Source organism: Leiobunum rupestre, chromosome 2, assembly GCF_980474605.1.
Source record: "Leiobunum rupestre chromosome 2, qqLeiRupe1.1.hap1, whole genome shotgun sequence".
NCBI classification, from domain to species: domain Eukaryota; kingdom Metazoa; phylum Arthropoda; class Arachnida; order Opiliones; family Sclerosomatidae; genus Leiobunum; species Leiobunum rupestre.
Window position 1 is genome coordinate 83,395,677 of NC_143385.1, and position 72,089 is coordinate 83,467,765.

General features: G+C 37.5%; 1 protein-coding gene across 1 annotated transcript; it reads right to left on the bottom strand.

Moving 5' to 3' along the window:
• Positions 1–43,937: 43,937 nt before the first annotated feature.
• On the bottom strand, positions 43,938–49,349 carry LOC149959773 (uncharacterized). Its single transcript, XM_090167391.1, has one exon. It carries the CDS (start codon positions 49,347–49,349, stop codon positions 43,938–43,940), a length of 5,412 nt encoding a protein of 1,803 aa, XP_090023517.1.
• Positions 49,350–72,089: the final 22,740 nt, after the last annotated feature.

The window sequence follows — 72,089 nt, forward strand, 5'->3', positions numbered from 1 at the left end:
TTTACATATTGGAATTGTCACAAAAGGTTCTTTTAAACGTAACTTAGTACATTAATTAAGTGTTTTTAAATATTTGAATATCGTTATTGTATTTTGTTGCATTAAACGTATTGAACGTAGAGTATATACATATATATATTTGTACATCGGAATGTAATTTAACGTTTTCGTATAACCATTTGAAATGAGCTAGTCGAGAGCTTTTTTATTTTCATTAACCCCTCACACGTCTTGTAACCAAAAATGGACCAAAACGGACCGAAAGTACCCTAAAAGCGACCCAATTCACCATTACTGGCCCTATGTACCCTATTCCGGACCATAAGTACCCTAAACTGGACCTATTAGCTTTATTGTAATGTTAAACTTCCATAGAGATTCACCTAAAAGAAAAAAAACTTTGGGGTCCAATTTTTGGTACGTGAACCACTTACGCGCTAATGATATTAAAATGAAGTTTAAAAATATTTCCATTCTACGTCACTTTAACAAATACTTCGAATATTCCATGACGTCAAAACACTCAAATCCATGTTTTAAATTTAAATTAACCGCGCCACGAAAACCGCGCCCCAGGAAATCCACGCACGCGTGCTATCTCCTCTTACTATTATACGGTTTTCCCTTTTTATACTCTGAAATTATTTATCTTCGATATCTTATTTATTAAAATGGAGTTTAAAATTAATTCCATTCTACGTATACGCATTTTGAAGTGTATCGCGTTACTTATATAGGAATTTACCCGGTCCTCATACGGGATCACGTGTACAATTACAATACTTGAGAACGATACGTTTCTCATACTTAAAATTTAGATATTCGTTTGAAATACTCGGGAGATAGGTTCAAGTGTCAAGCATATTTAAGTACTACAATGATATTAACATGAAGTTTAAAAATATTTCCATTCTACGTCATTTTAACAGCGAATATTCCATGACGTCAAAACACTCAAATCCATGTTTTACATTCAAATTAACCGCGCCCCAATCCGCGCACGTTAACCGCGTCCCATATTCCATGACGTCAAAACACTCTTAAATTCAAATTAACCGCGTCCCCCGGGTAATCCGCGCACGCGCCGCCTAGGTTATAACTTTTTACATCATTTCAACTTATTCCGTACGATAAAACTTGATAAGATATACGTTCAAGTACCATATAAGTGTACTCTTGAAATTTGAGATAAGCGGAGATAAATAAACAAGTTGAGCCGGAACACAATATGTTGATATACGAAAAAACAAATCGTCGAGAGAAATTTTATAAATACATTGACTTTTTGACGATTTTACCCCCATTTCACCCCTTAAATCCCGGATTTCGATCCCGAACCTAAACCTGAACCTGGGACTGATGGGTCGACCTCACTTTCCTTCTACTCTGATCTGGGCTTAAAGGAGAACTGTCACCACCCTAAAATTGGTTAAAAACAATTTAAATGGATAGAGGACGTCTAATAATGGTTATACCAAAAATTTCACGTTAATATTGTCAGTATTTAATTTATTATAAGCAACCAAATTTCGTGTTTTATCCCCCCCCCCCGACTCGAAAATCTCGGAACCGCTTAGTTGAACCTACCTGCAGCGCCATCTCGCGAACGAAATATTTTTCTCTGGTTTTATCGTTTTTCGGTCGGAACTGTCGTCTGCTACGACATTCTCCTTGGCTTTTTAACCTATTTATATTGGTAGATTGTAGTTAATCGTGTTTTTAATATGCCTTACACGCCGCCCTTTCTAAAATTTTTGGCGCTTCATTCTTTTGGCGCTGCACGTAGGTTCAACCGCGATTTCTGAAATTTTTGAAGCCGTTGTGGAAAAAGTAGCGTAACTTTTTAAATACTTTTCCAATAACTATAAAATTTCAGGGACATAATTATTAATATTTTTTCTATCTTTCTGTAAAAAAACCTCGTAAATTTTGGATTTGGTGACAGTTCTCCTTTAAGTGTTTCAGTCTAGTTGATGTTAAATAGTAGTATGACACCGCCATGTTTAATGGTTGCCTGTTTTAATGTACTGGGCAAATTTTGCGACGTTAAATAGCTTTCCAAAAGGTAAATTTATGAATTTCTGGGTAGTTAAATGAAACGTAACTAGACAATAGAACGCAAACAGTGTTAGAAGAAATTGCCGCGTTCGGAACAAGTTTACAACGGCCTGCTAGAGCACCTTGACTCGACGGTTGGTCAAAATAGCTAAATGGCAACGCAACTTGATTGGCGGACGGGAGGCAATGGAGTTAAAAAGCATGCTCTTTATTATTTACGGGGAAGCTAAAGGTAGTGCTCGGAATTGTTTATTCATTATTCACAAATTTTCCGATTTATTTAACAAACGTTGGTATAAAAAGATATCATTTTGAGTTATTTAATTATGTTTTTTACGCAACCAAGCATTTATTTGGAAAAAAGTGGCATTTATTTAAATAGTTGTTTTTTTATTTAAATAATAGGCTTATTCACTCGCGATTATTCAAACTTTTTATCATTTTTATTCAACTATTGGTTATTTAAATAAATATTATTTAAATAACGCCGGGCTTATTTTATTCATGGATAAAAATTAATCAAAATCCGAGCACTAGCTAAAGGCCAAGTAGAAATACAGCTGGGCTCTGTTCCAATAATACGAGTACTACAATGACGTCATCAGTTGATTTTGTCACGCTAATATGTTCTTAACCAGACTGCGTTATTACGGTGGCGCCATCTACGTCAGTTTTTCGAAAAAAGATCCTTTATTAATTTTTTAAAGAAAAGCATTATTACAATTTTTTTAATATAAATGGCAGAGCTATGTACTTTCGAGAGTAAATTAAGCATTTACCATTAAAAATAGACGACGTATCAACGACAGTAATTGGTTCTTTTCCGATTATTAATTTCGATGCACAGCTATGTGTTTATCGGTTAACATCTACACGGCGTGAAACTACAAAAGTCCAGCTGTCTTGTTACTCCGCTTATATCCCTTTGAAAAAGAGGGGGTCGTTACGAGTTACACTTGTTCGATCAGTTAGAAAAATCAGCTCGAACTTCATTGTAGTGTTCAATAATTACTAAAACAAATCTAAGAAAAAAAGACTGGTGAAAGTTCGAAGCGTCTACGCTGTCATCCTCCGTCCAAAAACGAAGTAAGTGTTTTTAATCGAAGCGCAAATTATTGCTTTGAGTCGGATGTTTTAATTTCACAAATGGAATATATCCTTGTGGAACACCATCGCTTTCTTTTTCCAACACTTTGGCAGTGAGCGTTACTGAACGCACCCTAGATAAAATGATAAATGTATCTGTATCTTGTACCTAGATATCAAATCGCTGAACACTGCTTATCAGACTAGGTTTAATATAAAATTAATGGTCATCACAAAAATATTTTATACTTCATTATGGATTTTAATAATCCATTTAAAATAAATAACTTTAAAAACGCATATAATTTGTTTTTTTAGTTGATTTCTAAAAAAAAGCTGATTACGAAACTTAAGGGAATTTTTGAAATACGTTTTTATTTAGGGTAGAGTTTCTTAAAACAAAACAAGTTGAAGATTTGATTCGTAAACAAGGTTTAGGAGTGACTGACAAAGCAGCCTGGAATTTAGCAAAAGGTCTCAGACATGGGGTATGTATTTCTACGAAAAACAGGAAGAAATCTTTCATAATATATAATGGTCAGCCATAGTTTTCCCGGGTCCCCCGAATCTTACGATCCATTATTGTTAATACCCGTGAATGTATTCAGATTTTAAGTAAGGTTTTTGGTACTCAAGCCAATTTAACAATTTTCCTCGTTTTGTAGTTAATTGACACAATAATGCTTGAATTCTTCATCGAAGAGATTGATATTCCTCTTTTCCATTACACTCCGGCCACCGCTCTTCACGGACACATTATTCTGACTTGCGTTAAATCAAAAGAAGACCAATCGGAAGAGTATCTAAGTATTGGAGGCATTTCGAGAAATCTTTGGCTTTTAACGACGCTTGCCATCTTGATGTTGTCAATATTTAGTGTCCTTTCACGGAGAGAACTCAGCAAGTCAAACAATCATTTAAGGCTCTTAAAGCAATTGCTTTCTAAAATTTGGGATTTTTTAATTGATGGTAATTTTGATCCAGAAACAATGTAATTTTGTTAAAATCAGAAACACAGTTCAACGAGTTATAAAAAAAATTCGTAACATACTTATGAGCTCTAACGATAAAGTCAACTGTATATTGGAGTATTTCATTTACTTTTAGGTTATAAATTAAAGAAATCATCGACGTCGAGGATTGTAATAGGCAGTTGGCTACTAAGTTCATCCATCTTTTTGATTTGGTATACGAGTTTCATGACGGAAGAATTAATGATTTCAAATTCTGATTACATAGACGATGTCCATGATCTTTTGCGGAATTTAAAAATGAGACCTTTACTTAAGGGAAACACCAAAATAGATCATATTACACAAGTAAGTTACATCGTCAACAATCTGCATTCATTCTTAAAAAGAGTATGTTACGCTTAGGGATGATTTAAATCTTCATCTGAAGGATGATAAGCCTAGGCTGTCATCGGTGCTGGATTTCGATTTGTCTGTTGATCATATGCAACATGCCATTATCGACTCCTACCAAAGCAACTGTGTGGTAAAGTCTACCAGCTATGTTTTTCATACTTTAATCTAGTGTGATTATGTCAAAAGCTATGTTCTTCATACTTCAATCTTGCGTGATTATGTCCAAAGCGATGATTACCATATTTTAATCTATCCTTATGTCCAAAGCAAGGATTTTCATATATTAACCTAGGTTTATTATTTCCAAAGCAATGATTTAGATATTGCGTTATTAGGTCAAAAGCGATGATTTCTCTATATTTTAAATTTGTAAATCAATTATTTAAAATAAGGTAGAAGATTTCTATGTCGTCAGTAGTGCTCAGTGTTCTTCTCGAGAGTCGTTGACTCGTTGGGGGAAAGACAGCGGGGTTTGAAATGATTTCTGACTGGAACCGGGAGTAAAACGTTTTTTTGTATCGTTGACCACGTTGGAACTGTTGGAGCCGTGCTTTTTTTAAAACCAAAAAAAATATAGCCGAGGATTAGAAAGATTTGTTTCTTAAGAGCGTAAATCGTTTACAAGCCTATTGCTTTTTTAAAGTGTTTTGAAGTGTTAGAACTGCGTATATTTAAAACCAAAAAAAGAAGAAATGGAAAATGTGGTTATTAAAGTCCTTAATTTTAGCAAAACAAACAATATATAATAATGTTTGTCATTTCTATCGCTTCATAAATTATGTTTCGTCTGATTTATTTAGCTTCTAACACATCTAAATTCGAAACAACTCTAATTTATAATTTACGTACTTATGAGATATGATTAGTTTTGGGGTGACTAATCAAATTCTGGTTATATGTCTTGGAGTTTTACTCTTATACCATAAAATATGTATGCTGATAGCATTTAAAATGGTTGCTGCTATTCTATCCATCGCACTAACAACTCTAAAACCGTTGGAAATTCGTTTATACGGCGCACTCGAAATTGATTTCCATGTTTATAACAGTTTACCTTATTTTATTTTGAATTTTAAGCTCTCTAACACAACTTTTGAAATATGTCTTGTAAACGGTAATAGTAAATGTAGGGAGCTGTTGGCTCGCGTGGTGTGAGTGGCTGGTGACCACCCTTCCACGCATTGTAGCCCAGCCACCTGAAGTAATGGTATTAAAAGTCGCCAGATTACTTGGGCCTTAGGTGGTGCCTTTGGTAGTGACCTAGCTAATTATTATAACATTCAAGTGGTGGTAGCCCAGGTAGCACGAGCACGTGTATATAAGGGTGATATTTAGTATTCATCGTTTATATTCCGTGTTGAGTAAAATATATACGACATTTCAACGTGTTAAGTTAGTATATAAGACACTAATTCAGTCATGTGTTTCACTACACGTGTTTCCTACGTAAAGATATGGTGATTATATCACTAAATTGGCCGACTGGTAGTTTTTTCGTATATAAATAGTAGATAAATTACTAGGTTGGAAAAGTGTTAAGCTTTGCCTTATGCTTACGTAGATATATTGTGACAACGCTAGGAGCCGCGTTACACCCATCACAAGAAACACAACAAACACAACCGAGTCACCGAAACCAGCCACCAGAGAACGGATTGTGGCGCGGCTATCTCCCTGAGGTCCGCGCTCGCACTAGAAATACTGTAGCCGCCGCGCCCGCCAGTCTTTATTTTCTCGCCCGATTGGGCTCCTTTTTAGAGCACTACGCGGGAAAAAACGTCTCGGGCGGGAGGCGGATATTTGGGCTTGTTTTCATGGTTTCAAACGTTTCCACGAAATAGCGGCAGCGCAGCGGTCCAGGGAGTAATTATATCAAAGAATGGTTAACATGAGGGGAAAGTTGAATGACTAAAACCTCAACTCCGTCAAAAACGGAGTAAGAGTATAATTATAAAAGGGAGACTAGGGGATGAAGTTGAGAACGGAAAATTTCACGGAAAGCCCAGGAATGCCTTTATCGTCGAGCTATCATTTCCGCTGTCTCTTTAGTGCCATAAACCATTGACCACTTAAGGGGAAAACCGTTTCTTGGGAACATATGGAGTTTTGAGTCAAAATATTATAAGTCTACAATATTAAAATATTATGAACTTATGAAAATATTTGTTCTGGTGTTGTTATTTTTTATATACAGTAATTATTTGAACAAACTTTGCGCTACTAGATACAATTTGTCTATAAATTATGGGCCAGAAGCTGGGCTCTATTTTGAAAAACATTTTCAACGGTGGGCGGTTTTTTGGCCTTGTTTTATTATCTTTTTGGGCTGCAGGACGTAAATTTTATCTGGCAACTCTGCCGTCAGAGAAGGGCATTCCCAGACCGGACGCCGACCTATACAGTTCACGGAAACTATAACCGCTAAACACACAAAAATTACTCCTTAATACACGCAAAATCGCTGATTAATATGGTATAATTTAAATAAAAAACGCGGTTATTGTTTTCAAACTTAATTCTATTTGAACTTAATAGACGCTTTTTTTAATCTAAATGTACGCGTAATTTAACACTTAAAAACTACGTGGTGAAACACGTGCTAACTGGTGACATGATCATCGTTTACCAAACGTGTTTCGTATACGTTTTAAAAACCTCGATAAAACACGTAATATGTACGTGCATGCTACCTGGAATTTTTTAAACTAATTAACGCGCGATTAAGAATTCGTTAACGAAATTCTTAGTTAAATTCTTGTGGAACACAATTACTCATCATAGCTATAAAGGAGTATTTATTTTACAAAAACAGTTCTCGGATCTAAAAAAACCGTCTTTATTCTTGTTAATATTACGGCTAAGGAGGAACAGCTATTAATGTAAAATTAATTAGGCAAAAAATAAAAGGACTTACATTTTGCAAATATGTTTCACGGTGATTTCCACCACCACTGGGTGTAGACACGGGCAAATTTCGAATAAAACGCCTCCCGAAACAAAGTTTAACAGAAGACATAGTTTAATACACTCGCAGCAAATGCAGAAATACTCTCAAAGGCCCAGACTGGAGTTTGAGTTTTTTTGTTTAGCGAAAAAATGAAATAACATATGGGATACATACTGCGTTAGCGGGTAAACTGATTCTTCATTAGGGCTCCGTAAGTCAATTTGGAAAAATGAACAAAATGTTGAATGCCATTGTGGACCTTTTATATCTGTTATATTCTAAGCCGTAAAAAACTTACCAAAAAATAAGCAAGCGATGCAAAAATTATATTAAAATGCAAGTATCGTTATTACAACCTTATGTTGATTTGTTTAATTAAACCATTTTAAAAATATTTCCTTTTTTCATTTCTCAGAACAATGATTCAAAGTGGAAAAACGATTTTTTAAAAAGAAAAGAAAAACAAGGAATAGTTTTCGATTTCTTTGAAGAGAGCGAAGAAAGTAAAAATGCGTTCGTCGAAGGCGAAGGAGCTCTGTTCTGGGAATCAGATTACCGAAATTACCCCATTTCATTCGTCGACAATTGGCTTAATACAAGAAAGATGAAAGTGTACGAAGGTAAAAAGTCCTTAGAATATCATTCTCTTCACTATTTTATGAACAAGAAAATTGAACGGAAACTTATTGAAACTTTAGACCAACGGTAAGAAATTAATTTTTTTAAAGTTTTCTAATGCATGAAAATGAGTTAACAAAACAATCGGTCTATGTGATTCCTGCACAAAAACATTAACGTTAAATTTTGGATTATTTAAATCTCAAGATAACTTTGATAATGAGAAAATACTATTGCCCCAATTATCCAACTCGCTCTCCTCCTCTGTGGGACTGCCTGTGGGACTGCCAAACAGCCCCTGTCGAATTGACAAACAAAGAATTGAGGTTTGCCGACTTTACTTATCTTGTTGTATTACTATTTTGACCTTTCCGAGGGGACTATGTAACCTAGGAGGGGTTATACAACCACCGTGTCCGTCTGTCTGTCTGTGGGTCTGTCGGTCAGGCCTGCGTTCGCATTTTCGGGGCAAAGGGTAATCACTGCGTACGCAGTTTCTTAGAATCAGGGAAAAGGTTTTTCCAAAAGCGACCTCTTTTTGTCATTGGGTGTAGTATAATTTTTAAAACTGCCGGGATTCGAACCCGAGCTCTCTTGCACGAAAATTAAAAACTCTTCCGAGGAGAGGTATATTTAGGCTTGCCATCTTGTTACCTCTCCGAGGGGACGATGTAACCTAGGAGGGGTTTTACCATCACCGTGTCTGTCTGTGGGTCTGCCTGGATGCGCATGCGTTCGCATTTTCGGGGCAAATTGTTATCATTGCGTACGCAGTTTCTTGGAATTGGGAAAAGATTTTTCCAAAAACTTTTCGTCATCAGGCGTAGTAAAACTGCTCTTCCGCGTTTCGTGAGCGTGACCAATGTTTGACTTTTGGGATGGACCGACTGCCAAGGGTTATGGTACACGCCTCAACGTCTAAATGGCTGGGTTTCCACTTAACGTTCACGGCATAAGTCTTTTACGCGATTTGAACTCGAGTCCTCCCGGATGTCAGGCGAACGTTCTACCACAAAACCACCGATGCTGGTTATTCCGCGATTTTTTCAAAAACAGCTTCGACGAAAGTCCGTTACGCGGTTATAAAGTTATTAACGTCAAATTATTTTACAACATTTTAACTTTAAATATTTATAAATTAAATCAAATTGAAAATTAATTAATTACTTTAATATAAACTACGGTCTTGACAGGGAATTGAACCCGGGTTTGATAACTACCACGCGGACGTTGTACCAACCACCGACACTTAAAACGCTTGATTGAAAATTAGAAATTCCGTTATATCGAAAGCGTATATAAAATTAACTTTTTTGTAAGATTAGTTTTTTTATTTAGATAAAGCTTTTATTTTAGTTAAAAATATTAAATTTGTCGGAAATTAAAGCGGGAGGGCAATTTTAGGACTTTGATATTCTGTCGTTAAGCTCCTCGGAGGGGTATTACAATCACCGTGTCTGTCTGCGTACGCAGTTTCTTAGAATTAGGGAAAAGGTTTCTCCAAAAGCGCCCTCTTATGGTCATTGGGTGTATTAAAATTTTCTTTCGTGAATGGTGACTGTACGTGAAGAATGTTCGACGTTTGAAACGGACCGAGGGCTGAGGGTTTCGACCAAATGTTCACGGTACACGTCATAGTATCATTTTGCGATATCATCGGGCGGGGTTCGAACCCGAGCCCACCTTAGGGACAGGCGAGTGTTCTACCATCACAGAACCACCGATCCACTTTACGGTTCAATGAAAATTAAAAACTCAGTTTGAGCGGAAGAGTACATTAATGGTTAAAAAAATTAATTATAATTAGTAACTATACTATTTAAAGTCGATCTACCGCCCGGGATTTGCACCTGAGCCCGTTTGCGTGGAAAGCGAGTATTTTGCCACTGAGCCATTTGATACACTTTCCACGCGACCGAAATTTAGATAAATAGCCTTGGAGATTCCGCTCAAATCGCGACTTAATTTTGTTTGGATTCGCAAATTTTGGTTTTAAAATAATAATTTTTTTAATATATTAAGTTGCTGAATTCCAGGCAAAGGAAGGGTCTTACGATAGTTTTGTTGATTTTTTTTTACTGAACGAGATAACGATTTTTTATTTTCTATTCTTTGGTATTGTTGTTTTTTTTTCGTCGTAAATTTGTATCTTTTATTCTTTTAAGCGTATTTACTTCCTCCGCGAGATGGTTCATTTTTGGAGGAACCTTTGTGTCGATTATTTTTTATCTTTTAATTTTTAAGCGAATTTACTTCTTCCGCAAAATTGATTATATTTGGTGGAACCTTTAAATTGTATATGTCGAGTCTTGAAGCTTACCCGGTTTGATTATAACTAAGTTCGTAATTTATTTACGGGGTTTCATAATCGACTTAAAATGTGTGATATAGTTGTATTAATGCGGTGGCGTTGGTTTGACGTTTATTGATATAGGAGCTGTCGTTTAGTCTGCAATATTTAGTCAAGAGGTTTTTTTTGTGCTTTGTTAATGTTAAGGTGTGTTTCGCTTCTTGCTATTACATTTTCTATTAGTGTGGGTGATTGCATTGACTTTTGCTTGATTTCTATGTATTTGAATTAATTTGTTGCTTGATTGCGTTATTATATTTTTCGATTGGTTAGTTTTGATCTGAAGTCTGATCGATTGGGTTATTATTATTTATTTTTCTATTCGTTATTTTGGCTCCGAGGCCTGATCGATTGGGTTATTATCATATATTTTTCTATTCGTTAGTCATTATGTAAGTTAATGTCAGAAGTCGGACGTCTGCCGGTCAGGGTTCGAGTGTTAAATTAATCGTAATTAAGTAGCAAAATGAATGGTTCGGGATTCTACATTTAGAGAAAATTGCTTTAAGTATGAACGTTTAAAATGTGTGTGCGCGAATGTGAATGATTGAAAGACTTAAATTGCTTGTTTGTGTTGACTGTTTTGAGCAACGTACTGTATTATTATTCTTATTATTATTATTATTATTATTAGTAAAAGTTGGGTGGTTAGAACCAACCTAGCACTTCGACCATAGGTCCATTGTGCAGCCCAAGCCAATTAAACATGGAAAAGCCGGGTCCCCAAAACGAAGTGTAAGATTTGCTTCGCCGAAATATGGGATAGATCGCTCGTTTCCATCCTGTGAATAACAAGATGCTCAAACCTTTGAGTCGCGTAAGAATCACAGACACAAAGGACATGAGAGGAAGTTTCCTCCTCTGCAAGGCATGCACTGCACTAATGACTCTCACTGATACCTATCAGATGCAGATGTCTATTAAGCTGGCAGTGACCTAAAAGTAGGCCCGTAACCACCCTTATACTAGTCTTAGAGAGCGAGAGCAACTCAGTTGCTCTATTCATAGAAGGCCCAGGAATAAACTCCTTGGCCGGCCTCTGACCCTCAGTCTCAAGCCAAAGCTTGACCTGTCCCTCAGCCATAGCGCCATGTTCATATCTGCGAATCAGGTAATCGAGTATTTTAATAGTAGGTTCAGCACCCAACAACCTAGCCTCCGCACCCTCTTGGTCAGAGTGTCGGCCATTTCATTACCACTATGCCCCCTATGACCAGGTACCCAATATAGAGTTGATCCCTATTATGGGTGCCCAGTTCTGAAAGGAGATCCAAACAGCTAAGAACGAGATTAGAAGTGACACTAAACTGATTAAGAGCTTTAAGAGCAGCCTGACTGTCCGAGAAAATCTGAACAGTCTTGCCCCTATACTTCTTTTTAAGACAGAAGTCTACACAGAAGCAGATGGCCGAAATCTCAACCTGAAAAACCGTAGATTGAGTGTGTGCGCGGTACAAGTACGAGCAAGGAAACTGTAAGATGAAAAATTTTGATAATACAATTACCTTGAATTAGTTAGACTTTTTGGGTTTTAAATTACTTTAAAATGTAGTCATTAGTAGCTTCGTTAAGGTAGGTAAAGCGTGAATTAATAAAGGCAACCCTCTCTTTGATTACAATTTGTGCTTAAATTGAAAAGGGTCCGAGTTAAGATGTAAGAGTTTTATGTCAAAAGTACGGATTTAAGAGTTTGCACTTGAATTTTGTTATGCTATTTTTAATCTCACTCTCACAACAAAACAGTTTGGCAATCCCGAACCAAATAAATTTCGATTGTAACGACCACGGGAAAGTCAAATCTCGCGCGGGCTGGTTAAATTTCAACTTGGACAATAGAATTCTTACTTTCGGCACAAATTTTTGTGGAAATTCTAACCAAAAACGGAATAGTCTTAATAACGGGTTTCAGTAGTTAACACGCCCAAGGGCAAACTCTTCCGAGGAGAGGTATATTTTGGCTTGCCTACTTGTTGAATTAACGCTCACCCGTAATGGACGAAAAGTGTTTTGTTTTATGGTAGACAGCTGGTGTCTTTCGCCAAAATAACTTTGAAAGTGGAAGATTGCGTGAAGTGCGGGTGGTGGTGATTTATCCTTTTGAAGATGCCGGACCTTGTTGACAATCTCAGAAATAACTTCATTGCTAGGGATTCGTCCCGAAATTCCCAGGGGAACGGGTCTTGATTGGTCCAAAAAGGATGCAATTCCGAGAGACCCCGTGACCCCACTCATATTAAAACTGGACTCAAACTATTTTGAGAGAACTTATTACAAGTGCGACAGAGGAGAGACTAGGATGAATAAATTGAAAACGGGTATCAAGACACCGCGGTTCGCGCGCAACTTGTCGGACTATGGCTCTTGTCCCGATGACGCGGAGTGCGTGCTTTTCTGAGAAGTTAGCACGCGAAAAGAAACGGCTTCGGAGCCGTAGTCAACATGGCTGCGTGTGCGCCACCGTCACCACTCCGATCTCCGTTGCAACTCAACGCCATCCTGATGAGCGCCACCAGGACGGACGTAATCTTGCTTTCTTGTATATGTAAATAAGACTAATAAGGTAAATATTAATAACTCCCTATAAGGCTACGCGGCTACTGTTTGCCACCGCCCACTTGTGTGGAAATATATTTTTATAAAAGTTTTCAAGTTAAGTTAATCTATTATTAACTGTTTTACTTGATCTATGATTAATAGTTTATTAAACAATGTCATGGCAAACCTCAATCCGAGTCTTCACTAGTATCCATGAAGCGAACTAATTTAATTTAAAAGAAACCCCCAGACTTCAAACTAACCATATTTTCTAATTTTCTTATGTTAACTTTCCAACCCCAATAGTGAAAGTTGAGCGAGCACCCGGGCCAATAACTTATTGATGTAGTCCTTACATGATTTGGCTCCTTCCTCCTTAAAAGAGCCTCCCGCGTGTGTGAAAAAGCTACAATATGACGCGTGTATTACTCCATCTCTAGACCAATTGAGAAGAAACAGTGGGAAACTCACGATGGTACATGTTTCAATAGAGAACACGACCAATATTTGATGAATTATCCTTACGATCTTCACAAAAAAATGCGTAACTTCTAAACCGTATAAGAGAAAAAGGTTTATTTTGGAAGACGTCTCCCAAATGAAGCTGCTTGCTTAATTATACCTTACTCCGCAATGGAATTAACACATACGGCAAAGTTAACAGAAATACACTTCACGAAATATAAATTATTTTCGCAGCCCACGATATTGCTCAAATATCTGAAAATTTGCAAATATTTTTTCTAGAGTTTTGTGGTACAAGGAGACTAATCAAGAGGAGCCGAGATTTCGTAAGCTTAAATTCAATCAAAGGCAACTCTGGGTGTCCGAAGACAGTTCTTTAAAAGCAGTTTCGAAACCTTCAACACTGAAATTCCTGTCACGCGTGTTTTCTCTGTACACCTGGGGAATAGCCGCGTCTCTTTTGGCTCTCACGCTCGAGGTTGTCATTCATTCGAAGCAGCCTCGTAATCCGGGTGCAGTAGGAGACCTTCAAAGAAGAGATCGAAACTTTTCAATAACTATTGCGACTTCTCAAAACTCGATCGTAAGAGACAAAGTACCGAAACTAGCTAAGAAAACGATTCTCGTTCGAAAGCTGGTGTTGGAACGAAGCCATTACACCGAGACGTTAACAACTGAATATTACGGTTAAAATTGGGATTCATGACTAAAGGTTAGAAACTTAGAATTTCCAAATAGCAATCCAAAAGAAACTGAAATTGGGGTGGCAAGACACCCATTCGATTATTTTTTTAATTAGTTAACCAGATAACTCATAATTTTGAAAGCGAGTTACGGGAAGACAAATTTAGCTTTTGGGTCAAATTAAATAAAAGAATAAATGTGATACAAAAAATTCCAAAATTTCAAATAACTTAAAAAGCACTAATTTTATATTATTTTTATGTATGATAAAACTTCTCGTGATTATACCAAAAAAAAACATATCGCGGACTTACCTGATCTGAGGCTGTACAACTAGTTTATATGATACAATACACTGCGAATTATCAAATTTGAAATAAATTACTATAGTGTAAAACAATTGCTAACGTAAGCACGGTAAGGCTACCAAAATAAACTTCACCTTTAAACTAATATTTATGAATCTAACGAAGATTACATACCTCACAAAAGATGTTGGTATTTGTTATTTTTTAAATAGTTAAATGAATATTGCTTGTTCAATAGTAAAATACAATTTATTTTATCTAAAAAATTTTATTTGACAACATACTAGTTTGCCAAGTAAATATTAACTTCATTCAATAACGGTATAATAAACGAGACAGTTGAGTTGTCACTTCGTCATTACATGGGTCAGAGTTCAAATTATACAACCTGAAACCGTATATTTTAGAACATACATCAAAGCTTTAAATCTATGCAATTTTACTTTCAGGCAATAATTAAATAGATTTGTCATAGCCGGGTTATAGTATTTGCAAACGGTTTATTTAGAGTTAATACAAAATAATGCACTTTTAAAATCTGAATCCAGAAAACATTTATAGGTTAGAAAAATTTACTAAACGTAAAAATATTCTTATTTTTGAAATATTAAATTTAGTTTTTGGAATATCATCACTTTGAACCTATTTCCAATAATACTTCGATTTTATAGGACTATGAAAAATTCCTTTAAATATTATGAAAAATTCATTACAAGTTGTATTTATTTCTCAATAAAACGTTTGGGGACCCTATTTTCCACTATCCACTATTATTTCCAACTAAGTTTTAAATATCTTGTTATGATGTAACTCTTTAAATCGTAGATTAATTATTAAACTTACAATTGATTTAACCAAATTCATAAGCAAAAGATAATCATCAGAAAAGCCAAAATTTAGAGCACAAACCCTTTGCTTAGGACGGCTTCAGAAAAAGCGCTTAAAGACCAGAAATGTTAAACATTTCCAAAAATAGCTGCAACCATTTAGACTACTACATATAGGCTTAGTAAAAATAGTTATTCATTATTTAATAAGTTCTCGATATAGTATTTTAATTAATCGTCTATTCTAGAATACAAGGTATTATTTACACTAATTTTACCCAATGTCAGGAAAAATTTTCTTATTTAGAGATTATTTTTTAATAACCCAGTAAAAACGTTAAACAAAAATTGTATATATCGTCATTATTTAAACTGGCCTCCACTGTAAAATTTACTAAATGTTTTATATTAACTAGTGATTAAATTTGATGTTGAATCACTGTTTTTGTTTAAATTTTTAAAGATCGATACTATTTATTCTCAATGCACATGATCCATTGTAACCTTTAAACGTAATAAAGTGATGAACACGATAACACACTCAATTGTCTGAAGAAGCGTTGAAATAATTTAAGTTCCTCAAAAGCGTTTTGTTGGGATTTACCTAGTTGTTTTCGTGTTAACTAGTTCAATGATATTCTCGGTGGTAAATGGTCAAAGCTAATTGACCTCGACACGTAAGAAGTTTGAACTTATGGGGCTAAGCTGCCTCGTTGATCTTAAATCTTAAGTTTCTACATTTTGGTTGTAATGGGCCCCGTGTTTCATTCTTTTACCCACTGGATATCGTTTCAATTTAAATAATAAATTCATCTATTAATTGATTTACTTATGCGTTTCAAATCATTTTAATTTCCTTTAAGCTCCGTCATCTTTATAATGCGCTACGTCACAATGAATATAACAACTTGGAAATGTGTAGCGACCGATTTCGTTTGATGTAAATAGAAAATTCCAGAATTGGCAAATGTAGCCACTTGGCGCACCGCTGCGGGAATAAGAGCCGATGTTCTAGCATCTCCAGCAGACACCCCACCTACGTGCGTAGTGTGCCAAGTCCTTCGGTAAAGGCTCCTAAAGGGGAACAACTGGAACACTGCGACCCAGCGTAGCCCAGCACAATCAGCACCGGAGATCCCGATGGTCTCCAAAAGGCCGAGAAACTGAGTCACAGCGCCTCATACGGAGACCGGCTACCCTACATCAGGCTACCAATTCCACCGAGGTGGCCAGAGCGATCTGACTCTCTCTGTTAGCCCTAGCCGTAGCCTAGTTTCCAACACAAACCTGACCGAAGGTGGAAATATGACCATTTGCTCACTGCTAACATCTCTCACTGCGACACCGCCCTTATGGGTTACAAGAGCCGGACCCAGAATACCCGGTCAAGCCCCCAGTTATTATTGTACACTGTGACCCATTAAGGGCCTTGATGACTTGGTGCCTTGGGTATTAGCCCAGCTGATTATTACCATCAGTAATAACAATAAGGCGAGTGGTCAATTACTTTAAACTATGGTTATGTGCAACCTAGGTTTCTTTATTTGAGACCACGTTATTTTGACTTTGAGAATACTGTACTTGTACACAGCAGGTGAGGATTTGAAAAATATTACGCAAAAATTACTACCATCCCTACAGAGCTACGATGCACCAAGGCTAAGCAGTTGGAGATCTCGAAAGAAGATTCGACTTCTTCAACTGGTTACTCAATACTGTTGACAACGACTTGATGTATCTTATTTGGTTTTTTCCAAAACCTTTTCGGTTGCTTATAGTCAAAACTATAGCCCTATGATTTTATCCATTTGGAAATATTTAATTAACTTTTAATAGCTTAGGTCATCTCCTGGTTACTGTTACAAAAACGACGCTTGAGTTTCTCACGTCTCCAATTCCAAGTTTTCAAATATCACATGACCTTAACATAGTAATAATAATAATCGGCTTATGCCTTAGGCCTAAGTCATCTTGCGACTTTTCAAGCCATTAATTCAGGTGGTCGGGTGAATATGCGTAGGAGGGTGGTGGCAAGCCCTTCATGCCACCAACAGCTCCCTGCACTAACTGTTAGCATTAACATCAAAAAGGGTTTATGGAAGGGGAAACCCCTTAAACTAGTGGGGGAATATTTTTTGAGTAGATGGCGCCAGTTAAATTGTTCCCGAATTTTAAATGTTAACTTCTCGAATTAAGAACTAATAATAAAGTTTAATATTTGTTGGTGTGCTTGTGGCTTTTAATTTATCCCACGAAGAATGCCAAACCTTTTATTCACTGATAACTTTCGCGGAATATCTTTAATCTAGCGATAAAGCCTGCCAACTAAGAGCAACAAACACCAGAAGAGCCTTTAAACACGCTAAGGCAGTGTTGTGTACAAATTTCATTGGACGAGCCTTTACGCTGAAAGTTTTACGGGCGGTAGGGAAGACAATTTCCGAATTTTCCCCTTCCGGTGGTAGCAGGCGCTAAAGCGTCTAACCAATTAAAACTGTACTCAAGAAAATACACGACTTTTGACGGGTTACTTTCTGTTTGTGTGGGGTGCTGTGTTTGTTGCTCCTAGGTTGCACAGTACTGTGCCTTTTATTTATTGTCGAAGGCCTATTGGTCCGAGTAACTCGTAAGTTTTTTAAATTTCTTTAGATTGGCTTAGGGTTTAGCTTTTTTGAACCCCTTTTCATTTGGGACTTTTCTACCCTTTCGCGTGTTTTGCGATCACTGAACTGTAACAGTACATAAAGTTCGAAACTAATGGTGGTTGTGGATCATCCAACAGACGCTTCTTTAAAACATCTTCAAGGAAATGGCCATGAAGTAATATTTCCTAGAGCTAGGACCTGCAAGTTACTGTTTATATATAGTGCTTGTTGAAATGATGGAAACTTTTCACATCTACTTTACGCAACAAGTGAATCATTTTTTGACATATTAAGGCTTATCAAAATCACCGAATTTTCCCCTTTCGGTGGTAGCAGGCGCTAAAGATTCTAACCAATGAAAACTGTACACAAGAAAATGCACTACTTTTACGGGTTGCGTTCTCCTTTTGCGGGGTGCTGTGTTTGTTGCTCCTAGCTGCCAACTTATTAGAAATTGGCTTGGAACTGGTTCGGGTAAAGCGGAAGCATAATTGCAAGGCATTAATTAAATATTACCTCGTCTACAAGAATATATTCATTTGTCATTTTAGATATTGACACGATCGTCGGGCACCATGGTTGAATAGGCTATAGAATAAATTACAAGGTATACTGGGTAAAATTTCTTTCGAAGAACATTTGAGCGCAATCAAACGGTAGAAAACTTTAAAAGTAGTCACGTGGTTATAAAATTTCTTTCAAGTTTATAAGTTTAACAGCGACCTCCAGCTTCAATTAATAAATCTTTAAAAGTTTAATTTTGAAAGAAATTCATATTTAAAATTTTGTGGTAAGTTTGGTTTTTAAGTATTTAAACTTATTTAAAAGAAAAAAGATTAATTTGTTAAAATTAATTTAACGACGACTCGAACATTGGTTTTATTATTGTGATAGTCATGTTAATTCTTAAAGTCTGTGACTAGAAAATAGTAAAACAATTACGTTTTAACCTAGGCTTAGTGAAGCAGCGCCTATGTTTCGACCACGGCCAACCCCGATCGCGTTATAGAAATTGGCAGTGCTATATGACGAATTTCCGGGAACATTTTAACAAGTTAGCTAAGATTAAAACAATTGATGCTATCGCCTATTGTTCACTAACACGAGAGCGGATAAGGAAACACTTTCCCGGAATGTGCTTGAATCACGTTGGGAAATGTCCGATCTAGAAAACCAATGAGAATGGTGTTTGGTGGCAAAAATCGGCTCAACAAAGCCGTTCTACCCGAAGTAAATGAACTGAAGTTATCGAAATAGCGCTCACAATCGGAGGGCGTTTTCCTTATGGAAATGGTGAGAAAATCGAGTCAAATAAAAGCTCATTTCCATCCCCGTCTTTTGACGTGATAAACTGCACTTGGGAATTGTGGGTATAGCTATTACTATGTATAAAAAATGGTTTCATAAAAACCAAAACTTTTTTCGGCTTAGGAGCGCGCAAAATTTCAAATTTGAGGTAAAAATGTAACTTCATAAGGAAAACGCCTCCAACATGGGGAGTATAGCAGTCTGATAACTACGGTTCGTTTACTTCTGGTTCTACTTGAATATAAATAAATACATTTTTGACTTAACTCATTCAATTCATATATTCATACGAACAATATTAATATACCAAGATTCAAATCGACTTAAATGCAAATACAGAAACCGCAATTTGTCGATGTTATAGGTGAATATAAACATTTTTCTTAAGTCTCATAACCTTCCAACTTTATAATTATTTGTCTTCACACGATTTCCGTATCTTGAAACCTTTTATATGCTATTAATTAATATCAATTTAGTTAATCCACAAATTGTATTATAGTACTTTTCTCATTATGTTCTAAGTTACTCTTATGATTATTTGTAGGTTCGATTTATACAATTGGAAGAATGATATAAGTGAATGATTTGGGAGACCAATTGACGTTAATAATGAAATGCACACTTGATCGACACTATCGAATTGGTGTAGTTCAAGTAAGTGAGCTAATTTCCACAAAATAAATTTAAGTTTAAAAGGCCTTTCAATAAAATAAGCTACGCTTGCTGAATTTGTTTTTATGTAGTTCATTCGTCACGAAATAAGTAGAAGTTCAGTTCAGTTTATGCTCAAAAACCAGGTGCCTCGTCGAATTTGCTATTATGTCTAGGGCTTTTCTTTAGTAAAACGTCATCGATACGTCACCCGTGACGCAGCAGCAACATTAAAACAAGAAGGCCAATGTTACTTTATTGAAAGGAGTATTGTATTAAATAGTATTCGAAAAGTACGGTGCTAGAAAAGCAGATATAATGGAAATTTTAATATAAGTTATATTTATAAAATAAAACCCGTTATGCCGCAAAAGAAATATCACCATGCGTTAGATAAATAAAAGCACTTGTATCGAAACGTTTCTTAGGAGGGGCTTGTAAGAATATATTGTTGCTGGGTCGAGATAGCGTTATCACCCGACAAATTAAGACAAGGTTGGCATCGAGGAAAGTTTTATAAACTGGCGTTAGCTATGGTTGAAAAATTGATAAGGCTACAAAACGTAAGCCCTTATATTAAATTTAGAAGGTTTTAAAAGGCGTAATGTATCGAATGGAAATCCCTAATGATTCTTTGAAACCCCTAAATAATCCAATTAAAGATCATGTAGAACTAAAAAAGATGCAAGTCATGGAGGGTTAACGGGGAAGACTACAGTGGCCATTGGCTACTTTCGCGCTATTTCAAGATGAACTCTTTTAATTTTGTATTTTAACTTATAAAATTAATATTGAAGTGTAGAACAGACTCTTGTTAAGTGATTTAAATAAATTTGACAATTTTAAATTTAAAAGTAATTTAGTTATTACATTTTAATTCGGAGCCCAAACTACCCTTTAGTTAGGACCTTATATCTCGTAAACTATTCGTATTAGAATTATTAAAATTAGTTTAAGCACTAGAGGAATGTTCCGCCTAATAAGAAAAATATAATTCAATTATGTTATTGTTAAAACAGAAACGTTCAGCTTCAACGAAAAAGAGGCTTTTACTGTATTCTTCCCCCTTAAGCCGATATAACAGGATGGATCGAAATTTATAATTTACAGTTAATGATAGTCTAATTTATTAAAAAGTATTATATTGTTTATGAATGTAAAACACTAATTCAAACTGCGTTGTTTCTTTTACAGGAAACCCTATTTCTGGACTTTTTTAAAATAACTTATGAAACCTACAAGGAAGACATCGCAAAGATTAGGTTAACTACCGCAAAACTTAAAATAACAATTTTAAAGTCAAATATCGATTGAATTACATAAAATGTGAAGAAAATAATTTATATATTTTACATCCGTCTAATTTATTTAAGGTTCCGGATAAGTTATTAAAAATGCGTGAAATAATCCTTTTCACTCTTCTCGATTTTCAAGATTAATCAAAGAAGGAGGAAACTTGAATTTAAATTTAATTTAATTACTTTACTGTATATATTAATGATTTGGTAGAATTTGTCCGAATCGAGGCGCATTTGTCCGAACTGTAAAAATATGGCTCAGATGGCCGAATTACGGTTTCATTTGTCCGAAAATTATTTTGTATAATTTGTTGGCAATTTAACCGTTCTATCCGTTTGTCAAATATCCGAAAGGTCATTTGTCCCAACGTGATACATTGGCTTTAGTCAAATTCGAAAGGATCACATTTAACCGAATCCGTAAAAAATAGAATCCCAAACGTGCGTTTTTTTATCTTAACATGAATAATTGTGGAACTTCAATCTAACCTAAATTCCAATGAAAACAGACACCTTACCTAACGGTTCTCGCGTTAGTTTTTGGATGACCTTGAAGACATGGTTCAAGATCATTGAAATTTTTAAACTAAAGACCCTCCATCCTGATGAGAATGTATAGCAAATATCAGTACTCTAACACGAGTATCTTTAGAGTTATCAGCTCCCGAGCCTCGCTTTCGACACGTTATCAACTTAACGACCTTCTTGTTTTTCATCTAGCATTTCTCGGCTTCCTATTGGTCAAATCCGATCAGGTCAAAGCTATTTGTACTTAAAAAGTCACGTGGAACACCTTTCTAATTGGAACCAACTTTCTTACACTTATGGTTCTCGAGTTAGTTTTTGGATGACCTTGAAGACATGGTTCAAGGTCATCGACATTTTCGCCGTAGGTTTCCCCCTACATCTTGTATACGACTTGCAAATTTCAAAATCGTACCTAAAACAGATTTTGAGATATTCGCCCTGGTTCATTTTTTAGTGGACAACCTGTATATAGCGCCATAAAAAATATTTAACGAAAAGCATTCCATTTTAAAAACCAATTAATCTAATTTTTATACAACATTATGAAAATTACACCTTTAATTTTTATAAAACGAAAAATTCGGACATGCATAAACGAAACATTATTTTAGCGATGGAAATTCGAACAAATGCTACTACTACTCGTTCAGACAAATGACACTCAAGGTCATTCAATTCGTACAAATGGAACAATTTCGGTTTTCGAGTTCTAACAAACGCGACACTATTCGGACGATTGAAATTCGGACAAATGCTACTCAGGGGCGTATTAACCATTAGGCAAAGTAGGCACGTGCCTAGGGTGCCATTTTTCTAGGGGCGCCAAAACTCTGATAAAGCCCCACGGTCCATGTACTTGGGTGCCCCTACCCAAAATAGCGCCGAAAAGGTTTGGGGAAACTAAAATATATTTATTTATTCATTAAAAACCGATACGCCCCTCCTTAGTTGACTAATGCGAAGGGGCGCCAAATTTTTCTGTGCCTAAAGGCGCCGAAAGGGTTAATCCGCCCCTGATGCTACTACCCCTATTAACGGCAATGGGGACTAAAATATACTTTTAGGACCGCATTAAATTTCAAATTTCCCGCCAGGAATAGGAGTGAAATTGGTGACATTGACTAATCTCACTTTTTGCGGAAGAGTGCACTCGGAGAGTTACAAAAATCGAGAGTGGGAAAGAGTGAAGATTTTTATGTAGTCCCACTCTCACTCTTGAGTGAGTGTCTCTAAAAATCACTAGCGATTTTGCCCATCTCAAATGAAGATGATGTTTTTTAATTATTTAAAGAATTTCCTTTGTTTTTTCTCTTGGTGTTTTAGTCATTTAAAAGCCAACTACTGTTGTTAACTTTGGACACTTCGAAAGAGTCAAAGTGTTAGATTGTTTTATTAATTACAAAAATATCAAAATGGTATTAACTATGTTTAAATGCGAGTATGAATTCTGATACAAACATGGTTTCGTCATTTTGAAGTTTCAAAATCAATTAAAGTACAAATAAAAAGTTCGGCAGTATTTCTAGTTCCGTTTGTATTAATACTGGACGAAACATCTTTCTAATAATGTTGTCAGTTCAGTACCTGAATTTCAATTTTTTTTTCGCCTGTTCTGGGTTTTTTTGATCAGGTTAAAAAGTGTAGCCTTATGACGTCATTTTACTCCAATTCTATCTTGACGAAAAAAACGAGTTGGAATAAGAAGAGAGTAGTTAAAGGTTAAAAGTTATTTATTTGCCGTAGCAGCCGTAGTTTTGTTTTATGATGGCGACCGGTGGTGAGGTCATCAATATATGACTCTTTTTCTAATTTCTTTAATAATAATAATAATAATAATCAGCTAGACTAATACCGAAGGCACCACCTTAGGTCTAAGTCAACAAGCGACTTTTAAAGTCATTAAATAGCATTTAACTTAACTTAACTTTACGGTATTAAAAGCTTGCCACATGTGAAGATGTTCAAAACCAGTCATGTTTTCGTGAAACGAAATTTAAGCAGACGAATTATCTATATAACCTAGATTACTCCCTCTACACCTCCTTTCGAGGAGGAGTAAAAAGTGTAACCTTTGAGCTCCGGAACAAGCGAACAAAATTCGGGACAGAGTAAATCTTACCCCGAGAACAGGCGAATAAAACGTTTTAGGGTAAAGAGTTTACACTTTGTCCTGGGACAGGCGAAAAAAAACCACTTATTATGGGCAGAATGTGCTACTACAAGCGAGGGGTCGGCCATTTGCCTGTTTTTTGTACGGGATTTTGGATTTTTTTTAAATCCAGGATTTTTTATTGTGGATTTGTCATAGAAAGTCTATGGGAGCAAAATTCTTGGATTTTGGATTTGTTGATTTTTTTCCAAATTTTGTACGGGATTTTTCCAAATGACCGACCCCTCGACTACAAGGTACAAAAGAAAATACTCGATTTTTACAGCTGCACAATGGTAGTCGTTCTTGCTGAGACCGTACTTTATGGTAAATTAAATGACACTTTCAACATGATTTTGAAATTGATAAATTGTTAAATGACAATGAAATATTTATTCGCGAGGCTATTTTTGCCATAATAATTGGCATGGCAACACTGTTTCTACTACAAAAGCTCTCGCTGATGATGTTTTTCCTATGTTATTAAAATATTCGTCTCCAGTTAACATAAAGCCCGCTAGGGATCAATGCGAGAGTTTCAATTACCTACTGAACTACGATTTGCCAGGCAGATTCTTTCCGTTCGCCGCTAGGTGGTTCTTTATCTTTTCCTTTTTTTCTAATAGCGTAGCAAGATTTTAATATAACAAATTTTATATTTTGAAGCTCAGTGTTTAATAGCTTAGCAACGGTATAATTTAAGCCCTGTAAATTTCTTCCAGCATAGTATAGTTTAGCATTTGTACCATTCTCGGTTATAAGAGCAGAGTTTAGTATAGCATACGGCCAATTAATTTTTAAAAATCAGTTTATCATTTTTCAATAGCTTAACATTACCGGTTTTTCCTTTTCTTTTAAGAGCAGAGCGCTTTAGGTCTGACTATAGCCGAGTATAATATAGTTTAGCATTTTATGTCATCTCTTTTTATAATAGCATACCACATTTAAGCAATCTAGGCCACACGTTTCTTATAGTAATAGCATATGTAGCATTTTAAATTAGCAAAGAATTTTAAACTAATTGTCTTTGCTTATTTTTTTCATACCAATTTTACAAAATTTATTTGATCAAATTATCTAATTCAAAATATTTGACAGTGTTTCCCTCGTTGAAATATCTTTTTTCGATATTCAGTCGAATGGAGTGGACAGAGATATACCATGGGTAAGTAAGTTAACTCAAACAAAGGTTGTTCCAATCCTGAAATTTTAAGTGTTAGCTTAATAGTAAGGAACCTCTGTAATTTATAAATTGCATACATATTTATAAATATATAATGTTTTTAAAAAAGATATACTTAGCGATGGGTGAAAGACAAAACGTTTTTGGCGAGGCTAATACGCATGGCCTAGCCTTAGGCCGATGACAACTAAAGACATTTAATGAAAGAGATGAAGTGCCTACTCTAAAGAATTCAAAAATAAAGTTAGCGAAAATACGCTTAACTTGAGAGAACTAATATTCAATATAAAGTATCAATGATATACTCCTAATCGCTTGAAAAACTAGTAATTTTCTTAGATTTCGATATCCTTATATTCAGTGTTGGATTTACGTATGTGCTAAGTGTGCTGCAGCACAGAGCCTCATGGTTTGAAGGGGCCTCGCTGGGGCTAGGTTTCTACTTACCTCCGAATAGAGCCTTGCCGCTTAGAAAATGTTTTTAGTAATTTGCACAATTTTCCCGGGACTGTATGATTTTCCTCTCTCCTCCTTGGTGAAGTTAGTTCATAGACTGGCTCGTAGTTATTGGTCTTCGTTGTACCGGCCACACAATTTATATCGTCACTAAGGGAAGAACTGCTTTCCCGGATTTTCCCTTGGAATGAAGAGTAGCACTATCAAAATTCAGTTCCTCGTAAATGACACTTTTAATTTGTTTTAAAATATCATAATGTAAAATTGCATTTGAACAATACAAATAAAGCGTGCTAATTTTGGTTTTGTTTCCCCAATTAGAAATATACATATTTATATATAATTTGAATTTTTTCGCTAAGCGGGATTTGGGAGTCATGGTTGATTCGGGGTTAAAGTTTTCCAGTCATGTTCATAAAGTCACTAAGAAAATTCGCTGCACCACTGGTATTATCCGTCGTAATCTCCCCTTTCGTTCTCCTAAATAAATTCAAACCCTATATATTTCCGTTCTTCTCCCGCACATTGATTTCTGTTCTCCGGTTTGGAAACCTCATCTTTAAACCGATATTCTGGCTCTTCAGAAGGCTCAAAATTCCTTTTCGAAACTTCCATATCAACTATCAAAACTCTCAGCCTCTACAAGTCTAAAAAGCTTCATACTGATCCGGTTCACATTCGTCATAGCCTTAATAACCTTTGTCTACTTCATGAATTATTTTAGAAAAATTTACCACTCAATTTCGATGAATTCTTTTTGGTAACACTTCCTAAACCCATGGCTATTCGCTAAATTAAATAAACCGCGTGTTCTCACCTCCCACCGTCTCAACTGTTGTGCACCTCTGACTTTATCACTGACTGGATTTCTTAACCACCGGATCTAGTCACAGTATCTAATATAAATGCCTTAATAATCAGCTAGGCTAATACCCAAGGCACCACCTTAGGCCTAAGTCATCAAGCGACTTTTGAAGCCTTTAATTCAGGTGGCCGGGTTACAATGCGTAGGAGGGTGGTAGCAAGCCCTGCATAATAATAATAATAATCAGCTAGGCTAATACCCAAGGCACCACCTTAGGCCTAAGTCATCAAGCGACTTTTGATGCCTTTAATTCAGGTGGCCGGGTTACAATGCGTAGGAGGGTGGTAGCAAGCCCTGCATAATAATAATAATAATCAGCTAGGCTAATACCCAAGGCACCACCTTAGGCCTAAGTCATCAAGCGACTTTTGAAGCCTTTAATTCAGGTGGCCGGGTTGATTTTGGAGAAAAATGGTTTATCGGCGTTTGTACCATGTTGTGGTTATTCTCTTAATTTAGTCGGGAAGGAAGCTGCTAACTCTTGCGCGTCGGCTGTTCAATTCTTTGATTTCGTTCAGAGTTTACATTCATTTTTCATGCAAGTACAGAACGATACCTAATTCTAACTGAAAAATTATCGGAGAAAGTCAGAAAACAAAACGTGCTGAAAAAGCTAAGCGATACTCGCTGGTCTTGTCGAGCTTGAAGCTACGGAAGCCATTGTCGACGGTTATTCCAAAATCAAAGAAGCTCTAATCAGCATATCTTCTGATAAGGAGCAAAAAGGCATCGTGAGAAACGAAGCAAGATGATGTAGGACCCGAAACTGATTCTTGAATCTGCAATGCATTGAAATCATTAAAATTATTTAATGAATCCAAAAGAGACGAGTTCGATAAATACGAAGAAAACACTTTATAGCTTTGGTATCAAATAAGCAGTTTCAGGGGAATCAGTTGTTTATTATTTGAACACTTACATTACAGCTACGCAATATCATATATGTTACAAAAATGTAGTATCGTCCACCTTCTAAATGCATCAACATATCCGTCCGTCCTTCACAAAGCGAGGTAGAATTGGAACCACTAACTACTTTTTTTTATAAACATGTTTGATACAGAGAGACTAATGAAGACTAAAATGTGTAAATTGACTTTTTAAAATTATGATTTTACCATTTTTTTTAATTGTTACTTTGATGATTTAAATAATTAAATTAAATTTAATCGTGACCGTGCGGCGTGCATATTTTTGAACAGCACCATCACCAGCCTTAAATTGTATGTGGGGTCAAGGTGGGGCCTACCCAATTTTTAACTACATATTGTTCAAGGGCAAACGGATGTTGTAAAAGTAAAACAAGTTAACATTTAAACCCATTATTTAAACTGACAATCATAATATGAATTACTTTTATATTTATACAAATGCAAACTCACTTGAATAGCATTCATTTAAAGTATGATATAAAGATAGTGCTGTCTTTAAAAGTATACATAAAACAAATGTCAAAGGCTTGTTTAAATTGTGATTTACCCTTTAGTGAAGATTGTACATTTATCTCTTTAATATTCATTATTAGATTCAATAGAATTACAATCTCAACTTCAATAACCTATTGAACAAATCTACTTCTGTAGTTTTTATACTGAAAAATGTCACTTACGAGGAAGTTAGTGCAACTCTTCATTCCAAGGGAAAAACCGGGAAAGCAGTTCTTCCCTCAGTGATGATATAATTTGTGTGGCCGGTACAATGAAGACCAATAACCACGAGCCAGTCTATGAACTAACTTCACCAAGGACGGGACAGGAAAATCATACAGTCCCGGAAAAGTGTGCCAATTTCTATAAACATTGTTTAGGCAGCTAGACTACTATTTTATGCAAAACCTTTCGGCGGAGAGTAGAAACCTAGCCCCAGCGTGGTCCCTTCAAATCATGAGGCTCTGTGCTGCAGCACACTTAGCACACACGGTAATCCGACACTGGTAAGGAGCTGTTGGCTCGCGTGGCATGAAGGGCTTGCCAACACCCTTCTACGGCCACCTTAATTAATAGCTTTAAAAGTAGCTTAGTGACTTAGGCCTAGCAAAATTTAATTTAATTTCAACATCAGCGTGAAAGTCACCTACTATGAGTATTTTGTCGCTCATCTTCGGTTTAACTAAAAAATGGTAAAGGACGATCTGCTTATATTTGACCGTCACGAATTTGATTCTTACCGAGCATTCTATACAAAACACGAAATGATGACGACGATTTCAACTGGCGAAGTAACTCGGAACACAAAAACTTATTATTAATTGGTTTAATTCTTGTGCCTTATGGATTTTCATTCTTTAGATGTGGCCAGTTAAATAGACCTAACAACGGCATAAACAGCCATTTCTTTTCATTTAAAAATATTTCATAAATAGTGTAGTTTAATCTTAATATTTAAGCAGATGGTGTTTGACCATAATCCTTTGCTTGATTTCATGCGTCTTTGGCTCTACCATTTCGTTCTTCTAGCACATGATATCGTGATGTATTAGATCTTCAATATTGATTTATTCGAAAAACTACAACCATTTGTAACATTTGGGGGTTGTCATTTCCTTTAATAGTATTTAAGATAGCTCTTAACCATTTCCATGACTTACTATCTTAGTGAATAATAAGCATGATTTTGGGCTATCAGTTTAATTAAATTTGTTATGGTTTTTAGCTTACCAGTAATGAAATTCATTTTTTCAAACCACGAATTATTTTATGATTTTTCTAAAGAGATATCCTTAAAAGGGCATGGCCAAGCGTTTCCAAATATCGCCTTATTTGCATATCAAAAGATCAACAAGACATTCAATATGCTTACACGTACCTTATTTTGTCTTTAAAAAATAGTTTTTGGCCTAAAAAGTTGAAACGCCAAGTATTTGGGTTTGAATTTTCGCCGCCATCTTAAGGTGTATCGCCAGCGCCAACAGCACCTTAGTGAGCGATTTGCGAACTCTCCTAACTTTTAAAATCGCGCAATTTAGGCTTAGGTCTCGAATAACTGAAACGAGCCGCGCGAGCAAAACAAATATTTCGCGTCTTCAGCAGCGCATGCTTTGGTGTTGTTTTTCGGTCTCACCGATTTCTCACCAGGTGTCGCGGCGGACGCGCGCTTTTCAATTTCCCGAAATTTCTTTATTTTATTAAACATTAACCACTTAATATTTTTTTACGCGGTTTTCGCCATAAATGTTAGTTTTTAAAGAGCTATTGGGCTATCTTACTGGTTAAAGCTTCACCGTTCCCCTTTAAAAATAAACAAAATTGTTTTAAAAAAATGCCAGGGTTGTTCAAATGTATTAAATACGCTGTAGATTGAGCACGAAGAACCGCATTAAAAGAGAAGTTTTAATTTACCTTCTTCGCAAACTCTTTTAACCCTTATTTGTTTTAGGATATTGATATGTTGTTTTATCCTTGCGAAATGTCGGCATTGGAGCCAGTTAGAACTGAGAATAATTCATTAATTTCATCAGTTATAAAAAGCTCGAATATTGTCATAATTTCGGCCAGTCCTGCTGCACAGACAACTACGACAATGGCTATTGTTAATGCCACACCTGAAGTAAGATATGTTTATTTCCAATGCTGATTTAAGGCACCGGTGAGCGAGGCAACTGTCTTGGGGCCCGAACCACAAGGGGGCCCACACCACAAACTTTTAAGAAAAGATGGTTTTAAAAACTACTAGATCCAGGATTGAGTGTGCATTTTACCATTTCTACGAGTAATTAAAGAAATGGTTTGCTCTGTTGTATAACTTAAGGGGCACACGAAGAAAAATACTTGATTTACGATATTTTTATGGAAACTTTCTTTATGTGTCGTGATCCTGTAGGTATCTAAAAAATATTGAAATATCTACAAAAATTTGCATTCAATTACTCAAATTTGTCCCTCGATATTGGGGACCTTATTTTGCCTTTAAGACGAACCAAACTTTTTAAAAGTTTGAATTTTCTACATTATTGGAATATTTGTCATGCCGAGTGTTTGTTACAAACGTTTTTTCTTTGTTGCAGTTTGTAATTTTATTCGTAACTAGTATCGTGGCTTTATCACTTCTAATGGCAATATCTCTTCAACGAAATAACAATTGGGTCCAAATAATTTGCAAAGACACCCCTGAGGTGATTTGGCGATCAGTACTAATATTGTTCTTCGAACGTAAGTTTATTTTTAATTACTTAATCATTAAAATTACATACGTAATAAGAGCGTTCTTTACTACCGGAAGAAATCTAAATTATTAAATCAGCTCGGTATCTCATTGGTTCAATAAAATATACGTATGACGCTCATGCCGGGGACGATCCCTCCCCCCCCCCCCCCCCAAATCTTGTCGGATGCAAATTAGGATCGTCCGAATATTCTCATTATCCATTATACAATTTGGGAAAATAATATTTTTTATTAAATCATTTTGAAATATATTTAATGTTTCAAATGTTAGAACTTTGACTCTTGAAAATGATCTTATAAATCAATCTTTAAATATTAAATTATTCGTCCACGATTTACAAAAACTGTCACTCTTCTATTTTTTTTTAGAAATTCGGAAATACCATCTTAAAGACTACAGCGCTGATTGAGTAGCATTTCAAAATATTTTTTTTTGTTTCGAATATTAGGCTTAGGTTTTTCATTAACTTTACAAACCAAAGGAAATTGCATACGTTAAAAATATAGAAATATTTATATTGAAATATTAGGTTAATCTTTATTTCACTCAATAAAATAGTTTATTTAAAAATTAATCCGAAAAAAAGTATATTTTAGCACCAATCGCTTTATATTCAACTAAACAATTTGTTTTGCTAGTTTCAGAATAACTTGTTTAACATATCTGTTCGAACGTCCTTTGGCACGATTTAAAGCTGGGATAAATCTATTCAAATCAGCACTTGTAGAAGGATTATTTTAAAGACTTTAAATCCTGAGACTTTGTTTAAATAAAAACAAGCCTTGTCATCGCAGTTGAGAATTTTCCTCCAAATTCAAATTAAAGGGTATTTTTTGCCATTTATAAATTAGATACTTCTATTTAAATCATTTTAAAAATTAAATAGTTTGATATTAACCCAAATTGTTTTTACCAAAGCAGTTTAAAGGAAGATTTAAGGGAGAGGGCTAAGTTGGGACCTATAAAGGATCAGATATTTTAGATATAGAGATATTTTTGGGAAGATTTAAAGGAAGATTTAAGGGAGAGGGCTAAGTTGGGACCTATAAAGGATCAGATATTTTAGATATAGAGATATTTAAAGAAAGATTTAAGGGAGAGGGCTAAGTTGGGACCTATAAAGGATCAGATATTTTAGATATAGAGATATTTAAAGGAAGATTTAAAGGAAGATTTAAGGGAGAGGGCTAATTTGGGACCTACAAAGGATCAGATATTTTAGATATAGAGATATTTTTGGGAAGAAATTAAAAAAAAAGTATATTTTCGTTTATTTCATAATTTTATTATTATTAACTGTATTCAATTAGTATGTTTTAAGAGCAAGCTGTAGAACCTTGTCAGAGTAACCTCTTGCCGAAAAACAATCGCGCATTTCGATGGCCTTGTTGTTGAAGTCATTATCTGAAGCACGCGCGGTGGAATGCCTAATGAACGGGAGCCGTAAAAAGAGAGCTAGAAATAACTACACCGAAAAACTAAAGAGGGAAAAATATTACAGAAATAGAAAATTTAACGGAACGAAAGCTTTTCGTTCAGTCCGGCTGGGAATTCCGTTCCGAATTTGAAAATCAGTCGGTTTTCTTCAGTAACTCTAATTTACCATTTAGCATTTATCGCAAACCATCGGATAGTCGCTCTTACCTCTTACCATCTTCTTGTTACCCACGGCACTCGACTAGGTTTTACGTCTTCGACGTATTTGCTCCTTCAACGACGATTTTCAACGCCAAGCCTTGGATTAACTAAACACAGGGATATACCGCTTCAGCTTCAAATTCTATTATGTAGTAGAAAAGATTGTTATAAGCCCTCTATTAGAGGAAATTGGCGAATTGAAGGAAGTCCCTATTGCGCATGCGCGAAATGCGTATCAAACTAGTAGCGCTACCGGTGGCGAAAACTGTCGGGGAGATTACATCGTCTGCTTTAGTTCAATCTAAGGACCGTGGCGGTAACATTCTACCCTATAAGATTTCGCTGTTTATAATTTGTCAAGACGTTTTAATCTACGTAAATTAACTTACAAAAAGTGTAATCTAATTGTTATTTTGCGGTTAAATAGATCGAAATTGGACTTTTTAAACGGTAATGATCAAGAAATACCTAGTTTTGATAGTCAATATCTTGTTAGCACAAAGGCTTAATTAAAATTACTCGTATAAAAATATCAAATGATGTTTCATTGGCACATTTTCCATTAATTTCCCAAAGAGAGAATCCTGAATTATCTTCACACGCCACAGAAATTAGTAATCTAACCAACATTGAAAAAATTACAAAACCTACGGGACCAATAACAGAAATAGAAATGGTTACGAGTTTGAAGGATATTTTTGAAAACCTTTCTACACCAATGAATTGGTCAATATCTTTGGCAAAAGGATGTTACAAAATGAGAAGATTACACGTAGAAAACGGAGGTATATTGTTTGGTCTTTCCATTGATGAAACTTTTGAAGCTAGGTATGAATCACTGGGGAAACCAATTACAAATGAGTATATTTTGTCAAAGTTGCCCAAATTAATTACTAGCAAAGAAAACATATTATCCTTATTTGACCAAATTAGTAAATGGAAAATGTGCATTGGTAACCCTGAAGAAAATTTTGTGAAGATGTTTAGAGATAAACTCAAAGCTCGTGGTTTTATTAGCGAGGTAACAAGTTCAGTTCATAGCCCTTTTTGCTCTCTGTTATTAGTATCTAGCCAAAGAACCCGGTGTTTCTTTTGCACAAAACAAAGAGCTTGTTTACAATCCTGCCTTATTCGTGATAAAAAAAGGATAAAATAGCGTTCAACACTTTGGAAATATGAGTAAAATTAATCTTGTTACTCGTTTAAAAGAAACCAGATATGAAACTGCGAAAATGAAAGAGAAGCTGAGGCGACTGACAAGAAAATTTACAAAAGAGATTGCAAAAAAATCAGTACTAATGTCAGATAACCACCACGAGTCGCTATTAGAAATTCTTAATGATAAAATTGACCAATTACATGAAAAAAGTAATTCCAATGATATACTTCTAAATACTGGCAACAAAGAATTCAGAACACTTTTTCTAAAAACACAATTGAACATGCTAAGGACCCCAAAAAATAGGCGACGATGGCATCCTTTAGTAATAAAGTGGTGCATGTACATGCACGGAAAATCTTCTTCACTTTATAGAATTATCAGTCAATCTGGCATGATGGCACTTCCCTCTAAAAACACCCTCGATCGACACTCGGAAAAGATTTTAACCAGACCAGGATTTAATCCAGATTCGTTCCAAAAAATGCAAAAAGATACCAAAAAATTAGACCAAACTCATCAAGAATATTTCTGTTTGCTATTGGATGAAATCAGTATAGAAATGATTTGGTATACAGATTAGAAACAGGCGATATAGTAGGCTATACTCATCTTAATTCAGTTCAAGAAGATTTGAACGAGTTGGAGACAGAAAGTTACAACGAAAAATCTGTAGCAACACATGTGCTTCAATTCATGATACGGGGAATAACTTCAGACTACAAATACCCTATTGCCTTTTTTGCAACCCATTCACTAACAGCTGAGAAGTTGGATTCATTAATATGGGAAGCCATCATGAAAATGGAAATATGCGGCATTAAGGTATTGTGTGTGGTGGGAGACGGTGCCGCAACCAATAGAAAATGCTTTGGAATGAATACCAGAGAAGAATTGTACAAATGTAAAAATCCGTATTCTGGAAATGAAGAGAGGGAGTTGTTTTTCCTTTTTGACGCTCCTCATCTTTTGAAAACCGTTCGTAACTTGCAAGTACCGCTCAATGCAGCTAAATGGTGAATTTTTAGTTTGGGACACTATACGGTTGTTGTATAACAAGGACATAGATGACAGTGGCAATCTTAAAAAGCTACATAAATTAACATCAATCCACATTAATTTGACAAATCGCATGAATGTTAAACTGGCCACACAAGTACTAAGCCAGTCTGTAGCCAATGCTCTCAGACTAGAGTTTGGAGACTCGTATCCTGAAACTGTGAGATTCATTGAGATGTTTAACCGCTGGTTTGACATTTTCAACATTGGCCAGCCATTTTCAGGATTTTACATTGCTAATCCAAACCTGGAACCTTTTCGTTCAACAGATGATTGGCGATTAACAGTAAGATAAATTTAAAATTAATTCTGATTTAGAAAAGCACAGATTTGATATTATTTCGGTATATTAGTGGCTGAACGATATGTTTCTGAAGTATTTGGACGAATGGGAGGATTACGTAGAAGGAAAAACAGGAAGGAAAGAAGATAAAAAAAAAGATGTTTCTTAGCCAAGAAACCTTGCAAGGCTTGCGACAGTCAAGTAAGTTTCCCCTCATATGATTAATTTTTTACCGAAGTGTTTTAACGAAATTTCTTTGTATTTGCAGCAAAAGCATTGCCCGAGATAATTAAGTTTCTTATTGGTAAAGGAGCTCAATTTGTACTCACGGTTCATTTGAACCAAGATCCGCTGGAACAGTTGTTTAGTAAACATCGTCAAGCCTGTGAAGCTGGTCATCAACCCAAAGCTATGTCCTATGGATCAACAATCAAAAAATTGCATCTTTAGATGAAGGAAGAATATTTCTGAAACGTCAAGGTTCAAATACTCTACATGTATCATAAATGTTAATTACAGAGAACCATGTTTAAAATTTTAATAACAATTTTATTCAAAATAGGAACCTTTAATGTTAATTATAGGAACATTTAATTTCAGTGTATCACGGTAATAAAAGTAGCTACCATTTAATTTTATTAGCTATTGGAGTTACTTAGATATTTTAGTTTATAAAATTCTTCGGCTTCTACAATTATCTTTTCTTTGGTTTTTTATTTACTTTTGAATTTGGTTTCAATTTGCTTCCTCCTATCCTTTGCTTTGGTAACGTTCCTCAATTTATTCGTGTGGCCTTTGCCATTGGTGTTTATGAAAGTTGAAATAACAATCCGCAAAACACTCTCTCCTCCATCTTGGACATCGGAAGTTTTACAAATGTCTTTCCTCAAATCCAGAAGATATTTGTCGTTTAATATTGCATCCATTGCCCTTTTTTTTCTCACTAAAGACTTTATCATTGTAAAATTGGTTGACATGCCTTGACATTATACTGAATAATTTGCGACCTTCACTGTTGAGATACTTTAAAGCTTTTCTATTTTGGGCATCTGTCCACGATCTTACTCTTTGTGGTATTACTTCGGGGTTAGTTTCCCTTAAAGCATTTCCAATTTTTTTACAGTCTATATTGCTTTTGGGTCTTAAAAGTTTGTTCAGAATGGAACCACCAACAAAGCACAGGACTTCTTCTTGTTCAATGCGCATGTTATCACTATTACTTTCAAGTCTTGAATGGGTAGTTTTCTCTTTTTCTTGGTGAATTCCACATACATACAACTGATTCATAAAAATATCTAAAGCCATTTTTTTCTCTGCCAGTGAAAGCTCATTGCTATTCTAAAATCGAATTATATTTTATTAGAAGAATGTAAAAAAATTAGTAATTTAATTATAAATATTATAACATCAATTTCTTGGAGTGCTTCTGTAATTATTTATTATGCCCTTGAATTTAAGATACAAAGTATCACTTCTACTCTTCGTAAAAAGATCTCGGAAAACAGCTTTTATTTGATAAAAAAGCTTTGAACGTATCTGGAAGCTCTCAATCCATTTTACTACTTTTTCACCCCTTCCAATAGTAGGATAACTATTGAGCTCTTCATTTTTAACAGCCGCACACCAGACATCCAAAAACATTTTGTCATATTCGCTTTCTATTCACAATTTAAGTTATTAGTAGTATTTAAGAGAAATAAGCTTAAAATTCTGAACTACCTTCAAATATGTAGGGCTTAAAATTAGTAACCTTTTGCTGTAAGTTAAATTCATTATTCCTGTAAAAAGAAAACCTTTAAAACAAGCTTATTATTATTTATAGTGATTTCCAGTGGGAAGCTCCAAGAGCACTCCGAAATCGCTCGCAAATCCGTAACTCGGGGAGAGATTTCGAAGGAGTGAGACAGAGAAAGTTTCCCAGCGAAAGACGATACCATTTTGAGAGCGCGCAAAAGCTGCCCGAGGTCAAGTTTCCCCAGTGGAGATCACCACAAAACAATGTCAAAAACCGCCCAAGATCTGTCGATCTGTAAAATATCTCGATTTGTTAGTCGAGAATGAAATCTCATCACGAGCGCTCGAAATCGCCCAATGGAAATCGCTATTAGATGTTTCATTTGAACTTACGAATTTGATGGTTCATTATCTTCTTTAATGTTCTGTTTTTCCTTCAGAATATTCGTCCTATTAATTTTACGATCTACTTTTTTCTTTTGTTGCTTTAGTTTATTTGGATTTTCCTTAGTCAATCTAGAATTTAATTGAAATGTTTAGCAAAGCAATTACTTATTTTTTAAAATACTTAGAACTTGCTATAAATAATGGATACTAACGTTTGGTCACATTTTTCTTTAGATCTGGTCTTAATCTCAATATCACCTTCGCATGTTGATCCAAGGCTTAGTGACACCCCTTTTTTTCCACCTAAATAATTTGTTAAAAAACTTCATACATATACTCTCAGACTAAAAATTTAAGTAATTAAGTTCTTACCATTGACTTGGTTGCTCATGTTGCTTTTTTCCGATGGTGTAATACCTAGCAACTCAAATGTATGATCACTAATCATTTCTAGTTTTGTTTAGCTCCATGCGTTTACCCCATTTAATCCAAGAACCCACGCAAGCACGCTCCCTTTCTCCCCCCCCCCCCCTATGATTCCTTTTAGGGGTTGATTGCACCAATAGAGGTTTGATAGCAAACGTTTCCGCGTTTTTGCTTCTGTGGGATATCCCTGTGTTTAGTTAATCCAAGGCCAAGCTTTGGAAATGCGCGATAGTTTTATGAGAAGAGGCTACAACGAGAATGTGTTAACATCGGCTCTCAATCGTGCATCGAAGACAACTATAAACAAAGCTCTCGCAAACAAAATTCGTCCTGAACCAACAAATCTTCCCGCGGTGATTCGAACTTACCATCCACAAGTTCGACAGGTCGAAAACATCCTTCGTAAGAACTTTCACCTACTACAGATCGACCAAGACACGAGGGATGTTTTCACTGAACCGCCCAGGTTCTGTTACCCTCGCGACCAGAATCTTCGGTCGATTCTCGTTTCTAGTTCGTTACCCGAAGATGATCCATGCGGCACTCATTCCGGCACCACGACATGCAATCGTCCTCGTTGCAACACATGCGCTTATGTTAGTTCCGACTTGGTGGTTACAACCCCTAAATCGAACTTTCATATTAAAGGATCCTTTTCCTGTATAACATAAAACCTCGTTTAATAATAATAAATAATAATCAGCTAGGCTAATACCCAAGGCACCACCTGAGGCCTAAGTCATCATGCGACTTTTGAAGCCCTTAATTCAGGTGGCCGGGTTACAATGCGTAGGAGGGTGGTGGCAAGCCCTGCATGCCACTCTTTGTCTTGTAAAGTTTGCGACAAAGTTTACGTCGGCGAGACTGGTCGATGCCTCGCTGATCGTTTCCGCGAACACTTACTTGATATCAGAAGCAACCGCGACAAAAATCATGTAACTAGACACTTCAACGACGTCCACACCATCTCTGCCGTTTCTATCCGCGTTCTCAAGGTTCTTAACGGTGACCGACCTTTTGGAGTTACTGAAGAAAACTGACTGATTTTCAAATTCGGAACGGAATTCCCAGCCGGACTGAACGAAAAGCTTTCGTTCCGTTAAATTTTCTATTTCTGTAATATTTTTCCCTCTTTAGTTTTTCGGTGTAGTTATTTCTAGCTCTCTTTTTACGGCTCGCGTTCATTAGGCATTCCACCGCGCGTGCTTTTAAATTTTCAAATCTTAGTCTTCTTTCAAATCTTGTACCGCCTTGAAGGCATATTTTGCCGAAGTACTGCGATTTATTTTTATTAAATTTACGGTCTTTTTTACCAGTTTTGTCGTTTAATTCTTATATATTGACCGTTGGTGGCCTCCTACTTTTGATATCAACCTAACCTAACCTAACCCAACCTGAACTAACCTACCCGAAGTGAAAACGAACCAGATTTAAATTTCCCATTCAACTGAATCCCGCCATGTTGGGCTATAAACGAAAATACTTTTCAATGCGATTCGGTCAAACGGGATTCGGTCCAATAGTATACAACCCCTAGAATCACTTTCAAAAGATCTAAGTTACATTCCTTCATTTTGTATTTTTATGCTAGAAAAATGTATAATTATAAACTTTATTTTTAACGAAATAAAGCGAACCATCAGTGAGAAGTATTTTGGGGTTATTCTGCTCCCGTGAACGAAAATGACATCATTTCCGAATTCGTTCTTATTGGCTTCAAAAAGTAAATCACTCGTGTGGCGTGCATACCTAACTTTAAATGTAGTTCTGTTACATAATTTATAAACTTATAGACGGAAATTAACTTGCATGTAAAGTTGCATACTCCTAAATCGTTAGGCCGTGCGAGTAGTGGTTTAAGTCTATCGAGTACGATTTTTTTCATCGAGTATTCGAGTCGGGTAACATTGAAATTGAGTCGATTAATCGAGTACTTTATTCGAAACAAGTAATTCAGAAAAAAAATCGAGTAATAATTTTAATGAGTCAGTTTATCGAGTATACTTGATAATAAGCTGGTTTTATTCTAGTAATTAGGAAATTAAATTTAAAATAAGTATAACTAACTTTCAATGCTGACAAATATTCCTTTAATTTAAATGAACCACAATCTCCAGAACTTTAGTAACCTTAGAGTGACTAGTGGGATATAAAAGACCAGTATACTAGCCTTCTACCCTAATTATAGTAATTAATCGTAAAATAACCATGCAATATACACTCTTTTAAATTATTAATGTGCCTGCTTTTCGTATATTGCTTAGGAAGTTAGGACTCCTGAGTTTTAACACCGGCCGACATCCGAACTCGTGAAGTGACACTACAAACCAAAACTTAATAATATTCTTTGTATTAAAAAGCGTGATCCGTCCCAAAGTTCATTCAAAGCATTAGTTGTTTGTACGTCTTGTAGGTACCGTTTACTATCTATTGCCACCCCAAATAGTTGCCAACACCCCTCTTTGAACTTAGAGCGGCTTATTCGAGTAATCGAGTACCCGACTATGAAATATTTTGGTACTCGAAAATTAACGAGTATTTTCCAATTACTTATTCGAGGTCGAGTTCGAGTACACGACATCAAAAAATGACGAGTAATCGATGATATTCGAGTACTCGCGTAGCCCTATTAGTCGGTTAATTATACACAATTTTAATTTAATACATAACAAACCCATGATATTTATGTTATTAACACGCATCAAAAGTTAAATACTTATTACAGTGTAGTTAACGACAACTTCCCAAAAGTCAACAGGGCTAAACATAAGCTTTCCAGAACAGAAATCTAGAGTCTGCTTGTACGCTACCAATCGAGTTTTCGACGACCACAAGACAAGGCGTACGGATAGTTTTTAGCTACAAACTGAGTTTGAAATGTTTTGCCAAAATATAAACACTAAACGTACCCGTACTCCTTTACAATTTTATAATATTTCAATTTATTTTTCCGGTTTCAAGGCTCAAATGTAAACAAAGGGTTTTAAAATATACACATTTCCATCTGATTAATATGTACAGCAATTTACGAAAAGTTGAAGAAAATTGATTACAATTATTTTCAAATATTTATGAAATAATCTAAGATATACTTTATTTTCAAATTATTCCCCAAAAAAATTCTTAATTTAAAATAACTAATTCATTATAGGTCCCTACTTTGCCTCCTCCCTTAAATCTGTCTTTGAACTGCTTTTTAAAACCATTTTTGTCATAATCTCCTGGCGGGTTGAAGTCATATTTTAGTCACGAGTTCCCTATCCCTATCCCTTCGTTTCTTACCTTATAGGCTGAGTCAAGTGCCCTTAATTGCCTGACAGTTATTTTTTACATGTTGCCTTAAATTAAGATAAATATTTCACTTTTAAAACCTTTTAAAAACGTTTTTAATATTTTTTCACTAATGTACTTCATTAAGGCTAATTTAACTTTGGACTAAATCGGGGAAAGGAAAAACTTCATCATTTTGTGTTTCGAGGGCGTTGAAAAACTTCAGTATTGGAGAACCAATGGGATACTGAACTGACTTATTTTTTGAAACAAGGGGGATTAAATGCAAAGTGAAAAATCTTCCACTCAATCGTTTCAATGTTTTTACTGTGTAAATTAAATATATTTTAATTTATTTTAAATTAATATATACATATACACTTTGAATTTTTCGCATATTTTGTTAAGCATTTAAAACCTTAATATATTTAAAAATCCTTAGCAAACGTAATTGTTTTAAAATTTATTCATACAGCGTACGCATCAATCCACGACTTTTTAGGTTGGAGAATTCCGGCAATGACTTGGCTTCTATCCGCTCTATTTATAATCATCGCCTTTACCAGCGATATGAAATCAGAATTTTCTACTATGAAATATTTAGCTATTGATACGGCTGAAGATATACTTTAATCTAATTTCAAAAATATTTTCATCGTGAAAAACCTTTCTGAAGAAAATTTTATACAAATAAAGGTAAATTTTGGTATATTTATTATATGAATGACATTATCTCTTAGAAGAATATTTTTCTATATTTGGACGATTTATGATCCAGTGTGCTGTCACTGACGCAGCACGTATTTTTGTCCACTATTGCACTAAGCAATTACGTGCAACATTGGATCCAATTTTGATAAATTATTGCACAATTGTTTGTGTATATATGGGAGGTTTTGGTTGCCTAAGGAAATTGAAGCGATTAGTCACAGCTGTCTAAATTGGCAGTATTAAGGGAGGTTTCGTGCAATAACGGATAAATATGCAAATTGTTGGTATATTTGGTTTTAAGTGCAATTTCAAGAAAGATTTTTGCTTTAACGAACTAATTTCATTTCGTAAAGTGCGCTTTTACGAGTAATTATAAATCATAGAATTATGAAATAACTTAATTAGGGGGTAAGTCTTTAAAAGTTAACCTCGATGGGGAATCAATATACAAATTATCGAAGGCAAAGATGGTTGCGTTGTTGATTAAGAAATTAAAAACGACTTCGTTACATTTGCATATTTAATATAAGATAAAAAAATGTATCTTATATTAAATATTCAAATGTAACGAAGTCGTTTTTAATTTGATAATATACAAATTATCGTTAATAACATTAAATTTAGCCTGATAAGGCTAACTTCGAAAGCTCCTAAAAATCCATTTTCAAATAAGACTTTTCACACTTTTTGACTCATATCTTTTGATCCAAAGACGTTATAATGCTGTTTTAGGGCTCTATCGATAGAGACACTTTACACTTAACATCCATGTCTAATTACAACCAAGTAAATTTAATTCCAAATGCAATAATTATTTGTGCCATGATTCCCAGTGACCCACTTCGAAGTTTTATAAGTAACTTTAAACACAATTGATAGCTTTTGATATAAAAGATAAAAATTCAAAAAATTATAAAAAGCTTCTAATCATAACTTACTTTCAAAACAAAACGAATCTTCTTCAAACATTAATTTAAATATATAATAGTCAAAATATAGAAAAATTAAATTTAATAATTTTCTGGTCAATACACAATATTAAATAAAATAAACTCAGCGGTGTAGGAACCAGGGGTGGTGGGTGGCAAGGGCAATGCCCCTTCCAAAACTATCTTATATAATTGCCCATCCAAATTTTATGCTATGTTAAAAAAAATTAAAAAAGTAGGAACGGCTTAGAGCAAATATTCAACAAAAGTTCTTAATTTTCTTAAGAAATGTTGGTTGTTTATCAAAATGAATTTAAAACTGACTAAAATATCTTATATTTTATTTTTATATTTTTATTTTTATTTTTTTATTTTATAATTAAATCAAACTATAAAACTTCCAAACTAAACTGCTTTGCCCCTCTTAACTTCTCAAACATTTCTTTGAAACTAGGGTTCCAACTGATCTAATTCTAGCGAAATTCAAATAAGTTTTAAATAGATTTGACATCCTAAGTGAAAATTAATTAAAGAGACTAAATATGTTTGAAGCAGTCCTTCCGATACTGTACGGTCTAACAAGTAAAAAAATATAAAACATTTAAACCAAACGGGTCGCGCATAAAGGATTTTACACACGACTTAGCAGGTAGTGGGTACCTCGCGAAAAACTATGATACTTAATAACAGACGGTACTAAATCCTTTATAAAATTCTTTAAACGTTTAATTAAAAAACAATGACAAGCCAAAATATTTTTATAAGGGCCTTACTAAAAAATTCCAAAATATATTTCTAAATCCGATTTTAAATTAGTATAATGTGCCATACCCAAACACGTCTTTCAAAGTAAAGATTATAGAATGGAACAACATCCAACTATTATTTTAAATCAAAATATATATTAAAGAACCAAATAAATTTTAAAACATTCTGCCTTTGAAAATGCCCGAAACATATAAAGCGTCATCTAAGAGTCTTTCGTAAAACGAAAAACCCATTTATTTATTTTCCCTTTACAATTAGGTAGAACTTTCATTTTTATTAACTTTTTATCTTTACAAAGTTTTTTACTAATCAGCCGATGCTGCTACTAATTTCAAATTAGAACGTATTTCAAAAATTAATTAAAAAGATGTAATAACAAATTACGAAGCTTCCTGATAATGTAAATGTAAATCCACTAACGAAACTTATTAAATTTATTAAGAACCCATTGGATTTACAGACCTTTTTAAAGTACCGCCAAAGGTTTTTTAAAATAAGTTTTAATCTACAATTTTTTATTTAAATTTTTTAACAAGATCTAACTGTGACTTGATATTTTCCTCTGTAATTAACGTTTTCTTAATCTCGTTTGATGAACGAACATTTCAACATTGCTATTTTTGATGGGCTGGACCACCGTCCGGCTGTATTTGTCGAATAAAAACTCGTAGGATGGGAGAGCTTGCAAGGGTTTAACGTAGTAGAGGCGGACTGAAACACCTCCGTAAGGACAGGTCACTGTGGGCTAACTAACTCACTTAATTAATACACTATTCTAGTCACTTGAAGGGACGACAGCAGGAGTATAAAATCAACAAATATTTATTTACAATTATAAAACGTTACATGGCTGAACTCAAGAAAAAGACGCATATTCATAACCGGACTACGATTTATATACACAAATTATAATGTTTTTTGCGATACCGATTTTTATCTTTTACAATTTTTACTTATAAATTCGATTTTAATATTTTTAGAAAATATATATTTTTAGATTCCTTTCAATTGTACGCGCGGTTTATTTACTTTTAGATAAAAAATATCAACATTACTCCCCGCCGTTGAACATTGTAGTTCAACAATTCTGGTCAGACAGTTCCAAGTGGTACAGTAACTGAATTGGACGACGTAGCTTAGTTCCGTCAGATAGGCGTAGAAGGCAGGATCTGATTTTTCCATCACGACTGGCATGAACTTCTTTCACCACGGCCATTTTCCAGCTGAGTCGGGGCATTTTGCGCTCTTCGATAAGTACCACATCGTCTGGTTTGAGGGGTGGAGTCGGGTTTGTTGGCGGTCGATGATGTGCTGAACGTAGTTCGAGAAGGTATTCAGTCTTCCATCGATACCAGAACCGATCGATAAGGGATTGTCGATACTTCAGCCGTTTAGTTAGTTGCTCTCTAGTAGCTGAATGGTCTATGTTGACAGGAAATGATCTGGATGGCAAAGCAGTGGTTCTTTCTCCAAGTAAAAAATGCGATGGCGTCATTGGTACTGGTTCTCCAACGTCTTGATATATGAAAGAGATAGGTCGGGAGTTGATGGTGGCTTCTACTTCGACTAACAGCGTTTCGAGCTCTTCGTGGGACAAGAGTGCTTGTCCAAGAACCTTCTTCAGCGGCATCTTGACACTCCGTACTAAACGTTCCCAGAAACCCCCCCACCAGGGGGCTCTGTCAGCAATAAAGCTCCAGATTATTTGGTGATTTGCAGCATACTTTTGGATCTCTGGACTCTTCGCAGTGTCATAGATTTCCTTCAGATCTATATTCGCCCTTTTAAACGTCTTGGCGTTATCTGATATGATTTTTCGAACCATACCGCGTCGGGCAATGAATCTTCGAAATGCTAATAGAAAATCGTTAGTTGTCATACTTGAAACCAATTCCAAATGTACGGCACGGGTAGTGGCGCAGGTAAACAAGGCTATATAGGCTTTCTCCTTCTTCTTGGTATACAGAGGACCGGCAAAATCTAATCCAGTTGTCTCGAAAGGCAGTGACGGGGTTATACGAGATGGAGGTAGGGAAGCCATAGTCTCTAACGATGCCTTTACACGAAATCTTTTACACCCATAACATCGATTGATTTCTTTCTTTACGACCTGTCTGACCCTCGGAATCCAGAACCTCTCACGGATGTCCACAATAGTTTCGTTGACTCCGGCATGTTGAAGTCTGTCGTGATGAAATTGTATAATTAGTTCTACGAAACGATGCGTGGTTGGTAATATTATAGGATGTCGTTCGTTGTAAGATACGTTGGCGTGGTCCAGTCTCCCTCCAACTCGTAAGATTCTATCTTCGTCAAGGATTGGGTTCAGAGTGAGAATCTTCGACGTCTTCGGGAACGATTCTTTATTGGACAAGGACTCTAATTCTTGCTGATATTCTTCGGATTGGACTCTCAGTATCCAGTATTTTTCGGCATTGGCAATTTCTTCGGCTGTAAGTTCTTGTGACAGATTTTTGGTCCCGGGCCTATGTGAATTCCCAATGAAACGCAACATCCAAGCAGTCGTTCTGTAGACTCTGATTAAACGACTATATCTATTTAGATCGAGTAAGGGCTCGCTTAAAGATTCGACTCCGCTAAGGACTTGAATGACGTCTCGGGATTTGGACCTTATCTCGTCGTGCAGTAGTTTGGAATTGAGCTGATCGGTGTGCTCGTCGACTTTTGGGACGGATAGTTGTGCTTTGAGGTCGCCGATTAACCAATGCGGACCATGCCACCAGAAATCCGACGTGGATAACTCCTTGAGCGATTTGCCCCTCGTGGGTAAATCGGCCGGATTTTCTTTTCCTTTGCAGTGGTACCATGACTGAGGATTCGTGAGCGACTGAATTTCTCTGACTCTGTTCGAGACGAAAGGCTTCCAAAGCGATGACGATCCTTTAATCCAGTGTAAGGTAATTGTGGAGTCAGTCCATAAGAATATGCTGGTAGGTGAAATAAAAAGAGTTTTAATCAAGTGTTGAACTAATCGTGCTCCGAGCACGGCACCCATAAGTTCGAGTCGAGGGAGTGTAAGTTTTTTGAGAGGAGCTATTCTCGATTTCGTGGTGACGAGCGTTGTTCCAGTTTTTCCGGCGTTATTTTGATACCGCAGGTAGGCAACGGCTGAGTAAGCTTTTTCTCTTGCATCTACGAAGCAATGGAGCTGAACGTTCTCGATGGAATTTTCTCCAGCTTCTAGGTAATAGAACCTTGAAATCTTTATAAGTCGTAGGTCTGCCAGCTCCTCACACCATTGATCAAATTGTTTTGACAAGTCCTTCGGAAGGACCTCATCCCATGAGATCCCTCTTTCCCATAGTTGCTGAAATAAGATTTTAGCTCGTACTACAAATGGTGAAATCATACCAAGCGGATCAAATATTTTAGCGACGGCCGTCAAGACTCCTCTTTTCGTATTATCTCTTCCGATAATGAATTTCAGAAGCGAACTGTAATCATAAATCAAGTAGTCGTTTGTGGTATCCCAGAATAAACCAAGGACTTTGACTGGAATTGAATCGATTGGTCCTTCGTTGTGTTTAGAGGTAGGTCCTGCTTCGGATAGCAGTAGGCTCCTTAGCTCCGAGGAATTCGTCTTCCACTTCCTCATCGTCATGTTTGCTTCTTGAAATATTTTAATTACGTCTGAACACATGGTGTGAGATTGCTTGACGGTATCCGCTCCAGCTACGAGGTCATCGACGTACAGTGAATCATTAATGAGCTGGCAGACATCTGGAAATTCAGCTTCGTATTTGCGGACGTGGAATCGTATTATGGCAGCCAATATAAACGGACTCGACTTAACTCCAAATGGTACTCGAGTGATTCTATAAGTACATAAAATGTCAGTTTTTGAGGAATCGGAATTACTCACGTCAGTCCAAATAAATCGTAACGAATCTCGGTCTTCCTTGACAATAGAGATTTGTAAAAACGCTTCTTCCAGGTCGCCCGTAAAGGCCATCCTTTTTTCTCGGAACCTCAACAACACGTCCAATAACTCGGGATTAATGTTCGGGCCAGTATCAAGGCAATCATTTAGCGATGGTTTCTTGCTAGCATGCGACGACGCATCGTAGACGATTCGGATTTTCGTGGTATCACTTGATTCCTTGACAACAGCTCGATGTGGTAGATAATATTCAGTTTTTGCTTGTCTTTCCTTCTTAAGGTCTACCTTCTCGATGATACCTTGGTCAAGTTGATCTCTGAATATTTGATTATATTCTTCAAGCAGTGGTAGGTTAGTCTTTAGCCGATTAAGTAAAAGAGTAGTTCTCCGAAGGGCTACAGCATGGTTGTCGCCAAGTTCTTGTTTGTTCGTATTCCAAGGAAATGGAGTCTCGTATCGGCCACTTCGGAACGTGATATTCTCTTCGAACTGCTTCCGGAGGTTGCTTTCTTCTGGGCCTTGCAATCCGGCGTCACATATGCCGATGGCGTCCAGCTCCCAAAAACATCGCAGCTGATCTGATAATAAATCGTCTTCTCGGCTATTACCACATGTAGTCATGACGGCAACGCTGTTAATTCCAATGCTGCTTAGAGGTACAGTTGTGGGACCTTGAACCGTCCAATCGAACGTGGTCTCCATTGCGACCAGCGAGTCTTCAAGTCTTTCAATTTTGCCAGATACTATTTCCCAGTAGTGGTCGGAGCCAATAAGGACATCGAGCTTCGAAGCGGAACCTCTCTCGAATTCTACAGGTAAATCGGCCAAAGGTAAACCTCGATCTTCCATTTGACGAATGACTTCTTCATCGGGGACCATAAAAATTGCTCCACAGACTTCGGGTGTCTCCAGAGCTTCAATTACGACCTTGCGATCCCTGTCTCGCTTGTTACGAAGCTCCAAGTGGACTCTGTTACGCTTCGTTTGAATCGGTCGCTTGCTGCCGAATGGATGGACATTGATAGTTTCTTGTCGTATAACAGGAAGTTGAAGACGTCTGGATAAATCTTCTTTAATAAACGACTGTTGACTTCCCGTATCCAGAAGGCATCGAACTCGAGCAATTTTGTTGCCTTTGTCATTCGTTGCTATGGCTTCGGCGGTCTGTAGTAACACAGCACCCCTTCTTCTGACGTCTTTCGTCGATGACCGAACGATTCCGATAGTAACATCTTCGACTTCATCTTTGGATTCGGAGTGCTCAGATTTGTTTTCATTCGAAGAACCGGAGTCGCAAAGTGCAGTGTTGTGACGCTTCGAGCAGACCATGCAGGATTTTCGTTTAGCTCTGCAGTCTTTGGCTTGGTGATTGGTTCGAAGGCATATGAAACAACAGCGCTTTTTGATCGCAATCTCCTTTCTCTCGTTGACGGTAAGGTTAGTACAGGAACTTGACCAGTGCGTTTTTTGGTTGCAGAAAAGGCATGACTTATCCGATTTGCTCTGGACATTGGTGTTGAGGGCCGCTGCACTTGAAAATTTTGATGGTAAGTATCGCTTCGGTACAACGTTGCTGTCTCTTGGATGGCGGATTTCTTGGTCAGATCTGGAGATGGCGTACGTTCGTTCTCTACAAGATATTTCTCTTTGAAGGAAACTCAAGAGATCATCTATTTGAACAGCATTTGCATTATTTTGGCGGTGATATGTAAGGGCTATATCTTCAGGTATTAGGCCTAGTATCATATGCCCCAATAAACCGGAATCTTGACAACTTGATAAACCCAAAGCCCCAAGACTACGTATTTGTAGCTCGCAAGAATCATAAAGTTTCCTTAGCGCTACAACGTCACTTGACCTTTTTACGGGAACTAGCTTAGAAAACATTCTCATACGAGCATCAATAATTGCAAATGTATTGCCAAATCTCTGTTCTAATAGTTCCACCGTAATACCGTAGGATTCTGCGCTAAAAGGCATACCAGCAACGGCTGCAGCGGCATCTCCCTCCAGGTAGGATAATAAATAGTTTAACTTATCTGTTCTGTCAAGTACTGCATCGTGAATAGTGCTTTTAAAGTGACTCCAGAATCTAGGCCAATCTGAAGGGTCTCCTCTAAACTTCCGTATCTCAAGCATGGGTAATCGTACAGTTTGTCTGCGAGTGCTGTTACAAACAGCACTGCTCGTAGATCTTGCATCCTCTTCATCGTTACCGGAAACTGAATCGCTGTCGTGTGTCTCTCTCTCATCTTTCTCGGATCTTTGACTTCTCACGTGACTGTTCAAATGAATTGCTTGTTTCTCGAGTATTTTTCGCTCGGCTTTACCTCGGACAGAGAGCATCCTGTCCAAATAAGTTTGGTTGGCTTGAAACTCTTCCTCGAACTCAGCGTCATCTTCTAAAGCTGCTTCAATCTCCTGGTCTAGCTTCAGAATCTCTTCCTCTCTAGGTGTTAAACGCTTTAGAAGGTCTTGTAGGACGGCAACGTCTGTGTCAGGATTTTCCAATTCGTGTTCTATGGCGTTAAGAAGCTTGGTCGCCAGTGTTCTCAGACCCCCACGTTTTCGGATTAGCTTCTTGGTCATTTCTGCTACTGTCGTCTCGATGGCTAGTAGGAATTTGAACGGTGTATTGATCAGCTCAGCACAGTTCCCGGGTTTCGGCACCAAAATGTCGAATAAAAACTCGTAGGATGGGAGAGCTTGCAAGGGTTTAACGTAGTAGAGGCGGACTGAAACACCTCCGTAAGGACAGGTCACTGTGGGCTAACTAACTCACTCAATTAATACACTATTCTAGTCACTTGAAGGGACGACAGCAGGAGTATAAAATCAACAAATATTTATTTACAATTATAAAACGTTACATGGCTGAACTCAAGAAAAAGACGCATATTCATAACCGGACTACGATTTATATACACAAATTATAATGTTTTTTGCGATACCGATTTTTATCTTTTACAATTTTTACTTATAAATTCGATTTTAATATTTTTAGAAAATATATATTTTTAGATTCCTTTCAATTGTACGCGCGGTTTATTTACTTTTAGATAAAAAATATCAACAGTATTCAAAGTCGACTGAAATGCGCTAATATTATTTTTACATATCGTTAGGAGTTAGTCGCTGATGGTTTATAAACCGATATTTTTTCAATGCGTGATTTATAAACCGATCTTTTTCAATGCGTGGTTCATAAACCGATCTTTTTCAATGCGTGGTTTATAAACCGATCTTTTTCAATGCGTGGTTTATAAACCGATCTTTTTCAGTGCGTGGTTTATAAACCGATCTTTTTCAATGCGTGGTTTATAAACCGATCTTTTTCAGTGCGTGGTTTATAAACCGATCTTTTTCAATGCGTGCTTTATAAACCGATCTTTTTCAATGCGTGGTTTATAAACCGATCTTTTTCAATGCGTGCTTTATAAACCGATCTTTTTCAATGCGTGCTTTATAAACCGATCTTTTTCAATGCGTGCTTTATAAACCGATCTTTTTCAATGCGTGGTTTATAAACCGATCTTTTTCAATGCGTGCTTTATAAACCGATCTTTTTCAATGCGTGGTTTATAAACCGATCTTTTTCAATGCGTGGTTTATAAACCGATCTTTTTCAATGCGTGGTTTATAAACCGATCTTTTTCAGTGCGTGGTTTATAAACCGATCTTTTTCAATGCGTGGTTTATAAACCGATCTTTTTCAATGCGTGGTTTATAAACCGATCTTTTTCAATGCGTGCTTTATAAACCGATCTTTTTCAATGCGTGCTTTATAAACCGATCTTTTTCAATGCGTGGTTTATAAACCGATCTTTTTCAATGCGTGCTTTATAAACCGATCTTTTTCAATGCGTGCTTTATAAACCGATCTTTTTCAATGCGTGGTTTATAAACCGATCTTTTTCAATGCGTGGTTTATAAACCGATCTTTTTCAATGCGTGCTTTATAAACCGATCTTTTTCAATGCGTGGTTTATAAACCGATCTTTTTCAATGCGTGGTTTATAAACCGATCTTTTACAATGCGTGCTTTATAAACCGATCTTTTTCAATGCGTGGTTTATAAACCGATCTTTTACAATGCGTGCTTTATAAACCGATCTTTTTCAATGCGTGGTTTATAAACCGATCTTTTTCAATGCGTGGTTTATAAACCGATCTTTTTCAATGCGTGCTTTATAAACCGATCTTTTTCAATGCGTGCTTTATAAACCGATCTTTTTCAATGCGTGGTTTATAAACCGATCTTTTTCAATGCGTGGTTTATAAACCGATCTTTTTCAATGCGTGGTTTATAAACCGATCTTTTTCAATGCGTGCTTTATAAACCGATCTTTTTCAATGCGTGGTTTATAAACCGATCTTTTTCAATGCGTGGTTTATAAACCGATCTTTTTCAATGCGTGGTTTATAAACCGATCTTTTTCAATGCGGACTAGTTGTGCCATTTTTTGAACTTTCGGATTTATCGACGGGTTTTTTTCAGGGGTGACTGTCAGAAGTAAGATTCTCCTGCTGCCTACTGCTGTTAGTCACACGTCTGGATGTGGGCGCTATAGCAAGGTGTAAATATGAGACTACTATAGGATGATTGATATCTCAGCTGCTCTGTTACCAAAATTCAGTCCCCATGGTATTGAGATACTAAATGCAGACTTATGCTTGACACGTAAAGAAATGAGCAAACTCTGTTTTAGTTTTAAGTTTTAACCTTTAGCGATCGGCCTATCAAATATGTAGCTTCCACAACGCTTAAAATCATTATAGGCACTTTTGTACGGACCCTCAAAATAAAGCGCGAGCTTTACAAATTAGATTATCATTATTTATCAAAATATCACACTACAATGTTGAGTAACTCATCAATTATACTAATAATTAATTACTTTGAATATATATTGATTTAGGTATACTTCTTATTTTGGTATAACTTTGGGATAAGTAAGCATGGGACATAAACCTAGAAATATGGTTTGCTGCTCAACTCGAAGTTCAAAATTTTAAACTACTATTTTAGGCTTCTGTTATCATTAGTAATAATTACGGCTTGCAATAGAATTCGCTATTTTTTAACATAAAGTTGGTTTAAAAAATAGTTAATAAACACAGCAGAATGTATGAAGTGCGTGTATCCATACGATAGCCGTGTCCGCTATCGGCCCAGATACCTTAAAAGGTAATGTGATTTTCAAAATATTTGTAAAGCAGACCTCACATTTTCAATAACTAAAGAAACAGGGACGTATCTTTGGGGGGGGACCAGGGGAGGCTCCCCCCCCCCACAAACCTTTGTAAAGTTGGCAAATCGAGGTGGACTTGGCAAAATTAAAATTATGAAGCATGTTAGTTAATTAAAAAACTACTAAATCGATTGTAAACGATGTTGCAACAAATCATTTAAAATTTCCCAGCAATTTACTTCCCTAAAGTCATTAACTATGTTTGAGATTTTTATGTAGTTGCTTCTCCTTATGTAAAACTTACAAGACCTGATTTCTATGCTAGGCAGCTAGTGTGTTGGAACTTTAGTTCAGCCTTGTGGTAAAAGCTTTTTAATAGTCATTCTTCCTACAGCACCTTATAAAACTCAAAGGCAGATATACGCGTGATGGAGAATATCGATTGTTCGTTATTAATTCAGTGTTAATTTTCTACGTTAAATTTGGCAATCTGTATAAAATTATAGAAATACCTAGTTTTAATTTCTATAGGAGATGTTACAGTTTTTTTTTACTTAGGGTAAATGGCTATTTTTAAGAATAGCACCTTTTGTTTATTTTGGTTTTTGTTAATTTTTTTAGGTGTATTATTTGTCAAGGATAACAGTAATGCCAAAAGTTTTAAGCGCAATTATTATTTAGAAAGATATGATAAATATAAAATTGTCACTTACCCCCACTATTTCCCTCGGAAAATACATATTATTTCGACATATTTCGAGGTTTTTGTACGTGTTGGGTGAGGTAGCACTGATGAAGAATTAGATGTAACGGCAAGATATTACTAAATTTTTAAGAAAGAAGTGCTACGTGAAATGTTTCTTTTTACGGCGAATTCAATTCGCTAGATACTAGGTACGATATCACTGGAAATGATGTCCGTAGGTGGGGTTAATATATGCACCCAGAAGGAGGGAAAACTCCTTCGTGTGGGATCGATTCATCTCACAGTCGCTCTCCCTTGTTTAATTCGCACCACAAAAGGCTATACTAGGTACTGTCCTCTAGGTTGCGTTATAGATGGCACAGCTTGATTAGCAAGAATGGGGCTGGGGTGGCGCCGCGCGCCCCCAGCGCTCGAGCGAAGGGAGTGCCCGGCGCCGTAAGGCGCCAATACTTCGTTTACGAGTCCGGTTTCACTTTTAGTTTGGAACTTTTTTTTTTGCTTAATCAGCCCTACTTTATCCAACCCGCATTTCTTTGTTTCCATGGTTTATGATTATTTTATCCTCGTGTCTGTCTTTTAAACTACCAATATTGTTAATTTTCTCTGTGAATAATGTCCGATTCGGATTCGAGTGGGAGTGCACCGTCTACCGTGGATAATGATAATTATGGTTTTGTTGAAGAGGGTGAGGTGATTACAACGTTCGAAATACACGATATGTGTAAATCAAACAAAAATATTTTAGAGTGGCTACAAGAAAAGAACCTCTTGGCTAAATCTCAAAACTGTACAAATTGCGGTCTGAGTATGAAACTTTCGGAAGGTAAGGATTCTCAGGATGGATTTGTTTGGCGTTGCCAGGAAAAAGGAGCGTACAGAAGCACAAAGTCCGGGTCTGCGGAACTTCAAAGTCGGTCAGAGACAATTCATTCTTCTCGAAATCCAAGCTTTCATTCCGAGAAATTCTCTTAATCGTGTATTACTACGTGTACAATATTTCCCCGCAATCTTTTGTATCGCAAGAGTTGTACATTTCTCAAGTCACTCTTGTTGATTGGCGAATGTTTTGCCTACAACGCTGTTATTACGAAGAGCCAGAGTATTTTTGGACCCGGGAAAACTGTTGAAGCGGACGAGTTCAAGTTTGGGAAACGTAAATACCACCGGGGCAGTGTTGGGTAAATTGTAATTGCGGGGGCAACTAAAACTTAACAATTAATTAATTGTAATTGTGAAAACTCACGATTAAAAACTTATTAATTGTTATATACTGTAGTCGCAATTAAAAACTAACCAATAGTTCTTTTTATAAACTAACGTGGCCTTCTTGTTGAAATGTTGCTCTTACGTCACAGTCTCTTACTTTGACAAGCCTACGAGCGCGCGCTACAGTCGCGAGGAATATAGCTTTTTCTAGAGCGCGTGCAAATCGCTCGTGCGAGGAATACACTAATAAAGCTGGGTTTTGTGACGTAAGAGCAACATTTTAACAAGTTGGGCAAGACCACTTTTTATTTTATAAAATCAATTATTGTTAATAGTGACTTTTCACAATTAATAATTAACATTTAATAAATTGTTAATCACGACTATAAATATTAACAATTAATTAATTGTGATTGTGAAAACTCACGATTAACAATTGATTAATTGTTATATACTGTAGTCACAATTAAAAACTAACCAATTATTAATCCTGACTTTTCACAAGTAACAACTAATCAATTTTCAATCTTTTAATACATTTGATTAAACACTAACAATTAAAACAGATTATTGTAAAGGGCGCGGACAGGAGAGTGGCGTCCGAACCAATGTGTAGTGCGATGGCAAATGCGTAGCGTAGTAAGTGGTAGCGAAACAGAGTTGCCAGATGGGCGATTTCCCGCCAAATTAGGCTACTTTAGGAACTTTGTTGCGGAAAACAAAATTGGGCGGAGGCAAGGCCGTATTAAGGTATGTGTCAAGGTTGCTATGGTACAGGGCCCCCGAATTTGGGGCTATCTAAGGAGACCTCCGAAGTTGGGGCTAACTTAGTGGCCTCTGAGGTTGGGGCTTATTCAGAGCCTCGGAGGCGTTGCGTGGACTAATTCCTAATTTCTTAGACGAAAGAAACTTGCGATTTTGCGCGAGCCACGTTAATAAAGAAATGCGCGCGCTACGGACTTTGTAAGATAGATGGAAAGTAACCAAGTGACGTGACCCTACAACGTTTTCAGAGCTAATGTACCTATTCTATTGGTGTTTTGCGTTTAGACATTATTATAAAAGTCGAAAAATAAGGGCCCCAAATTATACTTGGCACAGGGCCCCCATTAATGTTAATCCGGTTCAGTTTTTAGGGTGATTTTATTATGATATTTAAAGTCAAAATGACGCAGAATGATTTAACTGAAGCAAAAAAACTACGTAGTAGAGAGGTGCTGTCAATATAGGATTTTAATGTTTGCTTCTATCATAATTATGTAAACTATATGCTTTATGAAGAAGTGTTTTACTGCTCTCTTTATTTTTGCCCAATTAGCGTTCAATAAATTGCGATGAATCACCAACACTTCTTAATTTCTTTAGGAGGGCTGCTAGGCGCGATCTTTTTGGACTGTATTGAGGAGATAATGATGCTTGATTGAGCGCCATTTTGCTCTAGTTGTCCAATTGGAGTGTGCGCTATCCTTAATCTGGCCTATCTGGAGCGAAAGGCAAGTACCCTTTGCACTGGGTGCCGTGCCAACCGCCTACAAAACAAACAAACAGGTCGCGACTTATAATTTTTCCAAGTTTATAGTTACATTCGACAAACTAATTAAATATGAAGGATACACAAAGAAAATAATAAAAAAATGAATATTATCAAAATTGACATAATTACCAAAAGTATGTCAATCGGACCTATTTCATAATGAATGTTACGAGCGAAATACAAGTTGGTAGGGGAGAAGGGAATGTATTCCTTGGTGAGGGAAGGAAGTTTAAACCAACAAATAACGCCTCGTAGTGAGGAACGGAGGAACTAAGTAGCACTTGTCAAACCTAGTGTATTTTTGAATTTTTCGTCGTTCTGTGTAGATGCTTTCGCCATCTACCTACGATATACTACCATAGACTAGAAAAAGATCCAGAAAGGCGACAATAAATAGTCTTTTATGTGGTCGATCTCGAGTCGAGCATTCATTAAACCTTTAGCATATTAAAATACAGGTATTGTCACACTTTTCGTAATTATGTCACTTTTGATATTATGAAAGTAATCTTTCCTACCAAAGAGTAGTGCTAAATTTTATTAATGAAGCAATTTCATATCCATAAATATATATAAATCGTGTTCATCTGATATCCATAAAGTTAAATAGGGTACTTAATTGTTAGTTTTAATTGATACGTTAAACAATCAAAACGTAAATTAACAGGTATTAATCCAAATAAACTAATTGTAATGTGGAATTAATGGTTTAATTGCAACTAAATTTAATTGCTATGTGGAATTAATGATTTAATTCCAATTAAATTTTATTACAATTAATTTAATTTCCATGGTTTACTTTCAATTAAAATAATTGCATTGGGCAATTAATGGTTAAATTTCGATTATATTAATTGCAATGTGCATTTAATGGTTTAATTGTAAATATTTTAATTGTAATTAAATTAATTGCAATGTGCAAATAATTGCTTAGTTACAATTAATTCAATTGCAATAATGTTTTAGTCAAATAATAAATAGATTGAAAATTTAATTGATTAATGCCCAACACTGCACCGGGGTAAACGAATGGAAGGAAAGTGGATTTTAGGTGGGATCGACTGAGATACCAACAACTTTTTTATGGTTCCCGAAAGAGAGACGCAGCGACACTGGTTCCGATCCTCAAATAAGGGATTTTGCCCGGGACCACCATTTTGACGAAGAATTTACCCACTTCAAAGTCAATCATTCTTTGCATTTCAAAGATCCGGAAACCAGAGATAGGCAAAAACCAAATTTCTGAGCTCGCGCTCTTCTCTTTCACAGTGAGTAGCTCGAGCCCACGCTCGCTCTCTTCTCTTTTTTCCCGAAGAGTGGAGCTCGCGCTCGCGCTCTTCTCTTTTTTCCCGAAGAGTGGAGCTCGCGCTCGCGCTCTTCTCTTTTTCCCGAAGAGTGGAGCTCGCGCTCGCGCTCTTCTCTTTTTTCCCGAAGAGTGGAGCTCGCGCTCGCGCTCTTCTCTTTTTTCCCGAAGAGTGGAGCTCGCGCTCGCGCTCTTCTCTTTTCTCCGGAAGAGTGGAGCTCGCGCTCGCGCTCCTCTTCTCTTTTTTCCCGAAGAGTGGAGCTCGCACTCGCGCTCTTCTCTTTTCTCCGGAAGAGTGGAGCTCGCACTCGCGCTCTTCTCTTTTCTCCGGAAGAGTGGAGCTCGCGCTCGCGCTCTTCTCTTTTCTCCGGAAGAGTGGAGCTCGCGCTCGCGCTCCTCTTCTCTTTTTTCCCGAAGAGTGGAGCTCGCGCTCACGCTCTTCTCTTTTTTCCCGAAGAGTGGAGCTCGCGCTCACGCTCTTCTCTTTTTTCCCGAAGAGTGGAGCTCGCACTCGCGCTCTTCTCTTTTCTCCGGAAGAGTGGAGCTCGCGCTCGCGCTTTTCTCTTTTTTCCCGAAGAGTGGAGCTCGCGCTCACGCTCTTCTCTTTTCTCCGGAAGAGTGGAGCTCGCGCTCGCGCTCCTCTTCTCTTTTTTCCCGAAGAGTGGAGCTCGCGCTCACGCTCTTCTCTTTTTTCCCGAAGAGTGGAGCTCGCACTCACGCTCTTCTCTTTTCTCCGGAAGAGTGGAGCTCGCGCTCGCGCTCCTCTTCTCTTTTTTCCCGAAGAGTGGAGCTCGCACTCACGCTCGTCTCTTTTCTCCGGAAGAGTGGAGCTCGCGCTCGCGCTCCTCTTCTCTTTTTTCCCGAAGAGTGGAGCTCGCACTCGCGCTCTTCTCTTTTCTCCGGAAGAGTGGAGCTCGCGCTCGCGCTCTTCTCTTTTTTCCCGAAGAGTGGAGCTCGCGCTCACGCTCTTCTCTTTTCTCCGGAAGAGTGGAGCTCGCGCTCGCGCTCCTCTTCTCTTTTCTCCGGAAGAGTGGAGCTCGCACTCGCGCTCTTCTCTTTTCTCCGGAAGAGTGGAGCTCGCGCTCGCGCTCTTCTCTTTTCTCCGGAAGAGTGGAGCTCGCGCTCGCGCTCCTCTTCTCTTTTCTCCGGAAGAGTGGAGCTCGCACTCGCGCTCTTCTCTTTTCTCCGGAAGAGTGGAGCTCGCGCTCGCGCTCCTCTTCTCTTTTCTCCGGAAGAGTGGAGCTCGCACTCGCGCTCTTCTCTTTTCTCCGGAAGAGTGGAGCTCGCGCTCGCGCTCTTCTCTTTTTTCCCGAAGAGTGGAGCTCGCGCTCGCGCTCCTCTTCTCTTTTCTCCGGAAGAGTGGAGCTCGCACTCGCGCTCTTCTCTTTTCTCCGGAAGAGTGGAGCTCGCGCTCGCGCTCCTCTTCTCTTTTCTCCGGAAGAGTGGAGCTCGCACTCGCGCTCTTCTCTTTTCTCCGGAAGAGTGGAGCTCGCGCTCGCGCTCTTCTCTTTTCTCCGGAAGAGTGGAGCTCGCGCTCGCGCTCCTCTTCTCTTTTCTCCGGAAGAGTGGAGCTCGCACTCGCGCTCTTCTCTTTTCTCCGGAAGAGTGGAGCTCGCGCTCGCGCTCTTCTCTTTTCTCCGGAAGAGTGGAGCTCGCGCTCGCGCTCCTCTTCTCTTTTCTCCGGAAGAGTGGAGCTCGCACTCGCGCTCTTCTCTTTTCTCCGGAAGAGTGGAGCTCGCGCTCGCGCTCCTCTTCTCTTTTCTCCGGAAGAGTGGAGCTCGCACTCGCGCTCTTCTCTTTTCTCCGGAAGAGTGGAGCTCGCGCTCGCTCTCTTCTCTTTTTTCCCGAAGAGTGGAGCTCGCACTCGCGCTCTTCTCTTTTCTCCGGAAGAGTGGAGCTCGCGCTCGCGCTCTTCTCTTTTCTCCGGAAGAGTGGAGCTCGCGCTCGCGCTCCTCTTCTCTTTTCTCCGGAAGAGTGGAGCTCGCACTCGCGCTCTTCTCTTTTCTCCGGAAGAGTGGAGCTCGCGCTCGCGCTCTTCTCTTTTCTCCGGAAGAGTGGAGCTCGCGCTCGCGCTCCTCTTCTCTTTTTTCCCGAAGAGTGGAGCTCGCACTCGCGCTCTTCTCTTTTCTCCGGAAGAGTGGAGCTCGCACTCGCGCTCTTCTCTTTTCTCCGGAAGAGTGGAGCTCGCGCTCGCGCTCTTCTCTTTTCTCCGGAAGAGTGGAGCTCGCGCTCGCGCTCCTCTTCTCTTTTTTCCCGAAGAGTGGAGCTCGCGCTCACGCTCTTCTCTTTTTTCCCGAAGAGTGGAGCTCGCGCTCACGCTCTTCTCTTTTTTCCCGAAGAGTGGAGCTCGCACTCGCGCTCTTCTCTTTTCTCCGGAAGAGTGGAGCTCGCGCTCGCGCTTTTCTCTTTTTTCCCGAAGAGTGGAGCTCGCGCTCACGCTCTTCTCTTTTCTCCGGAAGAGTGGAGCTCGCGCTCGCGCTCCTCTTCTCTTTTTTCCCGAAGAGTGGAGCTCGCGCTCACGCTCTTCTCTTTTTTCCCGAAGAGTGGAGCTCGCACTCACGCTCTTCTCTTTTCTCCGGAAGAGTGGAGCTCGCGCTCGCGCTCCTCTTCTCTTTTTTCCCGAAGAGTGGAGCTCGCACTCACGCTCGTCTCTTTTCTCCGGAAGAGTGGAGCTCGCGCTCGCGCTCCTCTTCTCTTTTTTCCCGAAGAGTGGAGCTCGCACTCGCGCTCTTCTCTTTTCTCCGGAAGAGTGGAGCTCGCGCTCGCGCTCTTCTCTTTTTTCCCGAAGAGTGGAGCTCGCGCTCACGCTCTTCTCTTTTCTCCGGAAGAGTGGAGCTCGCGCTCGCGCTCCTCTTCTCTTTTCTCCGGAAGAGTGGAGCTCGCACTCGCGCTCTTCTCTTTTCTCCGGAAGAGTGGAGCTCGCGCTCGCGCTCTTCTCTTTTTTCCCGAAGAGTGGAGCTCGCGCTCACGCTCTTCTCTTTTTTCCCGAAGAGTCGAGCTCGCGCCCAAAAATAGCTCTCGGACTCTTTAGAGCCCAGAGTCCGCCGATCTCTGCCGGAAACTGGTATCCATACGAACAGGATAGAGGAAGCCTGGGCCCATGCAAAAGCGGCCATGCCAAGAGGTGGAAGAAACCGCGGATGGTACGCGGGCTATTTAGCCATGTACATGTTCCAGACATGGGCCCGAAGGGAAGCCAAAAACGTTTTTTGGCCTTTTTGGAAGCATGCGCCGAACTATATCACCCAAATGAAGCCGGACCTGCGCCAAAATAATAATGCCCATTTTTGTCCTTTTCCAATTTGTTTCTTCATCAGTTCTACTTTACCCAAATGCAGTACCATTAAAAAGCCCATTTCTTGCAGTTTCCAATTTTTTTACTTATTTTTTTTTCTTGTAAAAACATGTTTCCGCAAAATAATTTTATTTTTTTTTGGATTCCTTAACCACTAATTAACAATTAGAATAAAAAAACACAAAAACAAAAGGTGCTATTCTTAAAAATTCCCGGTAAATTAGGTAAGTCGTGAATATAATAGTATAATTTTACAAGCCAATATTCCTTAAGTTGCATTGGGTAAAGATAACGTGTGATACAGTGTCGGTTGTTCTTACGTTAATAATTCAGTAATAAGTGTTTGAATTGTTTATGTTATATTTGGGTATGAATAATTCCAGTTATTCAAAGCAGTTCAGTTAAACAACAATAGAGGTGTGCAAATACCATTTTTAGGGGATCGAATCGAATATCAAATGTTTTTTTCAAGGCACGTCAAATACCAAATCGAATATTTTTAACGACAAATAATTTGGTCGAATATTTTTAGAACAAACTTTTAAGCCAGTTAACTGATCAAATACCAAATAGTATTCCGAATACCAAATAATTCGACTTATTTGGTTTTGAAATAACCAAAAAGTTTGCATGTTTGTCAAAAAAATAAAAAGTAATTGAAATCACTGTTCATTTTACTTGCAATAGTAAAATACTAAACCAAATGTATAATTTATATTTTATTTTATTTAATAAATTTAAACTATAATACTAAACGTTTTCAAACAAAATTTAAAATACATTTTTAAAGTTAAACTACCCCAGGTCCAAGTCAGCTAGCGACTTTTATTCTTTAGTAACTACTAACTACAATTAAAATCAAAGGATCTGCTATATTTTTCATGCTTTGCAAACACTTCATTAAAATCTAGAGTTTTTAAATATATGTAAAACACGAAGGAGCAATCTTTTATTACAAATAAAAAAATAATATTTAATTTAATGTATAATAATTTTAAATCAATAATTTAGTGAACGCAAAAATTCAAAACCGAAAAATCCAAAAAGTTACTTGAACTTGGTTAAATACGTTTTAGTTTTACTTTGCTCTTCTAGAAAATTCCATAACAAAGAACACGCGAATAATCTAGCCAATAGGCGCTAAAATAAACAGCTTCTGCCTTTCGCTAAGAAGTTTTAATACACACGGTATGAATAATGGACGTGCAAGTTACTCTTTATATGGTCCTTGCAGCTATGGCCTAAAGAGAGGTGCCAGAAATCAGCACTAGTTCAGAAATTTCACAGCGTTCTCCTCTGATGGCCTTGAAACTCAACAAATTAGAAAAAGACCCGCGGTTATTCGACCAGTTTGCAAACTATTTGAATATACAAAATACTTTTTTCCTATCTTTTCGAATATTCGACTATTTGATCAAGAAAAACGAATATTCGCGAACTTTCCCAAGTGCTATTCGATTCGACGAATCGAATATGCGATTTGGTATTCGATCAAATTATTTGGTCTAACCAAATATTTTGCACACCCCTAAACAACTAGTATTCGTCAGGATGAAATGCATCTATTTTTTACTACAGCGGGATACACGACGAGAAAATAGTAAGCGAGTTTGTTGGGATGTTAAATAGCTGTACCATCGTTCAATCTCATTTTTCTTCTTCGTGTATCTCGCTTTATATATAAAGAGAGTACGCAAATGCTTCACTCACTATAACGCCAAGCCGTTTTCGCCATTGAATTGGGAATAGTACCGCTAGAATGACATAGGCGCGTTCGGTAGTCGTGGTTTTGCGAAACACATTATGAAATTTCGAGTCGGCGCATAGCCGTCAACTCTATCATTATGTGGGTGGCGCCATCTATAACTTTCAAAGTACATTAGTACTATTAATTATAGTATATAGTTCCCGCCGCTAACAGCGGATGGCGCCACCGATTATAATTTTAATAAAACATTTAAATTGAAATCTACCGTAACAATCCAAACTTAGACGACTAGACAAACGTTTTTAATTTGAGTTTTTAAGTAAGCTAGTGCTCAATACTGGCGGTGCTACTTTTAGTCTTACACGAGCCGTATAGGCTCTTAGTTGTCCGGCGTCCGCCGCCGCCGCCGCTGCCGCCGCCGCCGCCGTAGGCATGACACGGCACGGTAGAAATCATACTAAACTTAGAAGAATCCTCGCAACCGATTGCGAATAACAGCCACGCGAGGAAATCAGCCTCTAGAAGTAACAATCAAAAGCTAGAAGAATCTTTCTACAACTCTTTGAGAAAGAGACACGGGAGAGTCACGTGACACACAAGAGAGGACGCGGGAATCGTCACTACGTCTAGACTGGCGCTGGGGTAGAGCTGTAACGCGAAATGGCTGGGGAGAGGTCGCGGGAATCGTCACTACGTCTAGACTGGCGCTGGGGTAGAGCTGTACCGCGAAATGGCTGGGGAGAGGAGAGGACGCGGGAATCGTCACTACGTTTAGACTGGTGCTGGGGAATATTAGTTTAATAAATATATGTGCACTCAAATAAATCGTCGTGCTTATTTATTTTTGGCTTAGTTTAACTCACAAACTCGATACAGTAAGCTCGTGTAAGACTATTATTTGGGTCACATGACCCACTTGTTTCTCTCTTAAACTGAACCAGCTCAGGCCGAGTGCCGTGAAATTCTCTCAGTCACTGATCGTTCACGGTGCATTGAGCGAAATCGGCTGATCGACACGCTAGCCTGGTCAATTTGAAGCACCACGTCCTCCAGCGGCGGGATAATTCGTTCACTAGAAAGCGCTGACGGCGGGCTGAGTGAGATCGCGCCGAGAGAAGCGCTAGTTTTTTACCATAGGAATTTCCAGGGCCGTCACCAGGGGGGAGGCCGGTAGGGCCGGCCCTGCCTAGAATTGGTTTGGAACTACCAAGAAATTCGCGAGAAAAAAAAATTAAAGCCCTTGGCCCTACCTAAAATTTTCGTTTTCCTAGTAGGCTCCATGTAGGTATTATAAGTTTATAAAGAATCATATCCGGGTAAGTTGTACTGAGAGCTAGTCTCACTATAGTGTAGTAGACTACAATACAAGAAACGTTAGGTTATATTTGGTCTATCGCCTGGCGCAATTTTCTCTCTTTGACTTACTCGCTCGTAGACATACGTTCTAAAACGCCTCACTTGGCGGCGCGCTGGAGAAAATTTCGAATTTTGATGACGCATTCAGTGTTCAGCGATTTGGTATCTAGGTAAAAGATAAAAGATACTAGGTAAAAGATATTTGTACCTAAAGTATCTAGCGTATCTGTTGATTGTTAGTGAAAACATACTTTTATCACGAAATTTAACAGAACATTTCAAAGAAGAGCAGGCATAGACCGAACATCAACAAAGCTAACTCAAGACGTTAAATCGACCGATAGGTACATTAGATTCAGAAAGCCAGTGAGTGAGAATTTACGTGAAGTGAAGTCCAACTTCCCCCCTCAGGCCCGGAATTAGAGAGTGCGGGGCCATAAGTAGTGAGAAGGGGCCCCTTCTCTCAACGCAATTGAAGGAAAAAAGAGGGGGCGCACCAATAAGTGCCGCTAAGTACGGGGGGAACCAAAAGCCCCCGCTAAGTGCGGGATACGAATAAGTGTCGCAAACTGCGGAATCCCAAAACATGTCGCTAAGTGCGGGCAAGTGGCGTAGACCAGGGGGGATCCGGGTCCAGACTTCGGCTACCCCCCTTGACGGATTTATGCTGGCCCCCAATAAGTGCCGCTGAGTGCGGCGCTCTAGGGAGTCGCCTTTGTCGCCATGCCCTAGCGCCGACCTTACTTCCCCTACGTCATATCGTTTACTGCTTCGTCGTCTTCCTTTATGATAGGATAGTAGCGGAAAGATGGAGAAACACAACTCAGCGGTATTCACCATACTTTCCGTATTAATAGTACCGACACATTTATGCGAAATACTAATTAAATTACATTCATCACTGCAAACGACGATGTCCGTCATGTTAAGAGTAGTTGTTTCTTTTAAAGTCTGACCAGGGGTGGATTGGGCCGGTGGGCTGGTGAGCGTTATCTCACGGGGCTTCGACCAAAATGACCCTTTAGATCGACTGGGGACTGCTTGAAAGGTAATTTTTGGGGGCCGCAAGTCTACAGTACCCACTTCACGAAAAAGGCGCCTGAGTGACGGGATAGTCTTTTTTCCGGAATTCGCTCACAGCGCGGTGAGAAAAGAATATACAAATAATATTTTATTGTCGATTTTTTTTTTATTCAATGCACATTTTTATGAAATAATTTATAAGAAATGAAACTTTTTTTCTCACAGCGCTTTGAGCGAATTCCGGGAAACATTCTACCCCGTCGTTCAGTGGGATGATAAATTCCAATGTTAAACAAGTCGGCCCCAACCGTAATATTAGTTCCACATCAGTTTATTCGAGTGGGCAAACCCATACACCCTTAGTAGACACAGGTAGGCAAACTAATACAAAAGCTGTTGAGCCCATGTGATTTCCTATTGCTTGATATATAATTTACCATCATATGTTAAAGAGTGGCCACCGCCCACCCTTAGGATACGCGGGTGGGCAAACCAATACAAAAGCTGTTGAGTCCATGTGATTTCCTATCGTTCGATATATAAAATACCATCCTAAGTTGAAGGATTAAAACTTGGGCACCACCCGCCCTCAGGATACGTGGGTGGGCAAAGCAATACAAAAGCTGTTGAGCCCATGTGATTTCCTATTGTTTGATATATAATTAACCAATCTATGTTAAAGAGTGCGCACCGCCCACCCTCTGGATACGCGGGTGGGCAAACCAATACAAAAGCTGTTGAGGCCATTTGATTTCCTATCGTTAGATAGATGGAAAGTATCAAAGGTGAAATAGGTAAGCAAAACACGACAAACATAATTATTTTAAATTATTGAAATTAGTGGAAATATGATTTAAAGAAATTCTTAAACTGGGATTCAAATGTGTTTATTTTAGGAAATTTATATCAAACATTTGGGTAGTTTAGGTACCAAAAGTCATGTACACGATTTCGATAAGAAAGTGCCGAACTTATTTATTACTTCTGACCATACACGGGTTCGATAAGAAAGTGCCACACTTATTTATTACATCTGACCATACACGGTTTTGATAAGAAAGTGCCACACTTATTTATAACTTCTGACCATACACGGTTTCGATAAGAAAGTGCCACACTTATTTATAACTTCTGACCATACACGGTTTTGATAAGAAAGTGCCACACTTATTTATAACTTCTGACCATACACGGTTTCGATAAGAAAGTGCCACACTTATTTATAACTTCTGACCATACACGGTTTCGATAAGAAAGTGCCACACTTATTTATTACTTCTGACCATACACGGTTTCGATAAGAAAGTGCCACACTTATTTATAACTTCTGACCATACACGGTTTCGATAAGAAAGTGCCACACTTATTTATTACTTCTGACCATACACGGTTTCGATAAGAAAGTGCCACACTTATTTATTACTTCTGACCATACACGGTTTCGATAAGAAAGTGCCACACTTATTTATTACTTCTGACCATACACGGTTTCGATAAGAAAGTGCCACACTTACCCGTAGACCTCTCAGTCTCAGCAATCAGAGAGCATATAATATTATAGACTCTCTGCTGCAATGTCGAACGGATATCTCCCGCCTTTACGGGCACTACTAGCTAACAATCTCAGGGTGTCTTAAGGCATGGGCTAAATGGGCTACAGCCCAGGGCCCCCAGCCAGTTTTGGGGCCCGGCTAGGGATAAGGGTTTAGTTGGTAAATATTATTTATGCTCATTTAATATTATGTATATTTTAGTTACGTCTAAATTAATTTGACTCATCGCCACATCGCGTATCATACGGTACCTACAATTTCTAAAACCTAACAGGGAGTCACTGTCAGTAAAAATCTTATTTTCAGTAGTCCTGTCTTATACTTTTTAAAGTTTTGGTTTGATTGTGTAGTTGAATTTAGACCACGGACATACAAAGGCTGACCGTTGGGGATCGCAAAGGCCTTAAAAAATAATTTAACCCAGGGCCCCAAACGGTCTTAAGACGGGCCTGAACAATCTACTTGTACCGCTATTAAGTAAACGCAAAATTTCGTACCGCCCCCCCATGGAAGAAATGCGCCCCCCTATAGGACGGGCACGAAACAAAACAAAAGTGTTCAATGGTATGAACAAAAGTTCAAGCGTGCAATTTGGAGAGGACAGCGTAGCTTAGTTGGTAGAGTCGTCGGTTTTTAGAGCTTACGCGGCCAGCAGCTATCATTCTGTTTTCGAGTCTCGCCGACGCCAGTAGTAAAAATTCTAAAAAAAATTATTTTTCGCAGCTCCATCTACCGTATCGTCGCTTTTCCACGACGCGAAAAAAACAAACAAACATACAACACTTAACGACAATCCGTCCATAGCAATAGTCCCACTTCGATATATATATCCCGATGTGGAACTAAAAACTAGCGCTTCTATCGGCGCGTTCTCACTCAGCCCGCCGTCAGCGCTTTCTAGTGAACGAATTATCCAACCGCTAGGCGAAGCGGCGCTTAAAATTGAGCACGGCTAGCGCCTCGACCGGCCGATCTCACTCACCGCGCCGTGAAAAATCACTGACTGAGCGAACTAATCGGCGATCACCCTGAGCTGGCTCAATTTCTCTTTCTCGCTTAACAAGACCAACCGACCTTCTTATTTGAAGTGCTCACTCGTTTAGAGAGGATTTTCAAAAATGAACGCTCACAATGTTTGCCCACTTCTGCCAAACGTACTCTGTAAAGAAATCTATATAAATTTAAATAATTTATATGAATGAATCGAATGTGCTTTTATAGTAACATATGCAAACATAATTAAATTTCCCTATGGTTTATAAAACAGCTAGAGAAAAACGTCAGAAATGGAAAATAACGTCATGAAACCTGAAAATAAAACTTAACCTTTTTGTGCTGCCAGCCTTAGCGGGGTGTCAAACTTCGAAGTTGCAAAAAGGGGCGATTTAAGAAAATATATTTTCGATTTTATCTTGTTAACGGTTTTGGTACTGCACATTTAACGTAAAAAAAATACAAAATATAACTAAGTTTACGTGTTCTTAACTTTTTTTAAGACGATATTAGTTTCAACGTTAAGACCAAATTAATAATTTTACTTTTAAAAATTTAACCTCCACTGATTTTTCACAATTTCTCCGTGATTTCTAGAGGTTTTCTTTTGCGATTTCCCGTGATTACACGCGATTTGTACATCTGATTGCTAAAGCGACTACCCTCTTACCTTATAAGAAGGTACCTTTTAACCTTTATTTACCCAAATTATTTTTATAGATGACCAGAAAAAAAAGTAAGTTGGTACATCAATTCTTACTTTTTTAGTTCCACATCGAGATATATCGAAGTGGGACTATTGCTATGGATGGATTGTCGTTAAGTGTTGTTTGTTTGTTTGTTTGTTTGTTTGTTTGTTTGGTGTGGAAACCAACGACACGGTAGATGGAGCTGCGAAAAATAAATTATATAAATTATTTTATTGGTGGCGCCGGGACTCAAACCCAGACAGCCGCTGGCCGCGTTATCTCTAATACCGACGCCCTTACCAACCGAGCCACACCGCTCTTTACAAAATTTACTCGGAACTTCTAGTCTTTCTTTGCAACGCGGGGGGATTTGTCAAGTTAAGTTGTCGCAATTCTCGTTCCTTTTTTCGCCTTATTTTACGTATATTCATGGCGTTAAAGGTCAAGTGAACCTCAGTGGATTTCCAAGAAGGGTGACACGGGCGTGGCGGGAAGTTCGAATTACTGTGTGGGGCTACACAACATTTACCGATGGCCAGTTTCAGGTCTGTCAGGAAAACATGGGGCATAATTTCAACCCCCCCCCCCCCTTTAATAACAATACGTTAAAGTCAACTCTTTAACTTAGGGTGGTACTTTTTATATCAAACGATAGAACGCGCAGTGCCGTTAATTTCCGCCCCCTTCGACCAACCCCCTTAAAGGGAGAGTGACTGAAAAAAAACAAGTTGGTCTCATTCGATAGAACTTTTTGACGCGCAGGCAGTGCCGTTAATTTCTGCCTCCTCCGACCAGCTCCCTTAAAGGGAGAGTGACCAAAAAAAAACAAGTTGGTCTCATTCGATAGAACTCTTTGACGCGCAGGCAGTGCCGTTAATTTCTGCCCCCTCCGACCAGCTCCCTTAAAGGGAGAGTGACCAAAAAAAACAAGTTGGTCTCATTCGATAGAACTCTTTGACGCGCAGGCAGTGCCGTTAATTTCTGCCCCCTCCGACCAGCTCCCTTAAAGGGAGAGTGACCAAAAAAACAAGTTGGTCTCATTCGATAGAACTCTTTGACGCGCACGCCGTGCCGTTAATTTCCGCCTCCTCCTACCAACCCCCTTAAAGGGAGAGTGATCGAAAAAAACAAGTTGGTCTCATTCGATAGAACTCTTTGACGCGCACGCAGTGCCGTTAATTTCCGCCCCCTCCGACCAACCCCCTTAAAGGGAGAGTGATCGAAAAAAACAAGTTAATAAATTCATGGGTATTTTTTTTATAAATTTGCGAATTTACATGACTTTTGGTGCCTAAACTACCCAAATATTTGATATAAATTTCCTAAAATAAACCCATTTTAATCCCAGTTTAAGAATTTCTTTTTATCATATTTCCACTAATTTCAATAATTTCAAAGAATTATGTTCGTCGTGTTTTGCTTACCTATTTCACCTTTGATACAATAGGAAATCACATGGCCTCAACAGCTTTTGTATTGGTTAATTTGGTTTGCCCACCCGGGTAGCCTCAGGGTGGGCGGTGGCCACTCTTTAACATAGGATGGTAAATTATATATCAAACGATAAGAAATCACATGGCCTCAACAGCTTTTGTATTGCTTTGCCCACCCACGTATCCTGAGGGTGGGTGGCACCCAAGTTTTAATCCTTCAACTTAGGATGGAATTTTATATATCAAACGATAAGAAATCACGTAGCCTCAACAGTTTTTGTATTAGTTTGCCTACCTGTGTATACTAAGTGTGTATGGGTTTGCCCACTCGAATACACTGATGTGGAACTAATATTACGGCCTGGGCCGACGACTTGTTAAATATATATTTGTTTTCCAACAGGAAAAGGAGGATGAAACGTATCGAAATATTTTGAACATTATTTATTCTGACCAAAGAAATTTCCTCATGGCAGAAGATATATTATTCGAAAATAAAATAAATGAAGTATTAAGTTCCGGCGAAGGTTGCGTCATATCTACCGAAATCATCATTTTGACGGCGCTTAAGTTTAAATGGGAAGATAATAGCCTTCCAAAAGGAAATATGTTTCTCTCGAAACCATTGGAGTCAACTTACATTTTCTATTCATTATCGAGGAAATGTCCGCAATGGGGCCTTGATGCGATTCACTTTTTGTAAGTATTTACAAATATTTCAGTTATGTATTGTAAAAAGGGGGATGAAACTTTTAAGCTGAAGAATTTAAAAACTCAATTAGGAAATAATAATGTTAGAATTTCATATATTATTTAACGAAAGCCATGTCTATAACACATTTAACCTGAGACCAAGAAACACAGGGACGTCTCGCTCATAGCATACCCAACGCTTTATTTTTCGGCGGGGCTTTGTTGCGGCTGCGGTAGGGAGAGGGGGGTTAGGTGATACGGATAGTCAATAGGCGCCATCCATGAGAGATAAAATAACGTTTTTTAAAGAACTGAAAAAAAATAATCAGCTAAGAGTTACATATTTTTAAATTATTTTATATTTTTTTAATATTTTAGGGACACAAATATTAAAAAACATACAAGAAATTTCGTTTTTTGAGCCACGCTGTTGCAGGCCACGTGCTGACAGATTGTAGGGCTGCGAACGTGACTCAAATAGCCAATAAAAATTGACTCACCTTCGCTTCTAGCGACACCGCGCGAGATAAATAGGAAATAGGCAGCCGCAACCAAGCTTTGGGCGCGAAATATCTACCGTGCGACGTCCCTGTGTTTCTTGGTCTAAGATTTAACGTACTCTTCAAGGGAATTCCGATTATTCTTTTAAACATGTCTAAGGGGGACTAGCTGATACTCGCTACTCTTTATGTATGGGCTGCTGTAATTTCTGTTGCTTCTCCACAAGTATTTGAAGTAAGCTTACAAAAACCAGCCTCGCTATAATAAATCAATTTAGACTACTGGGCTGGAATTTGGTAATGGTAATTCTAACTTAAGACGAAGAAATTCATTCAGTCTATACAGGGTGTCTTCATTTGGTCGGCCAAGGCATTTTTCTGAGTTCTAAAAATGTGAAATTTTCAGTATGTACTCTCTCGGGGGAAATCATTGTTATTTGTAAATTTTAGAAAAATCGTGAAATTTTTCACGATTTTAGAAATGTTAGTTTTTGAACGCTACGTGGTAGACGAAAAGTTTCAATGAGCAAGTTGTAGAGCATACTCGAAATCCTTTAACGAATTAGTGTGGTGGAAATCGGACATTTCGTCACTGAAATGATTTGTCATGAGAAACAAACAAGTTGGTACTACCACGTAGCGTTCAAAAACGAACACTTCTAAAACCGTGAAAAATTTCACGATTTTTCTGAAATTTACAACTATATCCCCCGAGAGAGAACATACTGAAAATTTCACATTTCTAGAAAGTATAGTTTTTGAGAAAAATGCCTGGGCCTATCAAATGTAGACACCCTGTATATCAATATAAAATTAATTTATTATTTATTATAACGAGAACTCTTTAGTTCGTAAATTTATAAAAAAAAATTATCTTTTTAAATACTTATTTTAACCACAAGATAGCATGCAAGAGATTTAGAAGCAAAGTTGATGGGAATATTCTAAACCCTACCCATTCACCTTTTTTACTACCTAAATTTAAATTCCGCGGAGCCACGTACAAAGCATTGTGAAAATTTCTAAGTTAGTTTTTTTTAATTCAGAATATAAAACCTTCACGAGTTTCATAATTCTACTTTACGCGATGCAGGTCTCGGCAGAGCTTTTAGAAGATTTTAAAGAATCTTCCATGTAGATAGTTTGATTATCTGTACCAAATAGGATTGCCATTTCGAATATTTTTTTGAGAACAATGCTCAGATTAGTTTAAAACAATAGCTGACAGTAGTATTTTCACTAAATATTAATTCTAATATAAACCCGTGATGTAAACAAAAAAAACATAATTGACTAAATTAAGTAACTTGCGAGAACGCTTTTAAACACAGACTGTGAAGCCTAAAAATTGTCGGCTTATGCATAAACCATGTACGAGAGTCAAACTGTAAAATACTCTTCTATTTATAATAATATATATTTACCAAGGCATAGTGGCAGCAAAATAAGTTCTCTGTGGTGCAATAATAATAATAATCAGCTTGGCTAATACCCAAGGCACCACCTTAGGCCTAAGTCATCGAGCGACTTTCAAAACCATTAGTTCAGGTAGCCGGGCTACAATGCGTAGGAGGGTGGTGGCCAGCCCTTCATGCCACGCGAGCCAACAGCTCCCTACTCTAACTATTACCTCGAAAAGTAAGCGTCACCCGTGATTTTACCCCGCGCTTAACCCTTTGGGTCAGAGGTCGCCACTTTCGGAGTATTTTGAAGGTAGACCACGCGAATGAGGATGGGTCATCTTGGCAGCGTTGGCCCAAATCAACGAAATCACTTATTAAAGCGAATATAACCTCAGGTATTTGGTATGGAACACCAATTTTTGCAGCTCTAGCCAGTCTTGCCTTTGGTTTTTGAATTGTTTGGCGCCACTGTACAGGGTAATTTGAAAAATTGAAGGGGTCTTCCAGAAAGATTGCTTTGCAGGTTATATTCCCTTTAAAGTAGAGTGAAAGGCTGTTAGCGACAAAGCCTCATATCATGTAAAACATAAAGTTAAGTCTCGCATGTGCTGGCCTTGCACTCGTGCTATATTTCAAACTAGAAGAGCGAGACCAACGATTCTCAAACCGTTGATTTTGCACCTCAATAAGTTTTAATAACCGCATCGCCACGTATCGGCTTTAATTACAACTATTTAGATGG

What these genes read in the sequence shown, in the direction of transcription:
- LOC149959773 (XM_090167391.1), bottom strand. Translation starts at nt 49,349, where the DNA reads ATGACCAAGAAGCTAATCCGAAAACGTGGGGGTCTGAGAACACTGGCG.